Below are 72089 nucleotides of genomic sequence, written 5' to 3'. Positions count from 1 at the left end.
ACAGAGCATGAGAAGAACACATAAGGGGGAAAGAAGGAGGAAGAGAAATACGGAAAAAACGCTAGAAAGGGGAAACGCTGGAACCTACGAAAGAGAGTTGAAGGGGCAGAGAGTGTCTGGTTGTGGGTTAAACTGGCAGGAGGTACAATAAAGAGTGCACAGGCTTGGTATTTGGCACACTTACATTTAATAGCCTGGGCTGCGACCTGCGAGTAGAGCTTTGGGCACTGCCACTCATTATTTTACAAATTAAGCACGGGGTGAGGGGTGCTTTTTGAACCAGAATATAATAGCAATATACAGATGCAATTATTACAAACAGAAGGACTGAGTTGGACGTTTCATGGCTGATTCACAAAGGCATGTAGCAGTGTGTAAAAGAGAAATACAGGAGTGCTGCTTTACATACTCCAAAATTCCTTTGTGTATAAGGGCCAATATCGATATGACTGCAGTTCTTGTTACAGTTACAATACAGTAAGTAATTCTTTTGTAAGTGTCAGCACTAGTGCTTAATTTGAGCTGGAGGCTGGCTGTGGGGGCCACCGGCACTCATTTTTGAGGACCATAACTTACTTTTCTGCATCCGAGATTTACAGAGTACAATAGATGGAAAAAAACACGAAGCAAAAAAAAGAAGGAAGAGAAAGACAGAAAACATCACGATTGGAGAAAGTAAGAACCAGTAGGAGTGAAATAAAGAGGCAGGAAGTGCCTGGTAGGCATGAGCTGTATTCAAGACTGTGCAACTTTAGTATTCAGCTCGTCAATATTTAATTGCATAGTCTAAGCCTTCTGAGCACAGCTTTGGCCTGTCACTCATTCTTTTACATATTAAGCACTGAAAGCAATCAAAATACTTTAAAGTAGGCTGAAAGTATTTGAGCAAACTCTTATGACATGCTTTAAACTCTAAGCAACGGAAGGGGGAATTAAGAGTTATATTATTTTGGTTTTTTTGTGGTTTTTTTTATAGAGTGCTCATATTCCCGGAGGCAGCTTGGCCCTGCCTGTGATCCAAGAAAGGAGGCCTAGTTAGTTTTAAGAAAGCCAGGTTTCTAAGGACTTTCTAAAGTACAGAATGATTGAGGCAGACTTCACAGAATGGCGGAAACAGATCCAATGTTGAGGGGTACATCTGATAAAGCTTTTGCCTCCCCAGGAGACTCGCTTATTAAGCGAAACAACTAGGTACACTTGAGGAGCTCCATCATAATGATCTGGCTGGAGAGTACCATTGAAGTTTTGTCTTTAGATAGTGTGGACCTGGATATTAGGGCATTGAATGCTATACATACCGCTCTAAAGATGATCCGTTTTTGATGGAAAGCCAGTGAAGCTCATTTAAAGTCTGAGTTTCAGAGTGAATTTTGGGGATGTTCAATAACATTCTGACAGCAGTGTTCAGCATGATTTGTAGTTTATTCACCAAACTATTTTGTAAGTTTCAATAGAGTCCATTGCAGTAGTCCACTCTGAAGAGAACTAATGCAGACCATGGCCTTTAGCGAATCAAATCGAATGAGATGAACAATTTTCTTTATGGTCTTCCGGTCATAAAAGGAGGAGAAGATGACAGTGTCGATCTGATTTTTATATGTAAGTTTGTCATCCAAAGTGACGCCAAGATTTCTTGCTTTTTTGTAGAAACCAGAAGTGTCTCTAATTCTTTTGGCCACCAGGAGGGAAACCAGAAGGATATGTTATTCCTGATTTGAATCACTACTGTTTTGGATTAATTTAATTTGAGACAATTGTCGCTCATCAATTTACTGACAGCGATCATGCAGTTTCAAAAGGTCTCACCTGTGCTGTGATCACTGTTGAAAAGAGACATAGCAATCTGAGTGTGATCACCACATGACACCAGAGAACACCCGAAAGGTTTGATCAAGTTAGCTACAGGGGTGACATATACATTAAACAGGGTTGGACTTAGCGATGAGTCCTGTGGGACCCCATGGGCCGAAGGATAACAACATAAATTCGCTAAGAGTCACTGATTGTATCCTGTCTGTTGCAAGTTTCACCTGAAGACTGCAAAGTCTGTGAACACAGAGCGAGAGGTATGGAGTTCCATCTTTTTGATTTATTGGCCCGTATCCCAATTCCCAATTCATGGAATATTAGTGATATCCCACGGACCAGGCCAAAAAATGCACAAATAACATGGGTCATGGTGCAGTCTAAAACCATGTGCAAAATTATGGCATATGCACCATTTCTCAGGGCTCTAATGGATGGCTTGTTTTTTTGATTGGAGGCTAATACCGCATGCAAATTTTTCATAATCACAAATGAAACCTAGCCCTTACCAGGTGGCAAATTCCAGAACAAAACCGTAATCACATTGCACAGTAAATCACCAAAAACCTGTAGTTTGAAAAACGAGCTCAAAAAGGGTAACTCAATGCACAAAAATAGCACAAACAAAAAAACAACACCACAAATAAATGTCAAGTTTGCAGAAGTCGGCCTAACCCAGAGCAGACACGCAGGAGGAGGCGGAGGTCGCTGCAGCTCCCCGAGGGCACCATAAAGGGGGCTGCCTCACACAATCTTTACACATCTTGCTGGAGCATGTGGTCTTCATGCTCTCCACATGCAGTTACTTGGCCGTTGCTACACTTCAGGGCCTTGGGTCACGGGTGGTTAACCCCCTTTCCCTTAGTCAAGTTATTTTGTCCTCATTATGTTGTACCCTCCTCCCACCGTTCATTACTACGCAATATCACGCATAGAATAGCATCACAATATGCAGCGTTTGGGTTGAGCACTCGCTCACACTTCCTCTCAGGTGATCCTAAACTCTAACCTCACTATACCATATCCGACACAGTGCACTCGTGCCATCACTGCTAAGGGCATGTCATATGTTTTCTGCAATATCCTCATCAGGCAGTTGTGGTCATTTGAATATTGCTGTACTGTAATGTTAAAATATAAATGTCAATAAAAACATTTAAACAAATGAATGTCAAGTTCAATATTAATATATATAGAGCTCATCTGAGCTAAAAACCATTGGCGAGCTAGATATTCCTGCTGCTGATTCAAAGACACAGCTCCACAGTGCAGAAGGTCATTACCAATCCAGAGACGGAGAGAAGTGCTCAGTTTCTCTGAACAATTATTAATCCATTAAGTGAATGTCTCACATCCTGCCTATATATTGCCTGGAAATATATAGCATATCCTGTCTGCCAGCTGAGAAGGAATAGAGCCGAACACTGGGACACAGCGTGCCTCGCAGCCTCCCCCGTCATCACATTACTGACAGTTCTGCATTTTTATGTCTGGCCTTAGCCTAGTCTTTATTGTTTTTACTAACATTATTATTTAAAATTATTAGTAAACTTACATAAGAATGGCTTGTCAGATGTACTAAGCACTATATAGGGTTTTCACTGGCTCGATATATACACATATCCTACTTTTTAAATACCATGCATTCTGCCCTGTGGAGATTTAGGGCCTACTTTAGGGGTGACTTATTAGTATTAAAAAGGAAGATTTAAGCTTGGAAAAAGGCTCTTTTTGCCAGGTCAAAATGACAGTTTAAAACTTCACAAACAGACTGCAAGAGCTGCCCAATAGACATGTTTGACAGTGCTACTTAAGTGGGTGGCACAAAGAGTGCTGTAACACATTCGTAGCATTTAAATTACAGGTTATGGTTACCTTTAGTACAAACTAGTCAGGACTTATAAGTAAATTAAATGTGTCAACAAGGGGAATGCCAATTTCAACATGTTTAAAAGGGAGAACACAAGCACGTTATCACTGTTTAGCAGGAGTAAACCGTGCAGAATCCTACAGCCAACATAAACAGGTTCTGCTACAAAAGGCTAAAAAACTGGAGAATAACACACAAAAGATGGTCATTTAAAAAACCCCAATCGAAGTCCACCTCCAAAGGACTGGAAGAGATTGAAGGTCCTCGTAAAAGCTTAAGACAGTGACATTTAATGTTATAATGTTGCCCCTTTAATCTGACATTTTCCCCCAATCCCTTAAGCACAACTCTTGCTGCAACAGACTCTGCTGATCAACCTCCCTTTGAAGTCAGTAGAGATCTTTGTAGGACTGGAAGGACTTTGGCATTTATCTGCAACACAGAATGATAGTAAATGGTATGTGCCTGGCAGTGATGGATTCACAGGTGTAGTTTCAGATGGTGGTGCTGAATGTCAGTACTGATGGTACTAGACATCATGACCAGTGTTTGAGGTGCTCAATAACTGTGGTTACTGTTGTATTTGTGGTTTCAGGCTACAGTGTGCCTTGCATAATTCTTGTATTCCCAGCACACCTGGCACCGCTGCCCCTGCACCTGTCCCCCCTGCTTCCCTCAGTGCTGAATCTGTTGGCCTTCTGCAGCAGCTTTGTGTGGGTCAGACAGCTCTACACAATGCCTTCAGTGACCATGACAAAAAATTAGCCCAAGTGGTTCACATGCGTCACAGTCACGAAACAGCACACGAGGCACTCAGCAGAAACAACCCAAGCGGGCCCGCCCGCAGACACCATCCCCAATGAAGAGCAAAGCCAGCCCTGAATGCAAAGTCAAAAGCCCATCAAGGAAAAGGAAGGCCCAAAAAGCTAAGACGTAGACTTCTGGCTCACATGCCTTCAGAGGCATGCCCAGCTAAGGACTATCCTGTCCTTAAAGCTTCGCGCAAAGCAAGGCATGCAGTTTCTGTGCCCACTGAGGAGGTGGTGCATGGCAAGGGTACACCTAGGAAGGGCTAAGAGGCACAACCTTTACTCCCATTCCAAACCCAGTGAAGCAGGGGAAGGAGGGCACTGTAGGGGGGATACCTGGCAAACAGGGGAAGGAGGGTACTGTAGGGGGCACATCTGGCAAACAGGGGATGGAGGGCCAGAAGCGAAGCCAGACAAAGCGTTCTGCAGGATCCAGCACATCATCAGAGGGAGTGCCAGTGTCTGCACCTGATGCGGCTTTGTTGGTGTGTGTGCCTGTTGTGTCCACACCTGTTCCCATTAACCCCAGTACAGGTAAGCCAATTTGAATCCCCAAGAAGTGGAAAGGCATCCCTCAAACATCTCCCACCCACACTGTGTCTCAGGTCTGCGTGACTCCACCTGCATGACTCCACCTCCACGTGCCACAACACCATCTGGTCCAAGCAGCCCTTCGGCTTGCCAAGCCAATGATAGCCCTACCTCACCAGGCCCACTCTCTCCCCAGTCAGGTGCTCTTGCTGTCCCTGACACACAGCCAGCTCCTAGTCCGCCTGAGTGCTAGTCCCCCTCACACACCTGTCTCTCTCATAGGTGGGCCTGTTCTGCCCATTGTTAACCCTCTGACTGTGTTGTTGCCCATGGAAGGGTACATTCACACACACTCCCTGTGCAGATTCTTATGTACTCACCCTGCACTTTGCCATGTCCACTAGCCTTCCTGTTCTGGCCTTGCCTGTGCAGATTCTCATGTACTCGCTCTGCACTTTGCCATGCCCACTGGCCTACCTGTTTTGCCCTTGCCTGTGCGGATTCTCATGTACTCGCTCTGCACTTTGCCATGCCCACTGGCCTTCCTGTTCTGCACTTGCCTGTGCAGATTCTCATGTACTCGCTCTGCACTTTGACATGCCCAATGGCCTTCCTGTTCTGCCCTTGCCTGTGCAGCCTCTCATGTCCTTGCTGTGCACTTTGCCCTGGACACTTGCCCTGTTGCTCTGCTGTGTTGGACTCTTCCCTGTGCAGCCTCTCATGTACTCGCTGTGCACTTTGCCCTGGACAATGGCACTGATGTTCTGCTGTGATGGACTCTTCCCTGTGCAGCCTCTCATGTACTTGCTGTGCACTTTGCCATGCCCACTGGCCTTCCTGTTTTGACCTTGCCTGTGCAGTTTCTCATGCATATGCTCAGCATTTTGTGCCTTGCTCTTCTCTACTATTGATCTACTGTCACATCTGTGCAATATGTGAATAAAGTCCTGTTGCTCTGCTGTGTTGGACTCTTCCCTTTGCAGTCTCTCATGTACTTGCTGTATACTGTGCCCTGGACACTGGCCCTGTTGCTCTGCCGTGTTGTTCCCTGTGCAGCCTCTCATGTCCTTGCTGTGCACTTTGCCCTGGACACTGGCCCTCTTCCTCTGCTGTGTTGGACTCTTCCCCATGCTGCCTCTCATATATTAGCTGTGCACTATGCCCTGGACAATGGCCCAGTTGCTCTGCTGTGTTGGACTCTTCCCTGTGCAGCCTCCCATGTCCTTGCTTTGCACCTTGCCCTGGACACTGGCCCTGTTGCTCTGCTGTGTTGGTCTCTTCCCTATGCAGCGTCTCATGGTCTTGTTGTGCACTTTGCCCTGGATACTTGCCCTGTTGCTCTGCTGTGTTGGACTCTTCCCTGTGCAGTCTCTCATGTCCTTGCTGTGCACTTTGCCCTGGACACTGGCCCTGATGCTCTGCTGTGATGGACTCTTCCCTGTGCAGCCTCTCATGTCCTTGCTGTGCACTTTGGCCAAAAGAACTAGGAGGATGTCCAGAACCAACAGAAAAGGTGAAAAACCTGGGAATCACGCTAGATATCAATCTTTCCTTTGATGCCCAAGCCAGTAAACTGGCATCATCATTTTGGTACATCCTGAAAATGATTAAGAAAATCCTACCTTACCTACCGTATGACTCATGTAAGACAGTGGTGACAGCATTAGCCTTGTCCCGACTGGACTACGGGAACGGCCTATATGCCGGAGCCAGGAAGAAAATCCTACTCAAACTCCCAACGCCTGCAGAATGCAGCAGCCAGGCTGATACTAGGGATACCAAAATTTGAAAAAATCAGCCACAAACTAAAAAATCTACATTGGCTGCCAATTGAAAAAAGGATACAATTCAAATCACTATGCTTAGCATATAAAGCAATTAATGGAACTGGATCACAATTTCTAAAATCCCATTTAAAACTATATGAGCCAAATAGACCTCTTAGGTCGAGCCAAAAGAAAACAATCAGTGTCCCAAGATTCAAGAGAGCTAACTGGGGCGGAAGAAGTTTCCTGGTGCACACGACAAGAATCTGGAACCAACTACCGCTAGATATAAAAAATAGCCCATCTTTGAAATCTTTCAGAAAGGAAGTTAAAACGTGGCTTTTCTCCGCATAGCCCTAATCAACATCTTCAAGAGCCAGAGATATCTCACAGCGCCAAGACGCCCTTGGGCATTCGCGCGCTCTACAAATGGATAAATCAAATCAAATCAAATCAAATTTGCCCTGGACACTGGCCCTGTTGCTCTGTTGTGTTGGACTCTTCCCTGTGCAGCCTCTCATGCACTCGCTGTGCACTTTGCCCTGGACACTGGCCCTGTTGCTCTGCTGTGTTGGACTCTTCTCTGTGCAGCCTCTCATGTACTTGCTGTGTACTTTGTCCTGGACACTGGCCCGGTTGCTCTGCTGTGTCGGACTCTTCCCTGTGCAGTCTCTCATGTCCTTGTTGTGCACTTTGCCCTGGACACTGGCCCTGTTGCTCCACTGTGTTGGACTCTTCCCTATGCAGCCTATCATGTCCTTGCTGTTCACTTTGCCCTGGACACTGGCCCTGATGCTCTGCCCTGATGGACTCTTCCCTGTGCAGCCTCTCATGTCCTTGCTGTGCACCTTGCCCTGGACACTGGCCCTGTTGCTCTGCTGTGTTGGTCTCTTCCCTATGCAGCGTCTCATGGTCTTGCTGTGTACTTTGCCCTGGACACTTGCTCTGTTGCTCTGCTGTGTTGGACTCTTCCCTGTGCAGCCTCTCATGTACTCGCTGTGCACTTTGCCCTGGACACTGGCCCTGATGCTCTGCTGTGATGGACTCTTCCCTGTGCAGCCTCTCATGTACTTGCTGTGCACTTTGCCATGCCCACTCGCCTTCCTGTTTTGACTTTGCCTGTGCAGTTTCTCATGCATATGCTCAGCATTTTGTGCCTTGCTCTTCTCTACTATTGATCTACTGTTACATCTGTGCAATATGTGAATAAAGACAGTTACTCCTTTTGTCTGTTTTGTCAGTGTCCTTACTGAATAAAGTTATTTTGGTGTGTGCATATGGTTGACTGTGCCCCATGCTCTATGTGGTACTTCTACATTGCCAAGGTCTTTGCCCGCCTAACTATTTTTCACAGGGGTGACAGGGACTTCAGTTCTTTCAGACACTGATACTTGTGGTATCTGAGGTGTCAATTATACCTGTAATGTAGTTCTCATTTTCATGGTTTTATATTGTTGACTACATTGTTCACATGTCAGGTTAGGGGACACTGCCAGCACAGGGTGTGATTCTGTGCACAGCTTTGAATGCAGGCTGGGCAATGTCATCATGAATGTGTGTTATTCCTTTATGTGTGCCCAGCTGTGTATGTGTATGGTCATCTTGTGATGGCCCATAATCCTGGTCCCATGGCCTACATCAGATGTGTGCTGTTGGGTAGTCAAGAGGTGTGCAGTGTGAAGGGTGTGACTTTGTAGGGGGTGTTGATGTGTGTGTGCCACTGGATTATCAAACACACACACGTGTCACCCAGGAGTTGTGTGCCTGTTGTTTTGATTGTTCTGCCCTGTGGATGTGGTTGTATGCACATGTGTGAGTTGTCTGTTGTACACTGTGCAGTGTGTTGGTGTGTCCATGCTGTTCTGTCTGACTCCTACTTGTTGTTTTAGTCACTTGTGAGTGTGCAGATTGTGCACATCAGTGATGTGTTTGTTTGATCATCCATGTGTCTTGAGTCTGTTTGTATAGACTGTGCAGACCTGCTGCTCCATACTGCAATTGGGGGTGTGTTTCTCATGCATTGCAGGCCCATGGTGCCTTTTATCCTCCTGTGTGGCATGGTGTGTGTGGTGTAAGGCCATCCCCTATGTGTGCTTCTTATGTCTACCCATTGTGAGTCTGCACTCCCTCTATTTGTGTATGGTACACTCCTTACATGTCCACTACTGATATGCAAGACACTTCACTTTGATGTCAGCTGTCCCCTTGGTTTACATGTGTGTGTGCCTCCCCATCACTTCATTTGTGACACTGTGCTTTGTGGTGCAGTTCTTTGGCCTGGAGAAATGTGCCACTCAGGACATTTCCCCAATGGGTTATATATGATGTTCTTGTGCTGTTTATCAGTCATGGTTGCTCATGTGCACTTCAGCTGTGTCTGCTGCCCAGTGCTCTGGTCAAGATGGGACTGCCTTTGTATCCCAGATCTGTTGTTGTTGTGTTGGATGTATTTGTGTTGGCTGTGGCATTGCTTCACTTCCTGGGTGTGCTGTTGTGTTTGTGCTGTGCTGTTTAGTGTTGTGTGGGTTGATGTTGTGTCACTCATGTCTGTGTGTGACTGTTATGCTTGATATGCACACACTGCTTGTTGTACGTACGGTGCTGTGTGTATGTGGCCTTGTCATTGCCTGATGTGCATCCCCTGATGTCCTGCAGTGTTTGTTCTGATTTTTAGCCTGTGCAGCTGTAGTTTCTTTGATGTGGCTGTGCTGTTCTGTGATGATGCACTTCTTGTGTGATTTGTGGTATATTGTGTTTGTTTTGTTCCTGAGTGATGAGGTTGTGCACTCCTGTTATGTCTGTGCTCCCATTGCCTTTCCACAGGGTATGTCTGTTTCTGTTAGGGTTCTGTGTGTGTTTCAGTTGTGATTTGTGTTTGTGTGTTGTTTTTATGCAGACATCTGATCTGGCATCCCTGTGTGTGTGAGAAGTTTGTGGCTGCACCCAGGGTGTGTGTTTGTTTGTGTGTGTATGGACTGGCAAGTATTGGCAGCCTTCAGTGTGTTTGGCACTGGTGTTGTGTGCTGCTGGTGTGAGGGGGGTCTGTGTGTACATTCCACCTGGTGTTCATGGAGTATGTCAATGGGCCCTGTTTGTTGTGCTCCTGTTGTACTCCTGTGAGGTGGTTGTATGCACGTGTGGCTGTTCCCTGTTTGACTTCCAGGCCTTCCTTTGTTCCTAGTGCCTTTCCCTGGTTTGCCTTGCAGTCTCCCTGTGTTGTTGCACTGTGGTGCCTGTGGTTTGACTCCACTGACTGTACCAGCCCTGTGTGGTTTGATAGTCTGAGGGGGGTGTTCTGTGTTCCATGTCTTGCATGTGATGTGCACATGCTTGTTGTGTGTCTCCATGGCCTTTCATTTATGTACATCCCACTTTGGCTTTCCTATTTGTTGGGCTCCATTGTTGTTGGCATTTGGTGTATGTGTGTATGCTAGTCTCTGGTATGTATGTGTGACTATGCAGGCTGTGTGTCCATTTCGTCCTTGTATGTGTTCATTTGGTGCTTGTACTCATGTTTGTTTCCATGTGTGTGGTGGTGTTGTGGTTTGTGTGTTTCCCTGGCCCTGTGCTACTGTACTGTGTGTTGTGTGTTCCTGTGCAGCCACTCCCGCTGTGCTGTCTACCTGGTTGCATGGGTGTGTACAGGATGGGCACATGGCAGGTTCCTACATGGGGTGTGCTCATGTGTGGTGGGGCTAGGTGTGGCCCTTGGGTCTTTGTGCCCTGCACATGACTTGGACTGACCCTGCCTCCTTTCTTGTGCACATGTAATCCCTTGTGTTCTCCGCTGCGGTGACGTGACTGGAACATTGCTGCATGATTGCAGAAGATGTGTGTCCAGGATGCAGAGGGGTGACTTGGTGGCAGGTGGGTCAGGTGTGGGTGCCCTTGTGGATGTGTTCCTGTCCCCAGCAGGGTGTCTGATGTGGATTTGGACCCTGTGTCAGCCCGTGTGTTGTGTGTTGTATTTGTGTAGTTGCGTACCTTCAGCGGCGGCCGTGGCAGTCCATAAATTGCTGGTGATGTAGCAGGTACAGCACCGGAAAAACGTATAGGGCAGGGTCCATGACGGTCGTGACTGGGTGGTATGGACTAGGAGTCCGCTGTCGAGCTTCCGCCGTCTCTGGTTGGGCGGTGTCTCCGCTGTGGTGCGTCTGCTTGTTTGGGGCATCCTAATGTGTGGAGTGGGGCGGACGTCATTCTGCACGGCCGAGAGCCTCCATTGGCTCCCACCACCAGGGTGGTGGGTGCACTTAGATGGCGGTATGTGTAGCTCCGTGGCGGACGGGAATTGGCCTATGTTTGGCCATTCTAATATGGCGGAATTGAGTTCCGCTGCTCGCGGGCGGAAAAATTCATTTTTCCGCACCGCCAGCATGGCAGTGGTGCCACTGCCCAACATCCTAACAGACCCCCTAAGTGCATAAATGGAAGTTCCAAATCTTCATCAGTGCAAGGCAGCAGGGTGTAGCCAAGGAGGGATCCACAAGGTTGGAAAGATGTTGAACAAAGTCCAAGTGAAGCCGCTGGGTTCTGGCAGCAAAGCTCAGCATGAGAGAAATTTGAGTGTTGTGCTCAAGGAAGGTCCCTCATCGGCTGGCTACTTTTGGCACCTTCACCCAATCAAGATTCCTTTGATCGCTATTATTCCCTCTCTTGGAGCATTAATTCCTCCAGTAGCACAAGGCTGTGGATAAAAAGGGCTCCACATAGCCAGATATCTTCTCTGCAAGGTCCAGCTGAATCATATTTGCTGTTATGGAAAAGCAAAGAACAAAAGAAACCTCAATCTTTCCGCCAATGTCAACGCACCTTGGTCAGATTGGCTTGGCATTGTTTGTCCTGGTCCTCCGGAGGTCTTAAGGGGGGGCAAAACATTTTCAGAGGTGGTAGGAGCAGCTCAATCAGATACTGTCAAAAGTCCCACGTCCTCAGGAAAAGTATTTGGGGGCCAGGACTCATTCCAGCAGAGGCCACCAACAGGGTCCAGGGCAGGTCCAGTTGGAACTAGGCAGCTGAGCATTTTCAGAAAAGGCCACTGTAGCTTGCTGTGTCCTTGTGGCTTGAACAGGTTATCAACCTTATGACCCTGGTAGTCCACTTCTTTGTCCTAGGCACAGGAAAGAGCAGGTCCAGTCCTTCAAATCTCTTTTCAGGTCTCAGAAAGTAGGTTAAGTCTTCTTCTGATCTTCCTCAGTTCCATTAGTGTTTTGAGGAGAGTACTTGGGATGCTACAATTATGCCTGGTACCAGCTGACTCCTAGCTCCTCCATAATGAATGGGGTACAAGTCTCCACGGATTACCCTACCCACATTTGCAACATTTCCTTTGTGTCCTACTGCGAACAACCCCACAGTGCCCACTCTCTGCCTATATCCAAGATGGTGAAATCTTTCTCCCTTGAGTAGAGCCTGTATGCCCACCCCCAAGGTTTGACCATTGAAATGAGCAACCCCTCCTCTGTAGTCACTTCAGACCTGTTCTGGAGACAGCTCCCTCCCCACTGGGAATGATGCCTGGCTGAACGGGGGAGCAAAGAAGGGGCCTGTGCATGTGTCATTTGACATCTGTCAGTGACAGGGAAAGCCCCTCTGAAGTTAATCAAGTATCCCAATAACATTTTCCTTAATGTCTATTCAATTGTTCAATCTTTCTTTAATCGGTTTTTTATCAGAGGAAAAAAACATAAAAGCAATCATTACAAATACAATTCATTTTGTAATTATACATCTAAAAAAGATAGTATACATGATATAAAAAATATGTACTAGCTCATGTATCCCGAAAGGGATTAAATGCACAATATAGCTTAGTGCAGCAGTTTAGCAATCATAATTTTCAGTTAGTGATTGGCACACATTCAGTGTTAAAAAGAGAATAAACCATACAAGTTAAAAACTTCATTACAAATTAGCGCGATGTTGAAAAATACATTTCAGAAATCTAACAATGTGCCTCGATATCCCCTCCTCTTCCAAAAACTGTAAACAAAGCAAGGCCGGACGGCATCTTCTAATGCCCATAAATTGTAATATCGGCATCAGCCAAATCTTTCTGTGTTCCGTATAGAATTTACAGAAAAATAGGGTATGCCTTGTTGCCTGCACCGAAATATCATCACAAGGGCATGGAGGTAATTCTAAAGCCCATTTTTTGGTCTGCGGGAAGGCAACCAAACGATGGAAGACATTCAGCTTAAAACTTACCAAAAGGAATCTTTCAAACACAGAGAAGTTATAGGTTAGGTATGGCTGAAGAGAAAATGTGGTTTGGATGGCTATGGACTGTTGCACAGATGGTTTAATGATCTCTTTAGCCAATCTTAGTTCATCTAAGTGCGCTAGGCACAGAACCTTCAATGTCTTCCTTGGTATGGAGCGGATAGAGGAGGGCACAAAATAATGTTTTTCTAGGCCTAAATCAGTTAAAAAACGTTTTACATATATCAACCATCCAATTTCATGGCAATGATCGAGAGACATACAATCTAGAATGATCCCCTGCGTGAGAACGTTTTTATCCGTCGACCAAATACGATGCAACAAGAGGAGTGGTTCCATTTTTACTAGATCGGTCAAGTGGGGAATGCCCAACTCAATATGGCAGGCATATGTAGAAGTGGTCTTTGGGGCAACCAAAAGGAACCTCAGGAAAGCATTTTCCACAGATTGTAGGACACTATTTTTTGCGTACCCCCAAAGACCTGCCCCGTATAATGCAACTGATTGACATTTTGCCTTATATATCTGAAGAAGTTCTAGCGGGGGTCTTTTACCCAGTTTTTTCGAGAAATTTACCAGGGCCATTGTTGCTCTCATTAAAAGAAGTTTTCTCGACTCCAAAGCCGGTTTCCAATTGAGTCTATTATCCATTATAATTCCCAAATATGGTTACTGATCTGTAGAGTCTAATTTCTCTTTTCCCAAGTGTGTATTGGTTTGCCTTTTTTCCCAGGACCCACCGTCATAACAAAGATTTTTTTAATGTTTATGCGTAGGTCCAGGTTGCTCATAAATTGTGCATATCTGTTTAGTGCCTTCTGCAGTTCAAGGGGCGTTCTGGCGAGTATCACTGCATCGTCGGCGTAGAGAAGAGCGGGGATCGGTCGATTGTTTACTAAAGGAAGGTCCCGGCTCCCAGTGATCATATCCCTCTCCAGCCCGTTGGTATAAAGCGTAAAGAGGAATGGGGCCAGGACACATCCTTGTCTCACTCCTCTCTCTATTCCAAACAATGCGGTTAACTCGCCCTGTGTCCCGAACCTCACCCTTGCTGATGCGTTCTAATACAATTCACGCCAAAAATTCAGCAAAGGTTCTTCGACACCCATTTCCGCTAGGATGGCCCAAAGTTCTTTATGGGCTACGCAGTCGAAGGCTGCTGATAGGTCTACATAAACCATGTAGACTGAGCCTCCCTTTGCACTAACATATTTACCTAGGATCAATGCCAGATTTAGGGCTTGTTCTATTGTCCCCCGATTACTTGTGTAACGAATACACCGCTTTCAATACACCCTGATAAGGTCTTGGCAGTACCTAAGGGATTAGGAGTGAGTGGAGCCCGTAGTAAATCAGATTGCCCACAAGCAATACCCACCAGGAAAATTTCGCCCCCGAAGAAAGTAAGAGCTGCCTTTCCCAAAGTTGATCTGCCTCCAGAAGCGGCACCGTATGTCGTGGTACTAACAGGGGTCCCGAAACTGGAAGCTGGTAAAATTGAACATTATCAAGCCCTAAAAAATAAAGTTGTATATTGGTTGAGGGATAATAGACCTCTACCACCAAATTTCAACCGCGAAATTCTTCACGTCAGAAGATTGGATTGGGTAGGGCATAGGCCAAAGGATATAAGGGGGGACATAATCATTATTAATTTTAGAGATTCTAGGGCCACCAGTAATATTGGGGATGGGTATATGGAGAGAGGCAGGGAGAACATTTCTACACGTGACCTTACCTATTTCTATCCCCAGTCCCTAATATCGAATATGACAAGAGAATGGGCTTGCCAAGGTCCTGACCTGAATTTTAAAATTCCCACATTCAATCGCTTTACCACATTTTCTGGTTTACATGGAGTAGATTGACTCCTAAATCACCCACTCAGGAACCAGTACTCACCTATAAAATCAGTGCAAAGGCAGGTTATTCATTACGACCCCCAAGGTGATCTGGTTAAGATAACGGTACCTGTGCAAATATCAGAGGGATCGAAATTTATAGATCCTGGGGGAGAAGATCTTGATGTTGGGAATAGTCAGATTGGGCAAACAGAAATAGGTCACCCTTGTACCCAAAAGGAAAAGGTTACAATAACGCCTCCGAGAGGGGTCCCTCGAGCGAGGGTTGATATTAGGTCATTGGATATTAACCAAGCCCCAGATAAATTGGCAATCAGGATACTATCCTGGAATTCAGCAGGACTACAACATAAGGTGGAGAATAGCTTTTGGTTGGATTTCGTCCAGAATTTTGGCATAATTTGCCTCCAGGAGACTTGGTCCACCACTTTAATTCATCTTGTGGGTTTTAAAATATACTTTTCCCCGGCCCTAGCGGCAGCCTCCGGTAGAGCTAAAGGAGGTTTAATTATTTATATTTCTAATACCCTAGGGCCCATGGAAGTATCTCCCGTAAAATTAGAAGTGAACTTCCAGATACTTACTCTCTGCTTTAACAAGGCAGAAACAGTAATTCTGGTAATTTTTTACAACAATCTTCCAGAGAGAGAGCTAGTGACTACATTGTCCCAGTTGCATGCTGAACTGTCCACCCTCATTAGGGGCTCCGCAGGGCTAGCCTCAATCATCAGGGGGGGCGATTTTAATCAATATCTATGTCAATCTATCAGCCCAATTTGTGTGGGTTAACGGATGAAAAGGATGATTTGATTGCCCACTTCTCCCATTCGAGAGTTGGAAGCTCTCTAAATGATATATTATTTGATCTGGGCCTTGTTATTGTTAATCCAAGAGATCCCTCCTCACTTCTCTATGAACCGACCTTTCTTGGCGGTGGCAGGCAAAGTACGGTAGATTTTATTCTCATATCTATGACACTAGAACAGCAGGTAACAGAGTTTGAGATTCATACAACTGCACTGAGTGACCACTCCGACCGCGTCATAACTTTAGGACGCATAGTTTAACTAGCGCTCTGAAGCAAAACACCCTGACTCTGGATAAAACAAATGGGTTCTCATTAAAATGGGAGAAAATAGACCCCTTGGAAATTACTAAGAGAGTTCTTAATATAGCTCCCTCTGCTATCTCTAAATGTTTAGATTGTCCACCCAAGATGAGGACGTATTAATTAACTTTAAGGTGATCCTAAAGGCTATAAATAAGGAGCTTTCTGTAAATTCGAAAATTAATGAACAGAAAAACATGGGTGGTTTAACCACAGATGCACTGTTGTCCACTCCACCCTGAAAAAAGCACTTAATAAACCAATCAGGGTGCCTCAAGATATAGTAAAGCTCAGGAGGGAATATAATGTAGCAATAAAGGATGGAAAAAAAGAATTAAAACAGGCTTTATGGGACCAATTACATGATAGTTGCAGACAAAAAGATAGTTCTGCTTTTTGGGCAGTGGTTAAGTCTCCATATCTAATTGACAATAAATCGGCCCCAAGTATCGATGTTGCCATCGATGAATCTACCTGGGTGGACTATTTCTCAAAGATCTTTGCAAAAGGGCCAGACAATCGGAGACAACAAGTAGGCTTGGGTCGAGTACAATCTGTATCCCCTTACCCTATTCCCCTAGATATTACAATTGAAGAGGTTCTTTTGGCCCTTACATCTAGTAAAAACAGGAAGGCACCGGGACCGGATGGGGTCCCAATAGACTTTTTTCAGTCCAATCTAGATCTATGGGCCCCACTGGTGACAAGAGTATTTAAGGCATCCTGTGAGGTGGGGCTACTGGACTCATGGTCCAAATCAATTATGGTCCCCATCTTCAAAAAGGGGGACCGTCAGGAGGTATCTTGCTATCGCCCGATCTCACTGCTGGACTCCTTGGGAAAGGTGGCGGGTAGAGTCATACTTGAACGCCTCCAGCCGTGGGCGGAAGATGGCACGATCCTCTCGGACCTTCAATTTGGGTTTCGGGAAGGCTTGGGGACAATAGAACAATCCCTAAATCTGGCATTGATCCTAGGTAAATATGTTAGTGCAAAGGGAGGCTCGGTCTACATGGTTTATACATTCAAAATGTGACTCTACCAGTGAATTAGGCTTTTACTAAATATTACAATGAGTCCACGAATGAAATTGTGAAGCATTCCCTAGCCAAATAAACCATACAATATTGCACCCCAGTGTTTCTCTACGGAATAGCCAGCTTTGCTTAAATGAAAATAGGTTTTAGGTGCTAGTCACTGTAAGAACATGTTTAACATTAAATATCTACATGCCCTACTTTTACATACCATGCACTATGTCTTTAGGGCTGCCAGGTCTACTTACTGGTGACTTATTAATATTTACAAGCAAGGTTTAGACCTGTTTCTTAAGTCTAAATTGACAAGTTGAAATGAGGTTTTAAATCTATTTCAGGCAAGCTACATTAGTAGATCTGAGTCCATATTTGCACTTCAGTGGATGGCACACTAGGTGCTGCACTCCACTTGTTGCATTTCACTTACAGGCCCTGCATACACCTTCTACCTTATACTAGGCACTTACAGGTAAGTTAAATAATCCAATTACAGTTATGTCAACTTAGCCATGTTAAAAGGGGAGCACATGCACTTTGCTACTGGTTAGCAGAGTAAAGTTCATAGGGTTCAACAGCCAGCAAAAACAGATAATGCAACAAATCTGTGGGCACCTACGCAAAACATAGTCACTTCCTTAACAATTCAGGTGTGCTCTCATTTGGCCTTTCAATAGAAATGAAGAAGTGAGTAGTGTTATCTCATACTCATAACAGTCTGCAAAACTCACCCCACTCCATAGATAAGGGAACCTGTAACTCTCACCAGTGTCAGCAGCAAAATATTCTGCAATTCATGTGTAAGTATCATAGCTCTTGGCGCACAGTTACTAAAACAAGTGACATTCTATCTCACTCTTAGCTTGGCACTAATCACCATGCCTACAAACTGCAGACACTTTTAACACTTGGCCAAAGGAGTGGTTCACTGTGGTGCATATCAGATTAGAGTAATATAGAGCTTGGTGCACAAATGTAGAAGTGAGCAAGCAGAGCTATGACACAATTCTAACCAGCATTAAAACCCATCGCTCACCAGAAAAACTATAAACTGTAGCTAAGACTGCATTTGGTGCTAGAATGATGCAGTAGCGGGTGGTGTTCTATCATACCCCTGACAACCTACCAAGACCTGCCCAAATGTTGTGCACTTGAGAAGCAGCCTTGATAGCCCCTGATACAGATCACAAAAGCAGGTGCTGGTCCATTACACTCTGAACCTGCCTCCTTCACACACACCCAAATCTAACAATTCCCAAAGCTGTGGTAAAATGTTGATTGATTTCAATATTGTGCATTGGAACAGTGATTAAAGTTTTGCAAAACTAATTAAAATAAATAAATAAAACATTTGTTTAACTGTTGTGCAAACGAAAGTGCAATCATTATAGTGCTAAGTGTACAAATGCAGATGCAGCAGTGCTCTCCAAAACGTCCAACCTGAAAAAGTGCATTCTCTTCCACAACCCACACAGCATGTAACACTCCTTGAAGTCTTTCGTGAAATATGTAGAGCTTGTTAAATAAATGCAAAAGTTGGAACTGTTCTGTCACACTTTTACCCTGCCTGCACTTTCTCTTCTACATAAGTGTAGAAAACATTGCAAAACATGGCAAAATGTTGTGCAAGTCAGTTGCAACCAATACAACATTTGGCGAGCATAATTTAGCATGCATTTTATTCCTCAACCTACAGAAACTGTTAAACTCCTTTAAAACAGTGATCAAGTGTTGTATAATTCAAGATGTTTGAACAAAAAAATCATGAATTTGTACATCAGGAGACAGAAACATCAGGAAAAAAATTATTGTGATGCAAACATTTTGTGATGCAGGAATATTGTCAACAATATAGTTTTTTTAGACAAGTAATATCTTTGTTAAGAATATCATTGTTGATAGTATCATTTAAAAAAGATAGTTGTAAAAAAATATAGTTTTTATTTTATTTTAATGAGTTTTAGTTATATATTAATTTTATACTATTATTGTTTGTATAATTGTTATTAACTTTTTAAAATATAGTCTGTAATTCTAGGTGATTTAGATTGTATAGTGTTGTGTGTGTTGGGTTTGTAGGGGGATAGGGTGGGAAGTTAATTAGGTTTTAATTAATTATTTATTCATGAATAATTTGTAAGTAAGTTTGTGACTGATATTAATAATGTATGTTATGTAACACTGATTTATTTTAGTTTTACTTTAGTTACGGGCTGCTAGATTTGTAGGGGCATAGGGGGAGAAGGTAGGTGAGTAACATTTCATTTATTTATGATTTTTTATTAATATTGTAATTGAATAATAATTGTGTACATTGTGTAATAATTATATATTTTAGTTATATTTTTCACTTGTGCTACTGGGTTTGTATAGAATATAAGGTTCAAAGTGTATTAAGTAATAATGATTTAACAATTAAGTATTCATTGTTAAGTCATTATTTAATTGATTATTAATTATGTTACTTTTGTTATACTTAAATATTTTAGTAATGTTATAGGTGCGGGCTGCTAGATTTGTAGGGGTATAGGGTGGGAAATTAATGTAGTAATAATTAAATAACAATTCTTTTTTCATTAATTATTAAATTGCCTACTCTTGCACATACTGGAGTGGGAATAGTAAATCTTACCCCTACAAAGGTCAACGCTTTTCCTACTGTTGCACAGACTGGATTGGGAATAGTAAATGTAATATCTCCAAAGTCCAACACTTTCCCTACTCTTACACAGACTGGAGTGGGAATAGTAAATCTTACTCCTCTGAAGTCCAACTCTTTTCATACTGTTGCATGGACTGGAGTGGGAACATGGATGTCAGTTAGGGGTCACTATGGGTTTTAGCTGCGAACTCTGGCTTCCCCTCTTCTACAGCTGGCCCTGCCTTTATGACCCCTGGCTTTGGAGTGAGCAGTGGTAGCTTGCCACATGCAAAAAAACAAAAAACAGCAAACACTTTGAGTGGTTGGAGAGCTTTTGGACGGGGTTGTCACCATTTGTTTTTATAGGTGTAGTGTGGCAGACCCAGCTTGTCAAGCAATTTATTCATTACAAAGAGCCAAGGAGGATGAGCTCAGACAGGAATTGAATTCTAATCAGTGTTGGCAAACCAAACACAATGAAAGTTTGACTGTGTCCTCAATTATAAACGTTGAGTTGCACAAAGTATGAATATTCTTTGCTGTTTGCACCAGTGACACTTTTTCCTCTACTATTGTGCCATAATTTAAATGACTGTCCTTTTTTTAAAGTTAGCTGAAACGCACTGCTGCAGCGTGTCCTCGTATATGAAAAAACACAACAGGGAAATAGATTAGAAACTTTAGTTAGCAGTTAGCCAGTATAACTTGCTTTTTACTTTTACGAAGTCTGAACTTGAACAAAAGCAATAAATAAGTTCCCGTATTTCACGTAATAATGTACTTGAAACTGCTATAGAAAAGAAACATGAGGAATAGTGCTTTATTTAGCAGTACCTTCCTTCCAGGTTTCACATTTCCTTTCCTAGCCCCAATACTACTGAAGATAAAGTTGGCTTCATGTAAAACATGCATATCTTTGTGGTGTGAGGTGAATGACAACTGCAGCAACTGGAGCTTTGCATTACAATGTCAATCTATTTGCAGGTTGGCACTAATTATGTGCCATCCATTAACTGAGTGAATTGTGAATATTTTTACTACATTTCTGTAGAAATCAGTACAGGTTTAGACAGAGCACAAATAGGTATCCTCCAGCTGTCCTGATAAAGAGTATGTGGATGTACAATTTTACTGGGAGTTGTGATAAATATGTTTTTTGGTGTGTGTGTATTTCCAAATATATTAATATTAGTACATCCACCTCCTTAATGTTAGCTTTAGTGTCTTCATTAGACCAAATGTCAAATGATGACTCCACTTCCAGTGATGTCATCAGGGTTAAAGGTGAAGTGATGTCACTTCCTGTGATGCCACATAGGGGTCATATAACGTGTGATATTACTTCTCCTACCCCTCTGGAGTCCAATGCTTTCCCTACTGTTGCACAAACTGGAGTGGGAATAGTAAATCTTACCCACCGAAGTCTAATGCATTTCCTAATGTTGCATAGACTGATATGGGAATAGAAAATGTAACCCCTCCGAAGACCAACACATTCCCTACTGTAGCCCAAACTGGAGTGGGAATAGTAAATCGTACTCCTCCGCAGTGCAACGCTTTCCCTACTGTTGTACAGACTGGAGTGGGAATAGTAAATTTAACCCCTCTGAAGTCCAACTCTTTCCCTACTGTTGTACAGACTGGAGTTGGAATAGCAAATTGTTCCCCCTTTAAAGTCCAACACTTTCCCTACTGTTGCACAGACTGGAAAGGGAATAGTAAATCTTACCCCTGTGACGTTGAACGATTTTCCTACTGTTGCATAGACAGGAATGACAATAGTATCTATAACACATCCGAAGTCCAACACTTCCCTAATGTAGCACAGACTGGAGTCGGAATATTAAATCTTACCCCTCCGAAGTTCAATGCTTTCCCTACTGTTGTACAGATTGGAGTGGGAATAGTAAATTGAACCCCTCTGAAGTCCAACGCTTTCTCTACTGTTGCACAGACTGGAGTGGGAATAGTAAATTGTTCCCCCTTCAAAGTCCAATACTTTTCCTACTGTAGCACAGACTGGAAAGGAAATAGTAAATCTTACCCCTCTGAAGTTGAACGATTTTCCTACTGTTGCACAGACTGGAATGAAAATAGTAACTATAACCCCTCCGAAGTCCAACACTTCCCTACTGTAGCACAGACTGGAGTGGGAATATTAAATCTTACCTCGCCAAAGTCCAATGCTTTCCCTACTGTTGTACAGATTGGAGAGGGAAAAGTAAATTTAACCTCTCCGAAGTCCATCACTTACCCTACTGTTTATAGTAATTTTAATAAATGTGTTTTTGGGGGATTTAAATGTGTAATATTTCATTTGTTTTCTAATTTAATTAATGTATTTTTGTTATTGAATTGCTTATATTTGTTATGGTTTTATTGTGTAGATATTATATATACACATGTATACACACACACAAGCCCGTGTCTTGACATGGTCTGTGGGGATCGGGGGGCTGACGAGGGCGATGGGCCGCCAGGTGTTGTTCCTGCTGAAGGGGCGGTTCCGAGGATAAGGACTACTGTCTTCTCTGAGTTGAGTTTGAAGTTGTTGTTGTTTATCTAGGCTGCAACGTCCTGCATTCCTTCTTGGAAGTTGAGTTTGGTGGTAATGGGGTCCTTGGTGAGGGAGAGGATGAGCTGGGTGTGATCCCGGTAGGAGATTATGCTGAGGCCGTGCCGTCGGACGATGGTGGCGAAGGGGGCCATGTAGATGTTTAAGAGGGTTGGGCTGAGTGATGATCCCTTTGGGACTCTGCAGTTGATTTCAGTGGATTGGAAGAGGAAGGGTGGCAGTCTGATCCTTTGGCTTCTGCCAGTGAGGAACGATCTGATCCAGTTGAGAGTGGTGCCTTGTATGCCATCGTCGTGTAGTCTGTCTGTGAGTGTGTGGTGGGAGACTATGTCGAAGGCTGCTGACAGGTCGAGTAGAATCAGAGCCACAGTGTGGCCTTGGTCGAGGAGGGCATGGATGTCGTCAGTAGCAGTGAGTAGGGCCGCCTTGGTGCTGTTGTTGCTTCAGTACCCGGATTGGGAAGGGTCGAGGATGGCATTGTCTTTGATGTACCTTGACAGTTCTGCGTTGACGGTCTTCTCTGCGACTTTAGCTGCAAAAAGGAGGAGCGAGATGGGCTGGTAGTTCTTGAGGTCCTTCGGGTCTGCTGAGGGATTCTTGAGCAGGGGCCTGACTTCTGCGTGTTTCCAGTAGACGGGGAAGGAGCCGGTCTTGAATGTGGTGTTGCTGGAGGGTTGTAATATGGGTGCGATGGTGGTGGCGGCTCTGTGGTATATATAGGGTGGGCAGTGGTCTGTGGGGGCCCCTGAGTGGATGCCTTTCATGGTCGTGGCAGTCTCCTCGGTCGTGATCGGTGTCCAGGCGTAGATGGTGGTCTGGCTGGCATTGTCCCTGGCAGGCTGACTGGGGGGGGGTCGGGCGTGTGGTCATTGAATTCTCGTAGAGTTTTTTATCTTCAGGTGGAAGTAAGAGCTAAATTATAGCAGAGGTCTTGGGAGGGGTGATGTCAGTGGCTTTGCTGCTGGGCTTGGTGAATTCCTGGATGACGCAGAAAAGTTCCTTGGAGTTGCCGGAGGATTCTGTTGTGGATGAAGGTCCTTTTGGTGGTTCTGATGCATTGATGGCATTCCGTCATAGCGTCCTTATAGGTGGTGTGGTTGTCGGGTGTATTACTATTTCTCCAGCTCTTTCTCCAGGCCTCTGCAAGGGCGTTTGGCTTCCTGGAGATTGGTGGTGAACCAGGTGGTTTTTCTTGGGCGTTGCTTGTCGGGGTTGCGCAGCGAGGCGAGCTTTTCTGTGCAGTTGGCGATCTAAGTGTGGAATTCCATTTTCGTGAGGTTAGCTTTGGTTGCAGCAGGGGGGGGGGTGTTGCGGTTGAGAGTGGGGTTGACCAGGGAGCCGGTTCAGGTGGCTTCGATTTCTTGACTATGAAGTGAACGCAATGGTGGTCGGTCCATGGGGGCTGCGTGGTATGGCTGAAGTGAATGCTGCTTTCTCCAGGGAAGATAGGTTTGAGAGTGTGTCCTGCTTTGTGGGTCGGTGTGGTGATGAGTTGTTTCAGTCTGATGTTACCGAGGTTGTCCCGGAGGGCGGCGGAGTTGGGGTAGCTGAGGTTGTCGAGATGGAAGTTGAGGTCTCCGATGAGTATGTCGTCTGTGGTGGCGATGGCGTGGGGTGCGATGAGGTCGGTGATGGTGTCGGGAAGGGAGCTCGGAGGCCGAGGGGTCTGTAGGTGAGGGTGCTGCAGAGTGTGGAGTTAGGGCTGGTCTGGATCTAGAAGTGCAGGTGTCCGGTGTCGGGGAAGTTTTCTCTGGAGGTTGTGAGGCAGAGGAAGCTTTTGTGCGCTATGGCGATGCCTCCTCCTGGGTGGTTGGGGTGGTCCTTCCTCTGGATCTTGTACCGATCCGGGATGGCGATGGCGATGTCAGGGGCCGATGAAGCATTGGTCCAGGTTTCGGTAAAGAAAGCAACGTCGGGAGAGAGTGAGTCCAGGAGGTACCAGATTTCCATGGCGTGTCGGTGCATTGAGCACACGTTGAGGAGGATGCATCTTAGGGCGTTGGAGGTGTTGGCAGCTGGGGCAGTGGTGAAGGTCTGGGGGCAGTGGTGCCAGGATAACTGCCCATGAGTCGTGTTAGGTGTGGCCTGCTGGCAGTTGTTGTTTCTTCCAGGGTTGAGTGTGAGGAGGGTGACTGGGTGATAGCGGTGGATGGTGGGAAAGCCAGGGTCAGGTCACGGACGGGCTTGCCTTTGGCGCACCTGGTGCACGCGCCAGCTGCGTGACCGCACAGCGCCCACCAATACATAGAGAGGGGGGGACAAGAGGCTGGTAGGCGGGAGCGGGGGCTATCCGGGGGTAAGGGGCCGCAGGGGCAGCAGGAACAAGCAAAAGGAAAAATAAGTTAAAAAGAATAAATAAAGCAGGGGGAAACAAGGGCTGCAGGCGAGGGGCAGGACATGGAGCAGGCTGAGGCAGGCAGGATCTAGGCAGGCAGGATCGGGCAGTGGAGCGGGCAGCAGACGCGAACCTCACAAGGAGGAGATTGGAGGACAGCGGAACGGCGACGGCACAGCGGAGCTGCTGGGGAGACAGTTGACCCGAACCAGACCCAGACCCGAGTTCAAGGTCTTATGGTATAATGTATGTCCAAATTCTCCTTTAAATATAGTTTTAATCATAGTGCCCAAGACTAGGGCTGCATTCTAAGACAACAAGTATTATTGGTTGATAAATATAAAGAAATGGACATACACAAACTTTAAACGCTATTTGATAGGGGCCTGTACATGTATGTCAGCTCATAGCTTTTGCTCTGTTAATAATCTCAGTACATTCATTGAACATCTGAATTATTAGTTCCTGAGATACTTAACATTAAAAATTATGTATCCGTGCTTCTGCAACCAATCAGATTTAAGGATGCCGCTAATAAATGTTTGAGACTGTTGGGCTCCAGGGATCGCCATTACCATTTGAAGCATAAAGACCAGGCCTTCTTAAAGTGCCCCGTGTTCTAGGTGGGAACGAACACCTAGTAATACTGATTTTGCAGAATGTGGTGTTATGCGGGGGTGCAATTATGACAGCATACAGAGTTTTGAAATTCAGATTTGATGATAATGCACTAACAGAGTGCGTTACCCCGTACTTAATTGCAAAAACTCAGAATTTGGTCAGATTGTCTCCATGATTTGGGCTAGTTTTCTCCTGCGAAAATCATGTGGGAAAACACCCAATTTGTGTGCAGTAACCGGTCCACTTAGAATCATGACCTGGCCTAAGAATGAGCTCCAAAGTGACACTTTCATTGTGAAAACCAGTGCAGCTCTAGCATGGGCCGAGGGACTACAGTGGGAGTTTTGATGAAAATCAAAGGAAATGGCTTCATTGTGGATGCCAATGCTCCTTTACTATGTCATTCTTTGGGAGGCTTCTGATTTAAGTTGATTGACAACCACAGGAGCAGACTTTGATAATAAGCTAAGTTGCTGTGACCTGCTATTTGCTGAGGTGGGGGAAAAGAAATATGTAAAGATTTCAAATATTTTGCCAGATAAGAGTGAGGAAGCAGCCAGAAATATCAGCTGGTTCCTTGCAACCCGAAACTAGCATCACTGGGGACAGTGGGCCTGGAGCCTGTGGAGGGATAGACTGATAGGCTATACCTTGGCTCGCTATACATCCCCCTTTGGGCTGGGCTACATTCATCATTATGGTCGCTGCATGCTTTTGGAAGCACTGCTCGAAGAACAAGCAACTCCTTTTCCTGTTAAACATTAAAGCTGTCACAGACGTGATAAACAGTCAGGGGCAGATTTACAAGCCCCCTATTCCCCCACTACGTCACTTTTCGTGACGTACTGGTGGCGCATGGGGCTCCTCCATATTTACGAGGAGAGAAAAAGCCACCCTGCGTGACTTTTCCTCTGCTCGTAAATATGGCCCCTTGACACGCAGCAGTGTGCAGGGAAGGGGCGTTCCATGGGTGTTGCGGTGTGTGTTCCCACACAACACCCATGGAACAAGGCACATCTCCAGATTTACGAGAAATCGTAAATCTGGAGATGCGTGTGAATGCTACGCCACCCTAGAGGCGCAACGAGGAGAATTCATTTCTCCTCTCATTCTACAGCACGCATTGAAAGAGGAAAAAGCCTCTTTTGATTGTTTTTGTGCAGGAAGGTGTCCCGTCTTGCACAAAACAATCTCCCCACAACGCAGGCACCCTTGCACCATGGTGCAAGGGTGCCTGCGCCCGCCCGTGCATGGCTGCAGTTTATGCACCAGCGCTGGGGAAGCACAGAGATGCGACATAGTCTTGTAAATATGTCACATCTCTGTGCTTTCCAAACTAACGCAGCACGGCACAGCAAAATGACTTGCTGCACCGTGCTGCGTTACTTTGTTGTAAATCTGCCCCACAATGTGCAATGTTGGGCTTGGCAGCCGTGCTGTTGAAGTAGGTGGCGCTGCATTGTTTAATGTTCATAGTTATTTCAAGTCCATGCATATCTGGGGCCTACACAATAACATTTCTCATGCTCCCTCGATCCCCTCTCTGTTCATTTGGCCTTCTGTTCTTGCCTTTGAAGAAAAAACAAAAAGGTTCAAGCCACAGAGATTGGAGACTCCATTGGCCCTTTGCGTTTTCAAACAGTTGGCTTCTCCCTAAGACCTTGCCATATTGGCCACTTAAGCATTAGTGACAGGTGAAAGGTGAGCTCCTTCGAATGGCCTAATGGTACAAGGGGCGTGATTTGAGATGGTACTGTTAAATATACTGATTTCTGGATCAAATGCTAGATTCTCCTTTGGAGCTCTCGCCGCTGGATAAGGATCCCCTGGAAGTCTTTTCTCTTGCCTTCCATGCTCACGCCAGAGGTAAATCCGCCATAGGCTTCTTTTCCAGTGGAAAATCCCTCATCAGAGCATTTACCACCCTCCCCACGGAGTGTTACTAGAATATTCCAGCCAAACAACACACATTGTGTCCTAATTATCGTTTACAGAAATATCACCCCAATCGGCATAAAAGTCGAAAATCTAAAACCAAAAAGATAGTATTTTTGTAAACAATATTAAGGCTCCAATATTTCTGTCAGGTGATATTTTTGCTAAATGTAATCTGACATACAACCGACTTTGCATTGTCACCCAACTGGAAGTCTGACCCTCAGGCCAACAAAGAAGCGAATCCGTTTTCTTGCATTATTAATGAAGCACGTAATTGTAAATTTCAGTTGAATCCTTCGAAACGTTAAGCATGATCAGCGACAGTGAAATCGACTAGGAACATATAACAAGCATTGGCATAGCCAATAGGTCTCGCTTTTGGGACTATATAAGTATTTAGTTTTGCAACACAATATCCTTGGTGCAACAACATCAACTGTTGCATGGCTAAACACTTATAAGGTCCAAAAGCAAGACCTAGTGGCCAATACCTACTAGAAGAGAGTGCAGAGAGAACCGGACCGCAGAACAGCCGAGTTAAACGGTGTTTAAAAACCATAATAATGTAGGACCAGAAAGTGACAGATGAAACAGCCTTAAATTGACCCCCACTCCATCTTTCGATTGCAACATGGAAAATAAGCGCTCTCCAAGATGGTGCAATGGATAACTCCTCTCGTTAAACAAGCAGCACTTTTGCCAAGAGTGAAAACATGAACTCAATCCTGACCTCAAGGTCCCTCCGGGGGTGCTGGGACGGCTACCTTCCAGGCACCATACACTAACCATATACATCAGCAACTGCACTCAGAGCCCACAGGCATCCTTCCAAGACCATGGTGGTGTCAAAGCTGGCATCCCAGGTGCCCAGTCCAGCACCGCATGCATTGGCACTACCAATGTCTGCGGAGGTGAGACTCAGCCAGGGGGGGCTTGATATAGAATATATACAGCAAAGAGAACAGCAATGAGCAATCACACTGCCCTCGGCTACCAGGCAGGCTCCATGCCCCGCTGCTGTAGGACATGGTCAGTCCCTCTTGTGTGGTGAACAAGAGAAGGTTACAGGGTTAAACAGAGGAAACTGAGAGACAATGCGATTGTTTATTGCAGACTTGGATTGGATTGAAAGCCTCCGAATCCGGCAGAACATTCACACCCACCCCATAAAAGAAATAAAAACGCACCTCACGAAGTGGTGATTCATCTGTTTGCTGCAGACAGACCCCTTTCACTGCCAGGAAAGACCCTACTGCTGTGCAAAGACCTATCGGAATAAAATGTAAATTCATCTCAGTAAATATGGACAGGACGGGTTCCGGTGCTCAGCCCATCACGCAATGCAGGAGACTTGTTTCCGTCACGATATTTAAGAGCTACTGACACGACTTGCATCGAATGGTGCACAAGCTCTGTGGACAGCCGCTCTAGCCGCTTCGTCACACTCCAGATATTGCACAGACTGCCGCAGGCAGCATGGGGTGTAGATGCTTTTATATGTACGTTCAGCACACCATACGTGGTATAAAGTGAATGGTTTCAGAGGTCGCACTCCCCCTGTGTTATGTATACGTAGGGCTGCAGTGCCTGCTCGAACAGCAAACACAGAAAACTCTATGAAGCATTGAGTCTGGCCAGAATGCAGCACAATGCTGCAATAGCAGCTGCAGTGCTGGGCACGATGCTCCCATGGTACCGGGGTCGAAGGCCATAGAGATGCTTGGGCTCAAAGAGCACTGGGTTTATATCTTAACCGCAAGGGGAGGGCTCAGCACCGCTGTCGCTGCCCCTGCAGCACTACAGCTGCAGGCAGGAGTAACAATAGGATTACAGCTGCCCCTCACTGCTCAAAGTGAGCGCTAACGTACTACATCATGAACCACAGTAGCAGCCGTACACAGTTCGATACGCCGAAGCTGGACGAGAATCCATCCCATGTACAGCCCACCGAGTGCAGTCGCCTCTCTTTGTAAATACATCTGTCTATGGCAAGCTCCGCGGTTTCACCTATCGATAACAATACGTTGGGCACGGAAGGCTCTGGAATATGTAAGGAAGGCATGTGACACCGCTTTTGGTGATGGGGTGAATGTATTTGCTATGTCAGTCAGTGGCATAAAAATGTTAGTTACTACGAAAGTCTCCACCCAGTAAAAGAAGTAGTGAGAAGGGAAGAGACATGACTGGCTATACAGTCTCCTCAACAAACGCGCGTGCAAAGAACTGCCAAAGCTGAACATAGTTCTGGTTCCTTTCACCGCCATTAAAGAAAACAAGCGCACGTGCGACTCGCACTAAAGAAGGAGGCAGCTTGGGGAGGGAAGACAGGAGGGGGCATGTGCCTGTTAGCCTTGCGGGAACGAGCAGGGGCACCATATGTTTGCAAGTTAATTACAAACATATGGTGACCAAGCACGCTCCCGCAGGGTAATTGCCAAATGTGCACGCATTGCCATTAAAAGCAATGCAATGCGTGCACGTTTTTGGCTGAAAAGGCGCATCGATGACTAAAGGTCTTTCTCCTATGCAGCACATGCTTGCTGCGTAGGCGAGACCTCAAAAGGATTACCGAAATTATTATTCAACTCTCATTTTAATAAGCAAAAATGATAATAATTTCTTTCATGTACACTTTATCTTTTTTTGTACTTGACTTCTATAGATAACCTTTTTTGTAAACAATAGGATCGAAATTCGGATATTTAATACATTGACGTCACAACAGTGTTTAACCCCTTCGCTGCTAGGCCTTTCCCCATGCTAAGCCTTTTTTTTGGCTATTTGGGATAGTTCGCGCTTAGGCCCCTGTAACTTTTTGACCACATAAGGTATCAACGGCAAATTTGTGTAGTTTTCTTTCAACATCTTGGGAATTCTAAAGGTACCCAGGGTTTGTGAATTCCCCTGGAGGGGACCCAGAAATTAGCCAAAATACATCTACAGTTTGGGTTTTTGGGGAAAATGGAAAAAAAATACTGCAAATGAAAGCGTGCGTTTTTTCCCCTGCTCATGGTATCAACGGAGGGTTTGTGGGGCTGAAATCATCATTTTCCCAGCTTTTAGGGACTGACATCATTTTGTCAGAAACCATTTTTCACACAGTTTTGGCATTTTATTGGGATATAGCCTATTTTTGCTATTTTTTGTGCTTTCAACCTTCTTCCAGTTAATAGCAGACATGGGTATGAAAGTAATAATGGATCCTGGAAAGCTATACATTTTAGAAAAGTAGACAACATTCTAAGTTCAGGAAGGGGTCATTTGTCTAGATCCTTCAAGGTTTCTTTATAGAAACTAACAGTTGAATATAGGAAAAATTGAAAATTAGTTGAAAAAAACAGCTATTTGTGCCAACGTTTTCACCTGTAACTACTTCTAATTGTGACAGCTGTTTGAAAGCAGTATGCTGTTACATCCGCAGGACTTTTTTGGTTGTGGGGATATATAGTACTTGTAGGTTCACCAAGAACACGACAGACCCAGAGCCAACAACTGAGCACCGTCTTGCAATGTTTTTTTTTATTATGTACCGGGTATAAAGCAATTAATTTGGGAAAATATATACATGGAAAAATCAGTATGAAAGACACCTATGTATTTCTGAAATTGGAACAAAATATAAATTTTAGAAACAGTAGATATTTGCATATTTCCAAAATTGTGAGTACCCATACGAGCATGAGAATTATAGTTTTCATTCAATTCAATTCAATTTGACTTTATTCGGTTAAAAAGTTAATAACCATAAAAGTACATAAAAGCAATTCATAATACTACATCCTCGTTATTATTAAAAAAACAATTAAAACCACATGGTTATTGGCAATGTAAATAAAGGTACAGTATGCAGTAAATTTAAATACAACATACATTGAATTCAAGTACAAATTGATTTACGTAATCTAAAAACATTACTAAGATATTCTGAAATTGAAGCTACGCTAAAAATAACATCTAATTTCTGGAGTTCTAAAAAGGCGGCGCGGCATCGTCTAACATTCATTTCCTTTAGGATCGGTACAATCAATCTTTTCCGGGGTAAAGTATAGTATTTACAGAATAAAAGGATGTGGATGTCAGGCTGCTCTGATGTGTCATCACAAGGGCATTCAGTTAAGTTGCGAGACCAACAGGTGATTACGGGGAAACTTAAAACCCTAAAAAGAATACTTAACCTAAAGCGGGTCAAAATGAATCGCGAGTGTTCAGACATAGAAAGGGTTAAATAAGTTTGAATTTTACCCTGCAGTAATATGAATTGATGGGCTACAACAGACTTTTTCTTATTTTCCGCTGTCATTCTAATATCTTCCAGGCGTTTCATACATTTTATTTTTAGTGACTTCCTCATGATATTACACATAGACAAAGGATTGTCATAGTAATTCATACAGCCAATGTCTCCAAGAAAGTCCCTAATGTAAGTAAACCACCTTATCCTGCTCACATAGTCCAAACTTAATCCATCCCTTAAAATAGCTCGATTCAAATCGCACCCATCATTGGTCCAAGCCCTGTGCCACTGCAGTACTGGTTGAACTCTGATTGTATCTTCGATGTGGGGTTGGCCAAGTTCCATATGACAAATGTAACTTGAGACACTCTCAGGTACAGCTAAGATGAATCTCAAGAATTTATTTTCTACAACCTGAATAGATTGTACATTGTCATACCCCCAGATCCCAGCACCATATACAGCAATAGAGACACAAGTGGCATTAAAAATTCGCAGAAGTTCTACAGTAGGTTTTTTTCCCATCTTTTTGGAAAAAATTTTAAGGGCTGTGATGGATTTACAGAACAGGGCTTTCCTTACTTTTAGGGCATCTGCCCAGGTCCCTGCTTCATGAAATAAAATGCCAAGATATGGAAAGGTAGGGGTAGAGTCTAGAGGACTAGCATTAATGAACATCGGCCTCCTTTTCCTAATGGAACCAGGGCCACAGTTCATGGTGAATGTCTTAGAGCAATTGACTTGCAAATCCAGATTTGTCATAAATGTATTAAAAGATGTTACAAGGCGTTGTAAGGCCACTGGCGTGCGAGCCATTAGGACCGCATCATCTGCGTATAATAACGCAGGGATGGGTCTTTTGGCTACCCTAGGTATATCACAAGTTGTTTCCACCAGGGCATCCTCCAATCCATTAATATAAACCAAAAATAAAAATGGCGCCAGGACGCAACCCTGGCGTACCCCACGTCCCACATCAAATGATCTAGTACAGTCACCATTTTTTCCATATCGCACTGTTGCGATAGCGCCCGAGTATAATTCCTTGAGAAAGGAAATTATACTTCCCTCTACACCATGGGTACTCACAAACTTTCTCTCGGGGGCCAAATTTACAGTGTGGTTTTTGTCCGAGGGCCGCACCGGTGGGGGCGGGGTCAGTGGGGAAGGGGCGGGGCTAGAGCAACAAAAAAAACTGACCATGAGGTTGATCATAGGTCCCTGCAGCGGACGCCTTCGTCCACTGAGCCACCAGACCCAGCATAGACACACATCTCTCTCCCTCTCCCTCTCACTCCCTTCCTCTCTGACTCTCTGTCTCCCTCTGACTCTCTGTCTCCCTCTGACTCTCTGTCTCCCTCTGACTCTCTGTCTCCCTCTGACTCCCTCTGTCTCCATCTCTCCCTCTGTCTCCATCTCTCCCTCTGTCTCACTCACTCTTACTCTCTCACTCCCTCTCTTCCTGTCTCACTCTGACTCTCTCCCTCCCTCCCTCCCTCTGTCTACCTCCCTCCCTCTGTCTCCCTCCCTCTGTCTCCCTCCCTCTCTCTGTCTCCCTCCCTCCCCCTCTCTCGCTCTCCCTCCCTTTCCTTCCCTCCCTTTCCCTCTCGCTCTCTTTCCCTCCCTCTCGCTCTCCCTCTCCCTCCCCTTTCCTCCCTCTGTCTCCCTCCCTCTGTCTGCCTTCCTTTCCCTCCCTCTCCTTCCCTCCCTCGCTCTCCTTCCCTCCCTTCCTCGCTCTCCTTCCCTCCCTCGCTCTCCCTCCCCCTTGCTCTCCCTCCCTCCCTCGTAATGGAATTCATTTTTCATATGGTTTTGTCTGTGTTTAATCCTTAAAACACAAGCAATCACTGGCAGTGGCGCAAGGCTAATAGCTTGTTTTTAAACTTGTTGTAAGATGCGGAAGATGCGTTCCTTCTCTCACCCTCACCTCTCCCCCAAAAACACACAAGCTGCTCTCTGGGGACCCGATCTCCCATGTCAGTGCTTTAGTGGATGGAAAAGGTGGTGGTGTCTCCAAAAGGGGTATTTAGGTGTAACTAGGAAATCTTGGAAAAATTATAGGTTGGGCTTAACGGGACCTAAACTCTGCATGCCACCTGACAAGTATTCAAGGCACCTTTATGTGTGATGTCTGGTAGTGCTTATAAAACCATCATACTTCAGGTAACACAAACACCTAAAACATGCCCGATCCATTACCTGTACCAATGCTTGTTAGCACAGATTTTTGTTCTATGTCACATGAAGGAGTAACTCACTTTCTTCCTGTCACATCACTTCCTGCTGCAGGCCCCCTCTCTCTGTCATTCACGTACAACCTGTGCTCCACTCATCTTTTTGAAGTCTCTCCATCCACGTATTTCACGCCATCTGCACCACTGTCTTTCACTCTCTCCTACACATCCTTCCTTATAACTCCTCCCCCTCAACATCGCCTCTCACACGCCCCACATTTTCTTTTCCATTGGCACTGTCCTTATTTTGACAGCTGCATACCACCATACACTTTCCCATAGAATCGCCGTTACAATTGGCACACATGTGGCCATCGTTCTGGGCGCCCAGCAGAGAGGCCAAGGATTGGATGAGCATTTAGTTAGAACACCTTTATGCGAGGCTCTGTCTCAAACCACATGTGGCCATCGTTCTGGGCGCCCAGCAGAGAGGCCAAGGATTGGATGAGCATTTAGTTAGAACACCTTTATGCGAGGCTCTGTCTCAAACCACATGTGGCCATCGTTCTGGGCGGCCAGCAGAGAGGCCAAGGATTGGATGAGCATTTAGTAAGAACACCGTTATGCGAGTCTCTGTCAGAAAGTCGAACTGCCTTCAGCCTCAGCTGCAGTTCTCAATCATGCCCAGTCATGAACAGTCACCCACACCCTGAACTCACACAGACACCTTGAGGTGACCGGGCTTGCAGTGCGGTTATGCAAGATTCGTGCATTGCATGAAAAACAACATTACTGAAACCCATCTGAGATATGAACATATTCTAAGGAAATAGAGGCGCACACATAGTTCATCATTAAATAAAGCGAACAAACTTTAACAGGGACTAAGTCGCTTACTTGGATCTCCTGAAAGGTTCTTGCACACACTGGCAGAAATTGGTGTTTTCCTTGTAAAGTTAATGTCATGAATGATGGGTCGGGGGGGGGGGGGGATGGGGGAATGCCGTTTCATATACTGGGAGTGCGGAGCACTGGCAGGACCCGCCCAAATTAAAGCCATGCCATGCTCTGCTTCTTCCTACTTATTTTCGGTTACCGGGCCCCTGGGTTGGTTCCAGCAACAGCAGGAGACAGGTGTGGGTGTGCCCTACAGCTCTCACTCAGAGAATGCAGCGGTGGGTACACTCTTTGCACCAACTGGGAGCATCTGGAAGGCTGAGGACTGCAACAGCTTCACGAAGCTAGCCACGTGGTCCCTAGGCTCTGAAGTGAGGCGGGTGTAAACTCGGGACCCCCCTCCAGCACCTGCTATCACCCCATACTCTCTCACCCTGGAGTTATCGTATCCTGGCATCTCTTGAGTGACTCTCCCATGCCAGTTTACACGTGCTTGTGTTGTTAGCGGAGGGCTCGCTGTACTGCACCGTGTCTCCTAGCAGAGCCAGCCTGGGCTTGGGGCATAAATAGTCGTGTGCTCTGCGCCAAACCCCAAAAGGGATATCTGTGCCAGTTTACAGTTGTCGCCTGTAGGGGGTATGATAGAAGTTCATTAGTGGGAAGGCGCACCTGCTCGCTGGACTTGCCCACACCGCCATCTCGTGATGACTTCTTTGCCCACTTTAGAATGAAGTACCCCAGGGCAAGAGTGGCACGTATGACCTTTTAAAGTGCCCCATGGAGCACGCAGTGCATACGAAGAGTGGGAGCTGGTTCACTGCCCTGTTGAAATGACCGTTGGCACTGCCAACTTTGTACCATGGCACACAAATGCAAGGGTATCTCCACACAGATTCGAGTGAGAACTGGGTAGGAAAGGTGGCCAGCAGGACTTCATTTCCTGATATACAAGCCCCTTGGCACTGCCAGGATCCCCCGGCACAAGAATCACAGACGTGCCAGCTGATCAGTTATTACTTTGAAGTGTCAGAAAGGCTGTAGGGAGGGGCTCCGTCCGTGATGCCCCTTGCCCATCACTAGACGCCTCTGCCAGCTAGAGACGTGCCCCCCTTCATGGAGCTGGCGCCTGGGCTGCCGTGGTGACCCCGCGCCCAGCCTCATGGTTCCCGAAGACTGTGGTCGCAGGCTTGTTCCAGCCACGGAGCTGGTGGGCACTTGTACACGTCCTCCTCGGCGGGCTTGGCATCCGCTGGGCCCTGGTAGACGTCTCTGCTTATTCTAAGCTGGCACCGCTACATTCTCAAATGCCGCGAAGCAGCTCCCGGCTGCACGTGGCACTATACCGAAGGAATGATATAAACGGGCGCAGTAAGGAGAGGGCTGAAATGGTGATCTGGTGGGGCCAGAGATGCCCCGTGACATTGTGTATATGCGTGTGGCAGTGCCGAGGGCACCCTTTCCAGGAGAGGGCAGAGGCATCTGCGCCAGGGTTATGGGGAGCTCGGAGAAGGGAACCTGAACTCCCCACTGACATCCTCCGTTTTTACGACTTTTCTTACTTTTTGGCCTTGCTGTTTCTTTTTAGGCGCTCCGAGACCCCCGTGTGCCATGTAACGCTATGTACAATTAAATGTAGTTATTAACCTGTTGCTAATGCCTGCCTGTGCCTCATTCAGTCCCTCCACCTTTTCTCTGACTGCCTCCTTCTCGTGACCCTGCCTGTGTGCCCCCCCCACCCTGTGACAGCTTCCAGGCGCGAGCACACAGCCGCACCTAAGCATTTCACAGGTCTTTAAAAGACCATTAGCATGTTAATGAGGCTATTTTCACCTCTCAGCCCCCTGCAGCCCCACTCTGACTACGGCGGAAATCGCCCGGCCCCCACAGGCAGCAGAGTCTATGAGTCGAGCTCTGGTTGCAGACAGCCTTTAATTAAAAAACAAACAAACTCGGGTACGATGTCTGCAAGGTCCGCGGGCCGCCAGGGAAGGCTTGCCGGGCCGCCAGCGGCCCGCGGGCCGTACTATGAGTACCCCTGCTCTACACCAAGAAATTCCATAATGGCCCATAGCTTGCTGTGTGAAACAAAGTCAAACGTTGACGTCAAGTCAACGAAAGTAAAATAAATAGGTTCCTGCCGTGCCTTAATATATTTCTGTTGAAGGATAAATAAATTCAGGCCCTGATCAACTGTTCCTACCCCCTTTTGAAACCCATATTGGAGGTCACTAATAATACAGTTATCTTCCGCCCATTTTTGCAGCCTACCTAATATCACTCTTCCTAGAATTTTTACAGTGCTATCTAATAAGGAGATAGGTCGATAGCACGTGGGATTTTGCCTGTCTTCTTTTTTAAAAATAGGCACTATAACTGACATAAACCATGATGGAGGTAGGCTCGTCTTTAAAGATGCATTAAACAGTTGCACTAAAAATGGGCCCCATAAATCGATGTTATTTAAAAAAAAATCGGGAGGTATGCCATCGGACCTGGGGCTTTACCCCCCGTGTTGCTTTGAGACTCTCAGTTACTTCTTCTAAGGTAACATTAATTTCTAGATCCTTAGATTTAATTTCCCCCAGCTGCTGCGTTAGTGTCTGCAACGGAGGATTCTGCCCATCAGATAAAGTACTATACAAACTAGAATAGTGAGCTATCCAAGAGTCCTCGGTAATGGCAATTTCAGCACGTGTTTTATCTGAACCGAAAAAAGGAGCATTCACTGCTTTCCAGAAAGCACAACATCCTTACTCTGTGAGGCCTCGCAAAGTGTCTCCCAGGCCTCCGTTTTAATTGCCAGCTTCCTCCTTTTTAGTGCGCACTGATAAGATCTCCGCGCCTCCCTAACCAATATAGGATCATGGGGAACAACATGTAGCGCTTTCTTAAGCTCAGAATGAGCCTTTGTACATGTGGTATCAAACCATTTCCCCGGCTTTATTTTACATGATTTAGAGGCCACCCATAGGTTGTCCTTAATTTGACAAGCAATAACCATAAACTGTTTAAGGATCTCCTGGCTGCCAGCACTCTCATCTAGAACAGTCAGAAAGCTGGGCAAGCAATTAGTTAGCAAGGTACACAAAAAGTCATTTGGAACCACCCTATCCCATTTAAGAACATAACCATTTTGCCTTACCATGCTAATATCAGAAATTTTCTGAATGGATGTCTTTTCTGCACCCATTCCCCGGAACGGGTTTATGATCTCCATAATTATTGGATAATGATCACTTAATGCAGTATGGAGGGTTCAGCACCTTTTAACCATATGCCTATGCCTAACAGAAGTTATTATGAAATCTAATGTTGATAACACGTCCCTGCCAATGAACGTAGGTGTAAAGGGGAGCTCTAATTGGCCAATTTCATTTGCGTACCCTAGATCTTCAGAGTAAGCAATATCATTTAGCAGATCTCCACAAGTGGAGTGCTCAAAGTGTGTTAAATCGACGTCTTGGTCCAGCATGATACCACATACACCTTTCCGGCTTTTCTTACATATAGTGCAGTTGACGTCTCCCCCCCAACAACCCATACATCTTTAGCATTTTTGTCTGTTTCTTTGCTCACCTCATTGCCCAGCTTTTTAAGTATTAAATCCAAATCTGCAGGAGGAATATTATTATAAAAGTTTATAATTAAAAGACACAAGTCCTTATTTGCGTCTATTCGTACTAACTGGTAGTAAGGATTACATGAGAACAGTTGGGTCTTCTGGCAGTTTAAATAATTAGAAATGAAGACCAACAACCCCCCTTTAGCCCTACCATGATGGACCCCTACTGCTGAAGTAATCAGAGTTTTGTAGCCGGAGAGATGGAGAGGTTCTAAGGTCCATGTCTCCTGAAAACATAGGATGTCTAACTCTTCAATTGTTTTTAACCACATGGGATTTAATATTTTAGATCTGAGTCCCGCCACATTCCAGAACATTAAACGACTTACTTCCCTATTGGAAGGGTCATTTCCCACTCGTTCCTCCGTTTTTAGTTCTGACTCTACATGTCAATCAGTTAAAATGCCACTATTATCAGAGTTGTGCGATACTTCCCCAATAGGTGAATTAAAACTGTCTGTCTGCTTGACAACATAACTTTCCCCTACTACTAGCTGCCTCGCTGAGGGAGCTTGGTTTTTATTAATATTCCCCCCATAATTAGTCCCTATATCCTGAGAACATATATGTTTTGGCTGAAGAACAAATAAGTTACTATTAGGAGTAGGTTCTATAGTCATGGAAAGTACCTTTTGGGAACTATCCACAACATTGTTTCCTGTGCCCCCAGGAAAGAGTCAATCAACACCCTCCATGCCCGTTAATGCCGCATAGCGGTTATAAACGGGTATAGAGTAGTCGGTTGCATGCTGGAAAAACGGCCTCAAATAACTTTCCTGTGTTCGATATAGGGGCCTAGGACAAACATTCTGACTTCTAAATAAGGGCCCAATGTTATTTTGGAACAAGGACCTTAGATTTATTGGGGGGTCCATTAGCCCTCTAGGGTAGTAGTAGGTCAAGTCACGCACAGCAATTCCGCTACTACCCTGTTGAGGAAACCAGTTCACAATATGACTAACAGCTCTACCATCCCTGAAGTTTACTATAATGATGTCACCCGTTATGTCCTTTAATCTTTGTCCCAGCCAGGGAAGGCGCCTGGCAAATAAGATTTTGCCGTTTACTTCTGGTGGTAACGGGCGGTTCTGTCTGAGCCAGAACATAGCTTTATTTTTCAGCTGGTGCTGATCTTCCCTGCCACCCTCCTCTAAAACTGGCACCCCGGTAAGGACCACCACATACGGAACAGCTTCCGGAGGAAGTTCTACTGTACGTCTCTTAGGTGGAAATGCCCTAGCCATGTTTCCATAGTCATTCGGTTATGGAGCATTTCCTGGGGTATTAGGTTTTCCAGGAATATTTGATTTTCCGCCTGTCCGAGACTCTTTATCTACACTTTTAGCATTAACCACTGTTGTTTTAGAGGGCATTGGTGCCAATGGCTTTGGTGTAACTTGATTAGCAATTTTCGGTGCTTTCTGAATGACAACAGCTAGGGGTAGTGCAAGAGTTGGGGCAACTGGTATAACCTTTGGTAGATCTTTAATTACCCCTTTAATTTCCTCAATTGTCTGTTTTAAGCTTCCCAGTTGTTCTGCAACTCTTTTTAGCCTCTCTATTACTGGCGATATAAGCGATTTAATTAATTGTTCCATACTACCCATTAGGTCAATACTAGTTGGATCTTGTATTTGGAAATCAGATGGAATGACTTTTACAGGTGGTGTGGGTGCATTAGATGAAGAACATACTGCATTCCCAAATTTAGTATGGCTAAACTTTTTTGGCTGAGGAGCATTCCGCCTTTTCCTCCTTTTCTTTGGGTGTGGTCCTTGAGCTCGGGGAGTTTTTAGAGAAATCTTTGCTTTTGGGATTGGGTCTGCTGATGGTGAAAAAGTATCAGGCAGGACCTCTAGCTCTGCAGTTGAGTTAAATGAAGAAGCTAACATATTAATGACCGAATCATTAGTTACAACTACTGGCGAAGTTCTGTCTTGAAAAAGTAACGGGATGCTGTCATTAAGGGAAACCTCACAACCCTCGTTCTCACAAGGTGTGGCGGGAAGCGGTGATAAGGCTGACTGTATTGATCCCAGAGAAGAACTCTTATTCTTAATGAGTTCAATAGAGCGGCGTCTAAGGGCCCGTCGCTCTGCAAGCGCAGTTTCTCTGTCAGTTCCTATGGTAGTCCTAGTGACAAAGTTGTCAAGAGTCCCTTGATTTGCCCCTCCTGGGAATGATGTTTTATCCTTGGGAAAAGACGTCATCTTGGTTACTGAAGTGTAGAATGTAGCTTAAATGGAAGAATCCACAACATGGGTTCGTTTTAGTAATTGAAGGGGGGGGCCCAGCCCAGCCTCCTCTGGCCTCTAAGGGCCACAGAGGGCCCGCCCTTTGCCTGGGCCTAGCCCGGCGCGCCCCGCGCGCGTCCTCGCGGGACGAGGGACCTGTCAGATCTTTATGCGCCGCCTGGCGCGTTCCTGCAGACGTCGTTGCGCCCCTGAGGATCCTGGGGCATGTAGTTCCTAGCTCGACCGGCGGAGCCAAGCCCGGCCTGTCGTCCTCTGAGCGTGAAGGGTGGAGCCAAGCCCGGCCTCGGAGAGATGTCTTAAGGTGCGCCGGTAACGGGAGCCCAAGCAAGAGAAAAACAAAGCAGCCAGCAGGACTCGCACTTGCTGCAGGACACCAGGAGACTCGACCCCTGTCAGATCTTTATGCGCCGCCTGGCGCGTTCCTGCAGACGACGTTGCGCCCCTGAGGATCCTCGGGCATGTAGTTCCTAGCTCGACCGGCGGAGCCAAGCCCGGCCGGTCGTCCTCTGAGCGTGAAGGGCGGAGCCAAGCCCGGCCTCGGAGAGATGTCTTAAGGTGCGCCGGTAACGGGAGCCCAAGCAAGAGAAAAACAAAGCAGCCAGCAGGACTTGCACTCGCTGCAGCACACCAGGGGACTCAGCCCCTGTCAGATCTTTATGCGCCGCCTGGCGCGTTCCTGCAGACGTCGTTGCGCCCCTGAGGATCCTGGGGCGTGTAGTTCCTAGCTCGACCGGCGGAGCCAAGCCCGGCCGGTCGTCCGCTGAGCGTGAAGGGCGGAGCCAAGCCTGGCCTTGGAGAGATGTCTTTAGGTGCGCCGGTAACGGGAGCCCAAGCAAGAGAAAAACAAAGCAGCCAGCAGGCCTTGCACTCGCTGCAGGACACCAGGGGACTCGGCCCCTGTCAGATCTTTATGCGCCACCTGGCGCGTTCCTGCAGACGTCATTGCGCCCCTGAGGATCCTGGGGCATGTAGTTCCTAGCTCGACCGGCGGAGCCAAGCCCGGCCGGTCGTCCTCTGAGCTTGATGGGCGGAGCCAAGCCCAGCCTCGGAGAGATGTCTTAAGGTGCGCCGGTAACGGGAGCCCAAGCAAGAGAAAAACAAAGCAGCCACTTTCCAAAATTGTGAGTACCCATACGAGCATGAGAATTATAGTTAATTTTTCAAAATTACTTCTTTTTTACACATTGTCTTTCATTTGTAAGGCAGAAATGCATCGAAAGTCAATAGGTAAAAACAATTACTCTACAATTCTGTGTTACCCTAAGTCTCCTGATAAAAATGGTTCCTCACTTGTGTGGGTAGGCCTAGTGTCAGTGACAGAAAATGACTCAAAACGCGATGTGGACACACTTTATTTTTACAGTGAAAACTGACCCTTTTTTGCAAAGTGCCTAGCTGTAGATTTTGAACCCTGGCTCTGCCGGCACCTAGGGACACCTAGAAACCCCATATATTTTTAAGAAGAACTAGCCACCCAGGGGAATCCAGGATGGGGTGACTTGACTGGCTCTCACCAGGTTCTGTTTCCAGGAATCCCTTGCAAACCTAACAATTTGTCAGAAAACCCACATTTTCCTCACATTTCTGTGGTGGAAAGTTCAGGAATCTGCGTGGATCCACAAAATTCGACCCACCCCGCATTCCCCAAAGTCTTCCAAGAAAAATGGTACCTCACTTGTGTGGGTAGGCCTATTGCCTGTGACCGGAAATGGCCCAAAATGCAAAGTGGACACACCACATTTTCACAAAGAAAACGGACCCTTTTTTGCAAAGTGCCTAGCTGTAGATTTTGAACCCTAGCTCTGCCGCCACCTAGGGAAACCTGGCAAACCTATTCATTTCTGAAAACTACACATGCAGGGGAATCCAGGATGGGGTGACTTTACTGGCCCTCACCAGGTTCCGTTACCCAGAATCCCTTGCAAACCTAAACATTTGTCTGAAGCACCAAATTTTCCTCCCACTTCTGTGGTGGAAAGTTCTGGAATCTGCGTGGATCCACAAAATTGCCCCCATCCACATTCCCCAAAGTCTTCTGAGAAAAATGGTACTTCACCTGTGTGGATAGGCCTAGTACTAGTGCCAAGAAACGGCCCAAAAATGCAACGTGGACACACCATATTTTCACAGTGAAAACAGACCCTTTTTTTGCAAAGTTACTAGCTGTAGATTTTGAGCCCTAGCTCTACCAGCACCTAGGGAAACCTAGCAAACCTATACATTTATGAAAACTAGACACCCAGGGGAATCCAGGATGGGGTGACTGGACTGACTCACACCAGGTTCTGTTACCCAGAATCCCTTGTAAAACTAAAAATATTTTTTTAAACACATTTTCCTCACATTTTTTGGCGGGAAGTTCTGGAATCTCCCGGAATCCACTAAATTCCACCCACCCCGCGTTCCACGAAGTCTTCTGAGAAAAATGGTACCTCACTCGTGTGGGTGGGTCAAGTACCCGCCACAGGCAAGGGCCCAAAACCTATTGAGGCGACATCAAAATTACCTATCACAAAACAACCTGGTTTTGCAAGGGGGGTCCCTTGAGTTTTTGGGCCCGGGCTCGGCGACCATCTAGGGAAACCTACCTGACCCAAATATTTTGGAAAACTAGACACCAGGGAGAGTCCAGCGAGGAATGGCTTGCGTGGTTCCCCCAACATTTTCCTACCCAGAATACCCTGCAAACCTCACATTTAGCTGAAAAAATCACTTTTTTCTCAAATTTCAGTCTGGGAAAGTTCTGGAATCTGCTTGGATCCACAAATTTCCTACCACCCAGCGCTCCCCAGGTCTCCTGATAAAAATGGTACCTCACTCGCATGGGTGGGTCAAGTACCCGCAACAGGCAAGGGCCTAAAACCTATTGAGGTGACATAAAAATTACCTATCACAAAACAGCCTGGTAGGAAATTTGTGGATCCATGCAGGATACCTCAGTGGACTCCACCGGGTGTCTAGTTTTCCAAAATGTGTGGGTTTGGTAGGATTCCCTAGATGGCCGCAGAGCCCGGGGCCAAAAACTCATGGGACCCCCCTTGCAAAACCAGATTGTTTTGTGATAGGTCATTTTGATGTTGCCTCAATCGGTTTTAGGCCCTTGCGTGTCGCTGGTACTTGACCCACCCACGTGAGTGAGATACCATTTTTATAGGGAGACCTGGGAAAATGCTGGGTGGGAGAAAATTTGTGGATCCACACAGATTCCATACTTTCCCACACAGAAATTTGCGAAAAAAGTGATTTTTTTCAGCTAAATTTGAGGTTTCCAGGGGATTCTGGTTAGGAAAACGTTGGGGGTCCATGCAAGCCATAACTCGCTGGACTCCCCGGGTGTCTAGTTTTCAGAAATGTGTGGATTTGGTAGTTTCCCAAGATGTCCGCAGAGCCCAAGCCGAAAAACCCAGGGGACCCCCCTGGCAAAACCAGGCTTTTTTGTGATAGGTAATTTTGATGTCACCTCAATAGGTTTTAGGCCCTTGCCGGTCGCGAGTACTTGACCCACCCACGTGAGTGAGGTACCATTTTTATCGGGAGACCTGGGGGGAATGCTGGGTGGTAGGAAATTGTTATTTATTCTGATAACAGACTATAATGACACAGTAATGCAAGGAAAATGTGTGACTATAGGTGTTGGGATCCATGAGAGGCACACCACCCAACACTCTCCATTTGTTTTTTTTTAATTTACAGAAATATCTAAAGTTATTAAATTTTCCCTAGAGACAGAGTACACCTTAGCACAGAAAGACAAATGAGACAAATACGCACTCATACTGGTTAGATTTGGCATGAGGGTGCATGAAAGGTTCAAAATTAATATTGTATTAACAAGAGATTTCACAAAAAGGAAATGCACTGTTAATAATTAAAAGGTTAAAAACCTGAACCAATGACTCACCGCTTGTGAGCTGTAAAGCCACGACAAGGCACCAACCTCTTTACAGGCCATTCACACACCTTTCAAACTTGACACACACTTTCACACCACCAGCTGCAGCCCCAGCACATTACAACACTCACATCCACAGACAATGTGGAGACAATGTACACTCTGGCAGAGAGAGACAGAAAAGACAAATATTCCTTCTAAAGAAACAATTCCTTATGTACTCACACATACTGGTTGTATTTGACACGAGGGCGAGTGAAGGTTCAGAGCTTAAAATTCTATTAACAAGTGATTTCACAAAAAGGAAATGCACTGTTAATATTTAAAAGGTAAGAAACCTGAACCAATGACTCACAACTTGTGAGCTGTAAAGCCACGGCAAGGCACCAAAGTCTTTACAGACAATTAACACACCTTTCATACGTGACACACAAGACCATTCATACCGCCAGCCGCGGGCCCAGCACATTACAACATTCACATCAACAGACAGGACCATTAAAGGGCCCATCACTTTCATATGCCCACATGACTGACACAGCAATCACACCGGCTGGTGGTTGACATAGTGTCTGCAGTGGTGTTTGACTAGTAGAGTGTGTAATGACCAGCAGCAAGTCACTACTCACACACTGCCAGCCAAATGCCAGCCCACGCATACCGCCAGCCAAGTACCATCCCACCCACACTGCCAGCCAAGCGCCAGCCCACGCACACTGCCAACCAAGCATCAGCCGACGCATACTGCCAGCCAAGCGCCATTCCACGCACACCGCCAGCCAAGCGCCAGTCCATGCACACTGCCAACCAAGCACCAGTCCACACTCGCCGCCAGCCAAGTGCCAATCCGCGCACACCGCCAGTCCATGCACACTGCCAGCCAAGCGCCAGTCCACGTACACCACCAGTCAAGCGCTAGTCCACGCACACCGTCATTAAATTATTTTTAATGAGAAAGAAAACACAAACCATTTGCGACTAGATACAAAACTATAACTACAAAAACAACAGCAGTAACTAAAGACATCATTCTATTGCCAAACTTGAAACTGAACAACAACTATATAAAACCATACAGACCAGGCAGTATACTATTAGACTCACGGTTGCTCCTAAAAACTCTTTTGAGTGATACAATCTGAAACATGTGGGCACACACAGCCCAGGATTAGAAGGACAATCAGCACAGTGCATATGACTCTCCTTCCGTATACCTCTTCGCAAGCAGACTCTACATCTCTTACAGGGATTGTTTTTTTGGGCATGGGAGGAATTATATCAGAAAAGTGGCGATCTTTCAATCTAGCCACATCCTCCACCACTCCAATTCTAGGAACACTTGCCTGTTCCACAACAACAAGGCTGCCTATCACAGACTCCTGAAAATAAACAAAAGTCATCTTTGATGCAGGTGAACACTCCTTGAACACAACAAAATCATTGAAAGATGCTAAATTGAAGCGATGGATAACCAACTTCTTACACCAAATGTAAGCCTTATGAACAGCAGTGTAAGGTTCCAACCTCAGATCTACTCTATCGACACCACCCATGTGCTTATTGTACTCTACAATGCACACAGGTTTGCTCACTTCATTGACTCAGCGCCAAACAGTCACAGGTGAAGTACTCTCATCATGAATGGTAGTCAGCATGTACACATCCCTCCTGTCCACACATTTCACAGCTAGCATTTCCTAACTACACAAGGCACTGCACTATCCCCTCTAAAGCTTTTTCAAAAAAAGCTCTTTTGGGTGACTTTTATGTTTAGAGTACATTGTACCACAAGCAAAAGTGTCCACTTTGAACAATTCCTTAAACAATTGCACAGCAGTGTAGCAGTTATCAAGGTACAAATGGGGCCTCTGTTAAAGAGTCCTCTAGCAAGATCCCACACAATTTTCTCTGAAACTCCAAAAGTGGACGGACAGCCAGAGGGGGTGGGGGGGTCAATAGTGAAATCCCTACCAGTGTACACCCGGAAATTATAGACATATCCTGTCCTACTCTCAGACAACATGTAAATCTTAATTCCATAACGTGCCCTCTTGCTAGGAATGTATTGCCTAAAAACCAAACAACCCTTGAACGGGATCAAAGACTCATCAGCAGCTTTTTCTTTCCCTGGAGTATAGCTCTCTGGAAATCAATATACAAAGTGATCAAGAACAGGCCGAATCTTAAAAAGATGGTCACAGTCAGGGTGATCTTGTGGCAATGCCAAAGCATTATCAACAAAATGCAGCATCCGAAGCAAAAGTAAATACCGATCATGACACATAATTGCAGGAAATATGTCCGTTGCCATCAAGGGGCTGGTAGAACAATATGAAGCCATGGACGGCTTCCTTATCAAGCCCATCAAAAAATCAAACCCAAAAACTTCTTCATCTCATCCAGATTTGTAAGAGTCTACTGGGTAGCTCTAGGGTGGGCCTAAGTCTGGCACTGTTGTCCCTCAAAAACTGTCCAGCATACAAATTAGTGTGCTCAACAATCTCAGCCAAAAATACATCATCCATTAACAACTGAAAAAACGGTATAGGGAAAAGAAAATCACAATTCACTCTACACCCTGCAACCCCACTGAAGGCAGGCAACACTGGCTGTACCATGTTTGGATCAACCCAGAGTCCAGCACTTCCAGTAGGAAGCCTTGCAGCCTCAAGCTGCAATACCGATGTCTCTTGCTACACCATCGGCACATCAGTGTCCTCCTCTAAAACTGGCACTTCTTCCACACTGAGAGTAGCTTCATCTGCACTGAGAATAGCTTCATCATCAGATGATTTGTGGACAGAAAACTCACTGCCAGAAACTTGCACTCACTCCTCTCCCTCAGAAGTACTGTCAGTCTCATAATCCTGCTCAGAGGAAGATTAAAAAAGCATGCCAACAACCTGCTGAGCAGTAATTCTATGGCTAGCCATAATGCTTACTATTTTTTACGAAGTTTTATAGATCGGGAATTTGACCCGAAGGTATCGGGTATCAGAGTGCTTTACAGAGCACCAGTTGTGTTACATGAGGACACATTCATTTTCGTTAGGCACAGTGGAATTTAGTGATTTGCCCAGAATCACAGGATGTTCAGCGTTGTTGCTGAGACTCGGACCTAGTTCCCCAGACTCAAGGTCGACCGCCCTAACGGTTAGGCCAACTCCTCTCTAATAAGGGTAACTTGTCAAACAAGTCAACAACAATAAATCCTTTGTAAAATAAGTAAGAAATAAAATGTGGCTTTATCTCAAAGACCTTTATACTCCGACACAATACCACTCACTTGCCAGAAGCAGCTAGACTCACCACCACCTACTCTGCACAGACATAGTAAGGACCAACAGTATCCCAACTAAAAAAGAAAATTACACATAAGACAAGGCAAACACATTTCAAAGAATTTCATGCTCAAAACACTAACTAATTATGCTGCTATTTATGACACACTTACAAAAAAGTCATTCATGCATGACATTAATAGTCATTTGGAGTAAACACAACAAAAATGTTTTTCTTACCAAAAAAATGCAACTATGTAAAACTGCAGATCAACCACTGCTGAAACCGCAAACAAGAATCAAAAGCTTTGCACTAGAATAAAAAGGAGAAATAAAACATTACAATCACATATGCAAATAATGCACTAGACCACACACTATCCATCAGCCAAGCAAATGTGGGCCTATAAAGCATAAGGCCGATCTGCCTCACGGGTAGCAGAAACAGCTAAAAAACCTTGAGCAAGGGGTCACTCCCCAACACCAACATTTAAAAAGCCCTGGTGTCTAGTGGCTTCTGCCCCCCTAGGGGACAAATGGTCCTGAAAACATATGGCTGATCTAAATGGCCACAAAAATCGCCCCATAAAGGGGAGTGACCCTTGCTCAAGGGTCGGCTCTCAAAAACACTAAAACAATCTGGTCACCTAGTGGTGATACAATACAAATATTTGTTTGTTTGGGCCGATCTGCCCTCCCAGGGGAGAGAAACGGCCCAAATAAATGCTCCCCAAAGGGGCGCAAACCTTGCCCAAGGGGCCACTCCCCAAAAACATATTGCTCCCTCAAGGAGAGCAACCCTTGCCCAAGGGGCCACTCCCAAAAAAACACTAAAACCCATCATTGGTGTAAAATGACTTCTGCTCCCTTGGGGGCGAACGGGCCTAGAATAACAAGGCCGATCTGCTCCCAACAGGTGCAGTAATGGCCAAAATAAATAATTCAAAAAAGGGTAGTAGTGGCCCTTGCCTAAGAGGCCGCTCCCCAACAATGCAAATAATCTGTGGTGTCTAATGGCTTCTGCCCCCTTTGGGGGGCATATGAACCTAGAATAACAAGACCAATCTGCAGAAATTGCCAAAATAAATGATCCCCAAGGGGGAGGGACCCTTGCCCAAGGGGCTGCTCCCCAAAAACACAGACAATCCCTGGTTTCTAATGGCTTCTGCCCTCCTTGGGGGCAGATGGGCCTAGAATACCAAGGCCGATCTGCCCCCAAGGGCGTCAGAAACAGCCAAAATGACTGATTCACTAAGGGGAGCGTCCCTTGCCTTAGGGGCTGCTCTCCAAAAACATATTTAAAAAAACAAAATGTTCTCTGGTTGCCTAGTGGTTTTTTCAATTAAAAATGATCTGCCCCTCCCCCCCAAGAGGGAAGACCCATCTAAAAAAATGACTACCCTAAGGAGAGCGACCCTTGCCCAAGGGGACGCTCCCTGACACAAAGGTCCTTAAAAAAATATATCCCTGTGGGTTCAGATATTTTTTTAGTGCTATCTGCCCCTCCTAAGGGGGGCAGACCCATCTAAAAAAATTGCACCCCCAAGGGGAGCGACCCTTGCCCAAGGGGCCGCTCCCCAACACAAAGGCCATTTAAAATAAAAAAGATGTGCATTCCTGCTGCACGATCGCACCCCATTTGCGATCGTGCAGCAGGAATGCTTAAAAAGATATCGGAGAAAAGGAAAAAACTTTCCTTTCCTGTGATGCCTTGTTAAACCCCCCCTCCCACCTCCTAGAGGAGAAACTTACTTCCTCTTCTCCGGATGCACTGGAAGCAAATGGCTTCCAGGGCACCCGGTATCATCTAATGACGACAGCGCGCCTCGCGCGCTGATGTCGTTAGATGACATGGAGGGAGGCAGGGGAAGGGCTTCTCCTGCCTTCCCCGATAGGGGCAACTTAAAGGGCGCCCCACAGGGGGGATCATCAGCACTTCCCCTGTGGGTGGGTGCTAGGACGGCCGGGAGCCATCCCACGCACACGCCCACTGTGACGTCGGACGTCTCCCAGCCGTCCCACGCACGGAACAGGTTAACTAAAGTGGTTAACCACCGTTGTAAAATCACACATGGCAACTGCTCATTTTCCTCTGTTCTGCTTCCTCGCCTGGTAACATTTGTCCCTAGCATGGTGGCAGAATGGCAGGTGGTGTTCTCACTCACCTTCTCCCACCCAGGTCTCCACAGATCTGAAGACGAGAAGAGAATGCGTGCAGCACTGAGCATTCCCCCCTGCCCCGCCGTTCAGCTTGGGCCTCTACAGACCCGCACTGAGAGGGTAAAACTAAACCTTGCTGAAAAGCGGCTCTAACTGATGTATTGTTAGCAGAGGCCCGGGCCAGCTCAGCACTTTCAGTGTGAGAGCAGGGGCATGGTTTTGGTTGGGAGGGGTGAGTTTACATCAAAGGGTGACAGGGTGTCTGGTAGTAGACCCGGTTATTTTTTCTGTTTGGGCTAGAGGATGGTGTTGCACGAGTCCAGATTTTTTTTGGCCTAGTTTGTTTGAAGGACAGTAAGGGGTATATGTAGAAGGTGGTAGGGGTGGATGGCACGAGCCCAGTTATTTTTTCTTGTCCAATTTGCTTGAAGAGGGTGTGGAGGGTAAATGCCAATTGTGTGGGTGCGTTTCACAATGAATCATATTTTTTTTATTTGAAGATGGCTGGATAGGGTTTTTTCAGAGGACAGTGGAGATGGGTGACAGGAGACTAAGAGGCATATTTACAAGCCCCTAGCATCACCACAACGTCACTTTAAGTGACGCTGTGGTGCCGATAGGGGCTTCGCCTTATTCACAAGGCAGCGTTAGCCACTTAAGGTGTCACCTTTAGTGTCACCCTTTCACACTATACTTAGCGTGAAAGGGGAGGACAATGGGTGTTGCAACACTCATTGATTTTGGCGCTGCCCCCTATTTACAAGGGTGGAGTAAATAGGAGGCTACACCAAAATTAAGACCAGGGCAAACCTGGTCTTAAACAGGCAAAAGGAGGAGAAATTCTTGTATTACTCCTTGTTTTTGTTGACCCTTCCTGCACATAAATAATTAAAAAGAAAAATTATGTGTTGCAGGGTCTATGTGTGCTGCCTTAAGTAGCACACATAAAAGTTACAAAGCATCATTTAAAGATTTTTTATGTGCAGTAAGGTTCCGCTTCCTGCACATAAACAATCTGCCCCTCAACGCAGACACCCTTGCACGATGATGCAAGAGTGTCTGTGTTGGCCCTAGGCTGCTAAGTTTAGTGGCAGAGCAAGGGGAAATGCAGAGCTGCACCATATTGTTGTAAATATGGTGCAGCCATGCGTTTCTGAAGTGGCGGAGTGTGGCGTTAAGCCAGGACGGCTAACACCGCACTCCGCCACTTAGTTGTAAATATGCCCCCAGGTATTTAATTCTTAATTTGATGGAGGGGAGACGATATGTCGATGGTGGTGGAGGTTGGTGACAGGATGCCTGTTTTTTCTTACATTTTGTACATGTTATATATGGTTACCCCATTATTCCTGTGCCCTTTGCGTACATGTTAGAAGCAAAAGAAAATGATTTTGGGGGGCCATATACAACATAATTTAAAGATGGCTAAACCTCAAGTAACAGGACTGTTTTTCACATTGCGCTTCCGAGTGACATCATAGACAGCTTAAGTTTCTCTTTGTCTGTTTGATGTCACTCAGAACCTATTTGTGTAACATGTCCCTGTTATTCACAGTTACCTTTTTATAATTCTATATTTAATTCAGTAGGTACTGCCTACCTCTGAGGAAAGAGTGCATGACATGAGCTTTCCAGTACAGCACATGCACAAAAATATAAGGAATACAAAAATTACAGAGCATAGCAAGATAATTGATAAAAGAAAAGGCATGCAAAAATGATCTTGAACTGAATGAAAATGAACGGGAGGCCAAGACCCCCCCGTCCCCCGCATTACATTTGGTCCATTCATTCCAACTTAAGAGAAATAGGGGAAGTGTAACTAATTCAGGAACTAATTCAGGAATATAAGTTGCACAGAAATTTCCCAAATACCCTTTATTTTTCTCCTCACAATCTCTGCCAGGTAAACCATGTATTACTAGAAAAGGGAAGGTAATACCACAATGAGGATAAATACCTGCCCTAGGAGGTATTATTGTACTGTAGTTCCCTCTGTATGAGAATAAGGGTTTACATGCATACATAACTATAATGGAGAAGAGTTACACAAAATGGCCTGAAAACTGAAAGCCATAAACTGCTAAGAATAGATGGTAAACCATTGGGATCCTAATGATCTACATCCCCAAAGTCTGTGGAGCGGACATATTCCTTAGCTAGCAGACAATCTAAGCAAGGATTTGTAAGCTAATACAGTCATCTCAAGTTTGATTTATATTTTCAGCGGAAAGGGAGGTATGTTGAATGTCATCCCTGTAACAGTGCCACATTTAGCAATGGCTATGCATGCCACACAAACTGAAACAAATGTAGCATGATATCTTATTAAGCAGTCAGCATGTCCACATATCCCCAGGGAGAAAGCTCTCAGTGACACACATGGCAGCCCTTTCACTGTGACCTAAGTCTTAAGATGTAGTCAAAACTAAGGTACCAGCCTATTTGGAATGTATGCATCAGGTCAAAGGGCCTTGCTGTAAAGGTATCTGTATTGGTATTGGTTCCGCTTCATTGACGACTTGTTCGTCATTTGGAGAGGGAGCCAGGAAGAGGCCCTCAAATTCATTGAGGATATCAATGATAACCCCCTGAACCTCAGATTCACTGCAACACTCAGTCAGGAAGCAATCACTTTTTTAGATGCTGAGCTCTACGTCAATGGGTGCCGTTTGGAATCTAGGGTTTATAGGAAGAAGACAGCGGGCAACAGCATTTTACATGCTGCTAGCGCGCACCCGGTTCACCTCATTTCCAGTATCCCATACGGGGAAATGCTGCGGTTAAGACGCATATGCAGCAACCCCGTGGAACTAGAACAGGCACAAAAGGAAAGCAGGGAGAGATTCCTTGAAAGAGGATACTCCGCAAAAGTGATAGACAGAGCTGTGCAGAAATCCTTATCAATGAGTAGAGAGGAGCTCCTAATCAGAAAAGCGGATAGAGAGCTGTCCAGTCAGGCCAAAACCAAATTAGATACAGTTGAGCCTGAATGCTTCAGATTAATAACAGGATTCACTAGACAACACCAGCAAATAAAGAAAATAGTGAATAAACATTGGCCCATTGTGCTGAGGGATAATGTTATAGGCGAGAGCCTACCTAAGACAATCTCTTTGACCTACAGCAAAGCCCCCTCTTTAAGGGACCATATAGTCCAAACCAACCCGGATCCCTTTACAAGAACCGAGTGGTGGCAAAGGAAGAAGGGGTTCTATAACTGTAAAATCTGTAAAGCGTGTACTCATGGTGAAAAGACCAAAACCTATAGGGATGGATTCACAGGGAAGGAACATGTAATAACCCAAGTACTAACATGCAAGACAGAATACGCTATATATGTTTTGCGCTGTCCTTGTGGCCTGCAGTATGTGGGCAGCACCAGGAATGCTGTCCATAAACGCATTTTGCAACATTTGCGAGCGATTACGAATATGGACAGCACGTATCCTGTTGCGCGCCATTTCAAGGACCACCACCAAAGCAATAACAGTGGTCTAAAATACTGGGTTATTGATTCTGTCATCAACATAAAAAGAGGCGGAGACAGGGAGACCAGGCTCAGAAAGCTTGAGACAAAATACATCCTCCTGCTTAATACTAAGGTGCCTCATGGGTTGAATGTGACTGAAGATCTCCACACATGCTTGCTCTAGTAGACTCAAGATATTAGGACTGTGTGGTCTCCCCTACGTGGATAATGTCCACGGCACTCACCCGGCTGGGAGATGGCCGGGACGGATCCCGTGGGGGCTGCGAGCAGTCACAGTCCTTATGAACCATCACTGAAAGAATCAATGCTGCTATGTGAACACAATGCTTGTCCATTTATTATTATTTTTCACTGTGCACGTTTTTTGCAACCAGGTTAAGAACCATTGAATTATAATGAAATGTATAGGTTCTCTTCCATTAGGTTGTTTGTCTATTTGTACTTTTGGATTAGTTTGGGTTTTTGGTTTCAGGCCCTTTGTGGGCCTGACTTATTTATTTTAACTCGTTCCAGCACTTGGAAAAAATTTATTTTTTAAAACATAGTAACAAGTTGCATTCACACAGGAAGTTTTTAACATGGAATTGTTTGACTTTTGTAAATGAAAACTTACCCGCAAAGTATTAGAAGCCCTAATAAGACAGTATGCAAGGAATATTGTAAGAAAAAATGTAATTACTTCTCCCCTCTTGAGCAATTGTTTTATTTGTAAACATATACTGTATATAAGTGAACTGGATTAGGAACTTGGTATTCTGTATTATGCGTATTTGCACTATGCTAATTTTGCACATATTGATGCACTTTTTGAAGCACTATTTGCACTTTAAAAAGAAAGCACGTAGCACTTTATAGGGATTGAACTATTGTACCGAGGCTCCTGAAGTAGGAGGCAAAATCGAAAACTATGTTTACAAATATGTATATACAATGATTAGGGGTTCAATATATATTTATTTATTTGTAAATAGGGCTTTTAAAACGGGTTTGATCAATTGATATGTGTATTTTACAATAATACCCCCCCTTTTTTCTAGTCATTCAATTTATTTAATGTATTGTTAACCTTGTAAATATGATATGGTTATAAATGTATTTTACATTTATTAAGAAACATATAAATGCAATACAATGTTGAATGCGATGCAAAGTATGTTTTCTATGTTTATTACGGAGTTTGCACAGGTGATTTCAGTTAACCACTCGCTTTCACTTTAAAAGGTGTACCTAACTAAGTAAACGCTGTCATGTGATCAAGGCTCCGCTGAGCCGAAACGTCGGTGACTCTTTCTGCTAAATAAAACCTTTTTATACACCTCGAGGTCCGTGTCCGGAGTCTGCTTGCTGTGTTGCACGAACGCGCGAGTTTGGAGACAAACGGTGTGCAGGGTATCTGTATAGTCATGCACAAGTAGGTTACCCTTTAGAAGGTCATAATGGTGTGTCGTGTTTCATTGTAGCTCACATCACAGTATATGTAGGATGGCCCTAGGGCTACATTATGTTAGTGGGCTGCTTTAGTCAGTGTAGGTCATAATGAGGGTTGACGATAGTCACCAGATGACTACAAAAGTGTGTATACATGTCTTTGTAGTGCTTAGCATCTGAGAATTACACATGTAGTGTTTCAACTCTTGATTAATGCTTGTGCTAGGGTTAGTCTAAATGTGTGTTAACCAAACAGATATCCTAAACTTGCAGTTATAATCTGTTTCTTCATCTATTGTATCCAGGCAGGGCAACGGCCTTCAGACGCATGCCCTTTGAAAAGCCATTGCTCCGAAAGTGGGGACCCTGGGGGTCTATCACCAGCGCAGTGTCAGTTGCAGGAAAAAGTGGGTGTTGGACCTGGAAGATCACGGAGCTCCAGCTGGGGATGTTCTCCCAATGTGGAAGGGGCATTCACCTGACCCTGACCTCCCTAATGGCCTGCAAACTGGTGGTGGCCTACCCAGAGCTTGATGGGCAGTTGAGGGCCCAACAGAATCTAAGGAGGTCAGACCTGGGCAAAGTCATGTATGTTACATTGCCAACTTAATATGTTACAGGCAGGGATTTCCCCCTTAATACTGGCCGTGGCCCTGACACACAAGAAGAGTTATTGGTTGTGTATGTCTGGTAGTAGATGCATGCTGATGCACTACTGTTTCGTACATGATCTAGGTGTGTTCAGAGGTTGATGTCTGATTCTATCACAAATGTGTATTTAGGCCAATCTGTATTTTAAAATAGTTATTTGTGATGAGTATACAGTTCATGTGTTTCCGCAGACAGGAGTGTGTAGATATTGGTAGGTGGGTCAAACATACCTTAATCCATTACTCAATGCTATGGGTCATGTCCAATTGATGAAGCAATGAAGGGCATCACAGGTAGGCTTACAGTAATTTCTCACCAATGTGAATTTCCATGCCATTGATGTGTGAATATTCCATTAAAGTGAATTGCACATGTTGATTTGTCAAGGTTCATTCACTGATTGGTGACATGCATCAGGGAGTGACAGCAGAAATGTAGGGATCATATGTGAGTGTCTACACAGTAGAACAATGGTATTTGTGTTTGCGAGTCAAAAAGGTACTGTGATGGGCCTTCCCATTAGGACACCGGTTAAGGCACCTCTTCATGTAATAGAGATTAACTGAGCCTCAACAACCTTCAACTGTCTATTGACTTTTAGGTATGCAATGTAAGAATGGTGCTCTGACCAGTACCAATCTGGACTGAGGATGAACCTAGGCCTAGCTGATTCATTATGCTGTCGAAATTTGTAGACAAATCACCCACATATTTGGATCATATTGCCTCCAGTCAATATTTCTGTGCTACATGTGATACATAGCAAAGCTACTTAAGTAAAGCTTTCATGAGACTATTCTGATAGTGGACATATGAGGGCATTTCTATTGGGAAGTGTAAACAGTGTGAAATGAGTATTTCCATTTCACCTTCTTCCTGCTGCTGTGCATATTGCTGAATCACAGCTGAATGTTTTGACCATCATTTCACCATGATGTGGTATTAGGTATATGACTATTTGCTGATAACAGGGCCTTGTGTGGAATCTGTAAGAATGAATTTGTCATTGCCATCCTAGTTGATGGCACTCAATCTCCCCCCTCACCACCACCCCTCCAACATACACTATACCTGTACCCACCAACCAATCCCCTACCCCCAGCATTCCCCCAGACACTGCACCTGTACACACAGTCCCATCAAATACCCCCTGCATTACCCCGGAAACCAAACCTGCACCCACAGACCTATCCACCACCCCAGCATTCTCCAGATACCACAGCCATACCACCAGACCCATCCACCACCCCCAGCATTCCCACATACACCAGACCCATCCACCACTCCCAGCATTACCCCAGGTACCACACCTTTACCCACAGACTCATCAACCACCCCAAGCATTGCCCCAGACACCACACCCACACCACCTGGTACATCCACAACACCCAGCATACCATCCACATCACACACCACAAAAGAACACAAACATCCACACTCACCCACAAAACAGACACCCACAAAAACAAGACAAGATACATCAGACACATAGACACATACACCAACAACACACCTGCCCACATCTGACACTTCCACACCCTCTACCTCCCAACCCCTATTCCCTCCTGAACATCCTCCCCAGTTGTACCCCTAAGAAGACCAAAACCATAAGCACCCCTCCCAAGACCAACCCCAACCCTCCCAAGTGACGTCATTGAGGTACCTGGACAGCCCACTAGATGCCCCTTCCAGGGGTGGTTCTCCTGGTAGTGTAATAAAAAGCAAGATTAGTAGCACAGCAGTGTGCTCGACCACACATTATTTTAATGGGCTCGTCATTGGCCTCTGCTTTACTCATTGTGTTCATTTTATAGAAATAAAAAACATTGCTTGTTTTAGTACACATTAGTCCTACCATTACCCTTCTAACTGTTTGATGTTATTGGATACTTTGGGATGTGTGACTACAGTTGTGTTTGTTTCACCCTTATTGAGGATCCACTCAAAGTGGTTAATATGGGTGGATATGTGGAATGTATTCCAATTGGGCTGACATTTCATTGGGTGGTATTTTGTGTGGTAAGTATTTAAGTTTGGCTTTTCCATCGTCAACATCATTTAGCTTGAGCTTTTCCCTATGATGTAGGTTGGATATGTGCTTGATCGGTGCAAGTTAGATATTTGTTTATTCTCACTTGGAGGGTGTTAAATTGTCACACATTTGTAGGCATTTTATGGGCATATGTCCATTTTTGTGTGTGTACCTTACACCGACTTTATCTAAACAAGTGACAAATGGTGTTACTGCTTGCTTGCTTTCATGAGATGCACTTACCCATTTCCCACATATGCATGGCACTTGGTAATACTAATGGTTGTCCCTGATATACTTCAATCCCCAGGTCCTGTGCACATAAAGGCCCCAGCCTTTCAGGGAACTAACTGGAAGAGGGATACCTATTATGTAGGGGCTCTTCACATTTTGACCTATGAATGTTTCTCACACTGATTATTTAGAATCCTATTTACCTAACATTACCTTTTAATGTCAGTGATGTGTGAGAGTCCATTACCGAGATTTAGCAGAGGTGTGTTTCAATTTCTTGACACAACAATACAGATGTATCTTTGATATCACAACAGGACCTAGAATGCGAGGGTACCACAGAGATCAATAGATGCGATATTGATTGATGAAGAGGTGCTGTTGATATTTATGAAGAGGTGCTGTTGTGTGACACAATTTATAGCATACATCACTATCCCTGATTATGAGATGGGAACACATGCCGACTTTTGTAGAGTGTGCCTGTGCAGTGTCAGTGGCCTACCCAAAGAGGGCATCATAGAGCTGTAATTGGATCATACACTAAGAACAATTCCTAACAGAGGCCCACAAAATATGCTTGACCTTGGGACCCCAAATCCCTTGCCAGGTCCATGGTGCGGCATTTATTTGCTGAGGAGTCGATGGAAACGGGTAAGAGTATAGCTTACCACCGGTTGCATCCTCAACGTTATCGGTTTTGGACATTATCAATCAGTAACAGCAGTGCCGGACGTGTATGATCAACTCCTTGGTGGCACAGGACATGTGAAGCTGAGTACAGGTAAGTTTCAGACTTATATCCCTCTCTTTCCACCAGCTCAAAACTGGTAGTTGGACCGCCAACGTCAAGTCGGCGGGATGGCACATCATGATTGGGTGGATGGTAACACTGCTGGTCCACCCTCTAACAGGACACATTGGCCTATCCCTCCAAAGTCGAGATATTCTGGTGGCAGGACCACAGTGGTCTTTTGTCTATGTAACCGCATGCATTGTATCAGGGCCGTTGGACGCCAACGGTGCAGCAGTGATTCAGATGCCGTTTTGAAAGCGGTACCATGACTGTCAAACTCGTAATCAGGCCCTAATTCCCATCAGACCTTTGATCAAGAAGCAAATACAGAAGACGGGTCCCAAACAGTTCATTGCAAAGACTTTGACACAAAGGCCTAAATGTACGAAGGATTTTTGAGGTAGCAAACGGCCCAATTTGCAGAATGCAAAAATGTCTTTCCAACTGAACAAACCCTAAATTGCGATTTGGTAACTTGTTACCAAATCGCAATTTAGGTTTGCGGATCTGTATTTGGAAGGTTTGTGTTTAAAGCATCCTTTGCTAATACTGATTTGCAATGGTATGTATGAATGTTTGTAACCAAAATACAGTCAACTCAAGTTTGGTGATAAATCATTCGTAAATGGGAAGGGGCCATCTAGGGACCACTTCCCCTCCGAGAATGGTTGAAAAAATAGAACCACTGCCTACTCTCAAAAAATGAAACTAAAACATTTATTTTTTCTTTTTAAACGCATTTAGTTTTCCTTTTGGCAGCCAATTATAGTGGGTCACAAATTGCAACCTACCTCATTATTACTTAAGAGGTAGGCCTATGTGAGACCAACCATGAATTGCTAAATGAAACTCAATGAATTTCATACATTAGGAACAACGATTTTCTAATCGCAATTCTAAAATATTTGATATTCCTAATCTTTGTACATCTAGCCCTAAGCCACTAATATTGTGTAGAAGGGTTCATGATCTGTTGTCCATAGAGCAATCCATCTGCACTCCGAAACGGCAAAAGCTGCCATAACCAGCACAGTTTGGGTGAAAGGGCTATAAAATCCAAATTCCTTATGATTATGCAAAGAAAAGTCATCATAAGATGATATTATTACATCCATTCATTAATGTGATCTAATATTCCCTCTTTCTCCACTGAGTATCGAGAAATATCCAGAGCAATTTACATTGAACTATTCTCCGATTAACTTTTTTAACCAATCTAGAGCACATTAGATCAGAATTTAAACTAATTGAATACTCTCTGGCAGAAAAGCAAATATCCTTAGATATTTGTTCAAACTAAAACAAGTAAACAGAATATTTTTTAAAGACATTCCTTTGCAGCAATTTCACTTCATGAACCTTGCAAACAAAATAGCCTGGCACAAAATATTTAAAGGTATGATTTAAGCCTTTACCATGAAGCCACCACGGCAATTGGGTCAAAACCCTCTGCCGTTTTTGGAGGTTTTTAACACGATCCTTTCTTCGTTCAAAAGTACGAACCGGAAATGATGCAAGAGACATGTGTTAATAGTTCGAGTGGTGCTCTAATAAGTGGCTTTGTCAAATTTATGAACGTTCTACTAGCTTAGAAAAGGACATGAATAAATTCATGTTAGCTCTAGCTAAATTGCACATTAACTAGTTTAAATTGTACTTTTTTTTTATTTATTTTTTTATTATGAAGGATATAAGCAGACTATACTTAACTGCAAACGGAGAGAGTGAAAATTGATTTTAAACTGTAGCTATTAACTCCATTTGTAAATTATTTTGGTTTTAATTAACTATCATTAAATATATATATATATATATATATATATATATTCACTGAAAAAACCATAGGTTTCAGGCACGTTATAGTTAGAAATGAGCATTTAAAAAACCTTAGAAATTCACTGAAACAACCATAGGTTTCAGGGACATTATTGTTAGTTGGACATTTCTCTTGTACAAAACTATAGAAATTCCCCGGTTATAGTTAGTTCACCTAACTATAACTTGTGCCCCCACAATGCACTGCTGATGACGTCACATATAAGATATCCTAGTGAGTTCACCTTGACTGTTTCAAACACAATTGGTCCTTGCACTTACGCACTTGACGTAATTCATGGGTCACCATCACTACGTTCTCACCTTGTAGTTTCCTTACTGGAAGCCAGGTAAGTAACACCAGCTTGTCTTTCTAATCAGCTTACCCTCCCATAATTGGGCAGCCCAGCAATCCATGTCAGCATTGCACTATCTATCACATGGCGAAAGGTACCTTCTATTGCATGACCTGTTACAAGTGTGTCGAGAACTCACAGTCACTTGTTTTGAAATACTGGCTCAGATCAAGACTATAGTCTAAAGTACTAACATTGCTGGTATGTTGCCTCTATTCCAACAAGGTTTTTATTATGTTTTCTTTTTTCCCCCCGCTGTATTTCTACAGGCCAATTAATCAATCAGGCAATTGTAACTACCAGTCCTGATGATGATCCCAATGTAATAGGAGCTAGGGATCGAAACGTCCGTCAACTTTGTAACCAGTACCACAATCTAGCCATTGTGTAAATTGTTGTGATGTTACTGTTTGGTTGCGCTTATTGAAATTTATATTGTATTGTAAGCCACCACTTGCTCCACCGTCTTGCCTGAAACTTTATTTTTCTATTTTTCTCTCTACTTTTTGCCTTTACGCTCGGTACAGGATTGTGCCCTTTCTTTATCTAATTGGTGCTCTCATTCTTGCTTATTCATTTTATATTCACTTTGAATAAATACTCCTTTGTCCGGCTGGACATTGGATCATTTTCCACAGGTCTCATTGTAGTCTATGTGAAAATTTGTATACTATCACTTTTTAAACCAAGGACCTCTGTTCTTGAAAATAAGTAATTACCCATGGTCCATGGTTATTTGTTTGGGTTCCCTTGTTTAATATATTGTCACATATTACATCATTCATGGCATGGTCAGTGACATCACTGATGTCATCATCCAGGGACTGTGTTTTTTTTTAAAGTTTAAATATGTATTATATATATGCCAAGGTGTATTGAAGAATTAGTGGGTGTATAAGTGTCTGAATTAAGGATTTAATAGGTGCGTGACCGACTGTTTAAATGAGTGATTAAACGTGTCTTACTGAATGCATAGGTTAGGGACTAAACTATGTGAATGTCTGTATCAGTCGGTCTGTTGTTGTATAAGCTGCTGCATGGGTTGGTCGGTAGCTACATAGGTGTCTAAATGGGTTATCAATTGATTGTCTGAGTATTTGTATGGGTGCCTGGTTGTGTGTGATCGTGTGACTCTGTGCATAGATGTTTGAGTGGTTGATTCACTGTGTGTATGGGTTAAAGAGTGCTTATGAAAACAGCAGTATGAGTGGGTGTGTGTGTGTATGGGTGTGATGGTGAGTGAATGGATGTCTCAATGGTACATGTCCTAGTAACTAAATATGTAAAAGGCAGTGTATGTGAGAGTTGAAGTATATAAATGACTATACTTGAGAGTCAGTGGGCCCGATTCACAGAACTAACTTAAGACAAAATTCTAAACCTACTACCATTTTGTTATTCACAGAAGGCACTTACTCAGTTCGGTATTCACAGAAGTTAGGAGTCCTAACTTTAGGACTCCTAAATGCCTTCTGTGAATACCAGAAAGTCTTAAAGTTAGGATTTTTCTCAGTTTAGGAGTCCTAAAGTTAGGAGTCCTAACTTTACTTATGATTCCTCATAAAGCCCAGGACGGAACCACACCCACAGCTCCGGAGTCATTGTTCACAGCCTCACGCAGGACTGGCATACGCCAGGCCAGCCCACTCCACTTACGCTTTCAGGGAGGAACGACAACGCTACATGTCTCAGGTCTTCCCTGTAGTGATCTGCTGATCACAGGTCTAGTTGTCAGCATGCCACAGCCACTCCCTCACGGGTGGTTTACACCCACACCACACCCATGCAGGAGAGGCATCACAGAACATGTGACCTGCCAATAAAAAGGGCCGGGCGCACATGCTAGAGGCCATTTCCATTCTCTCCCATGACTTGAAGTACAGAGTTGGTGGCAGCCGAGGAACTTTACTGACATGGGCCTCCCGCCACATGGCTATGTCTTGATTTCCACTGAGTTAGTGTCACCAGAGCTGAGCGGGTGTGCAGCCTGCAATGATGCGTGGCCTCGATACACCACCATGGCAATCAATACCGGATTTGAAATGTGAGCTCGGTTCGAACGTGTGTACGCCACAGCTGATAAAGGTTGCTTCGGCACGTTGTGGGCCTACTTCGACACACGCCGGTGGCAGAAGGTGAGCAAAGAGGCTTGTTTGCGCAGGGGCGGACAGTCACCTCTGGGCGGTGGAAGCGGATGTGTGCAGCAGCCTGGGTGCGCAGGGGCAGGCAGACACCGCTGGGCGGCGGGAGTGGATGGGGTGCAGCAGCCTGGGTGGGCAGGGCTGGTAGATTCCTCTGGACGGAGGGAGTGGATGGAGTGCAGCAGCCTGGATGCTCAGGGATGGGCAGACACCTATAGGTGGTGGGAGTGGATGGGGTGCAGCAGCCTGGGTGCGCAGGGTGGGTAGACACATTTGGGCAGTGGGAGTGGATGGGGTGCAGCAGCCTGGGTGCGCAGGGGCAGGCAGACACCTCTAGGAGGCGGGCGTGGATAGGATGCAGCAGACTGGGTGCGCAGGGGCAGGCAGACACCTCTGGGCGGTGGGAGTGGATGGAGTGCAGCTGCCTGGATGCACAGGGGCGGGCAGACACCTCTAGGCAGCGTGAGTGGATGGGGTGCAGCAGCCTGGGTGTGCAGTGCTGGTAGACACATTTGGGCGGTGGGAGCAGATGGGGTGCAGCAGTCTGGGTGCGCAGGGGCAGGCAGACACCTCTGGGAGGCGGGCGTGAATGGGGGGTAGCAGCCTGGGTGCGCAGGGGCGGGCAGACACCTCTGGGTGATGGGAGTGGATGGGGTGCAGCAGCCTGGGTGCGCAGGGGCAGGCAGGCACCTCAGGACAGTGGGAGTGGATGGGTTGCAGCAGCTTGGGTGCGCAGCAGCACGACAGTGATGTAGGCGTGTGCAGTTCTATGTACTTTGCCATTACTAATTCTATACTATGTTTCAGTTGAGTGAGCTTATTGGCTGCACTGTGTCCCGGCACATGGTTGGAGAAACACCAGTGGCGGAAAGGTGAGCTGTGAGGGTTTTGTCCACAGTATCGGCACTCACTCTCCCTTTCCATCTCTTCCTTTCTCTCACACTCTTTCTCTCTCTCTTCCTATCTCTCACACTATTTCTCTCTTTCTCTCTTCCTCTCTCTCACACTGTTTCCCTCTCTCTCTCTGTCTTCCTCTCTCTCTCTCACACTCTTCCTCTCTGTCTTCCTCACTCTCGCTCACTCTTTCTTTCTCTCTCTCTTCCTCTCTCTCTCATTCTCTCTATCTTTCTCTCTCTCTCTCTCTCTCTCTCTCCTTTGATAGGCGCATGACCCACAATCTTATTTTGCTTTTTGTCTTGCAGCCTGCGATTCACAAATTGTGCAGGGATCACATGCCATGGCTGTACCTACTTTTATTTGTTTTTGTTTTCTTTCAATAAAATTGCTTTATATGTAAATCCAGCGGTACAAAAGGGCCGTGATTCTCATTTGTCCAACCTCACATGCATCTTTTTTATTATAATTGTGCAACAGCAGCCGATTTGTTACGTATCAGATTTCGGAAGGTTGCTGCCACATTTGTTTGTCAGTGGTCAGGGAGGGATAGAGGACATGGTGCTGGTGGCGGGGGGGTGTTGGGGCACTGTTGGGTGTCCGAGCTGCATGATCGTTGGCTCCATGACATCTGTTGTCATTCAGGTGTGGCTGTAGGGTGGGCTCTCTTTCATATTACAGGTTGTAGGCCAACTTTACATCAGGTCAGAGCAGGTGTAAACTTCCTGCTGCTAACGCACCTTATTGCCTGTTTTATATTCGCTTCACCGATCTTGCTGGTAGTTGAAAAAGTTGCAAAGTGGTGTGTTCCCTGCTTTTTGCACGGGAACGCCTACTCTGCATCTCATTAGCGATATTTGCCAGGGTCATCAGTGACGATGTTTTTGGAGACTGCTATTACTGGTAAACTGGTGATATAGGCTGTTTGCACCAGCTTGTTAATGGTGCGTTAAATTTATCACCATTGGGGGGCGTGGCTTGGTGCCGACTGCAATGGCCGCCTGATCCTGGAGCTCCGCCGGCCCGAGCCCTTAACCTCCTTCCAGCCGCACACCATCCGCTGCTTCCCGCACTTTCCCGGTGTCACCGTGGCCCCCTGACCCCGCCGCACACAGCGGTCTGCCCCTGGAGCCTCTGCGCCTCACCGGAGCGGAGATACGGCCTTCCAGGGAGCGGCCCGGAGAGGCCCCAGCGTGTGCGTGCGTCGCGGACGGCGTGCCGCGCAACGTGAGGCCCCGGCTTGCGGCCTGGTCCGGGTGGTGACGGACTTGGTCCTGGAGCGAGCGCCTGACCTCCACTGTGCGGCGCCTGCGGGGGAGGGGCTGCCTTGAGGCGAGGACCCCCGGACAGGAGCCAGAGAGACCCTGTGATACATAATCTTGCCCTGCGAGAAGGCGACAAGTGGTGAGTCGCAGCCGGCGCGCCGCGCTCCTCTTCAGCCCGGACTGGCGGCCTGGTCTACTTGGGGACGATCTCGGAGGTGGGACTTTCTTGGTCCGTGGGCCCTTGTTGCTGCACCGGCAGACCGGTGGCTGCGACGCACGGGCCTGAGGAGGTAGCGACGACCTGGTGCTGTGCCGAGAAACAACGAGACAGTGGCGCGCTGGCCTGAGGGTGCGGCTGGGACCCTGTTGTGCCTTGACCCGACGGTTGCGTGGCTCCATTACCTTTGAAGCAGCCCCGGCCCTGCCAGTGATTCAGAGAGGTGCCGCGTTGTCGGGCTGTGCAGCCCCTGGTGCCCGCGTCGCTCGCATCACAATACTTAACTTTGACACTCTGATTTATCCTGCCCGCCCCGGTAGTCCTCTCCTGGATGCAGGGAGTTCCGTCGCTGGCCCGGTTGCTGCCCTAGGTGCTGGGGGGGCGCTCAAGGAGAGGCCACACTCCGTCAGCCATCGCACTGCTTGCAGGCGAACTTCATCGCGAAGCACCATCGCTCCTGCCCACGGGTCAACTCTTTGATGTCGACTTTACCATGAGGCCTAAGCAGGGTACGTCCACCCAGTCGAACAATATAGATAAATACACAGTGTAGAGGGGAACGCCGCGGACGGAGGCGCCTGCGAGCGGCCAGCAGAGTCCCAAAGAACCATCGCTGGCCAGCATTATGACGGCCATTCAGTCACTGGGCACTACCCTTGAAACTAAAATAGACAAGATGGCCATAGAAGTGAACCTTCTCCGTACTGATCTTAATAAAACGTTGGAAAGGACGAAGGCTAATGAGACCGATATTTCTGACCTGCAGACATCTACGAAGCAACTGGAGAAGAGAGTCAATGAGCTGGTCCACCAATACCGCCAGATGACAGTAAGGCTGGACGACCAGGAAGGGAGGGCCAGAAGAAGTCACATACGCCTCGTTGGAGTTCCGGAGGACCTCGAGGGCCCAGCGTGGAGCTATTCGTTGAGGACTTAATCCTCAATCACCTCAAGCCGAAACGCCTGTCTACCATCTTTACCGTTGAGCGTGCACACCGGGCGCCCATCCCCAAACCTAAACCGAGAGCGCCCCCGAGGACAATAATTGCTAAAATCCTCAACTATAGGGACAGGGACGCTGTCCTGCAGGCGGCCAGACTGTCCGGAGATCTACTCTACGAGAACGCTGCAATTCAATTCTTTCCTGACTTCACCCTCCAGGTCCAGCCCGAGAGGAGGTCTTTTGCGGGTGTAAAAGGGGTGCTCCGAGAAAAGGGCATCAAATATATGATGTTCTTCCCGGCCAAACTCAAGGTTCTTATGGGAGGAAAATCCTTCTTCTTCACGTTGCCTTCGGAGGTGCAAGACTGGATCGACAAGGAGGTGCCCGTGACAGGCGAGGGTGCGGAGGCTCAGAATTGGAGAGACACTCAGACCGCATCCCCGGGATCAGCAACCGGGAGGTCTGAACAAGAGGGCGTAGTCAACGATCCTGGAGGTCCCGCTCCGCAAGTCCGAGATAGAGACACAACAGAGAGAGGCCCGAAGGCGAACTTCGAGAGACTCACCGAGCCGATAAGTGTCACTTTATATATTGCTCTGTTTCCCATGCTTCTTAGACTCTGAACTGTGAGGGGTTAGCTATACATCTGGCATCCCAGCCAATCGTAGACACTGGGAATTCCGTTTTGCAGGACCTATGAACCTTTTTCACATGGAGGTTGGGGGGGAGGGTCGTGGGCGGTGGGTGGGGCTGGGCCAATGCACGCTCCAAGTCAAAGGTCCTTCAGAGGGGAGGGTGGGTTGTTCACTGTTGTAGTTTCTTTTCAGGGGTGTGCATTTGGGGCGAAAGGCACTTTGGGGATGTGGGTAGTTTTACACCCGCGGAGCAGGGCGGCAGGGAGGGGGGATGGAGTACGGGGTGTTGGGGTAGTGGGTGGGAAGGGTTGGGAGGTGGTTGGGAACAGTTTGGTAACTTCGGCAATGTCACATCACTCCTTTCATTGTTATTTTACAAGAAGCGCACCTCTGAGCAAGGTATCTGGCCAGACATACTCCTCTGTGCATAGGCAGGTGGTTTGGCGGGACAATCTGACAGCTCACACACATCACGATGAAGTGGGATGAAAGTCTAAAGGTGTTGAGTTGGAACGTCAACGGACTGGGAGATAAGCACAAACGCACTATCGTTTTACAGGCCATTAAACGACACCTCCCAGACGTAGTCCTCCTTCAGGAAACACACCTATTGGGCAACTCATGCCAAGCACTGAACCGATGGGGCTACTACATGGCACACCACTCAGGCTTCACCTCAGGTTCTCGAAGAGTGGGCATACTACTTCGACGGAGCTTCCCCTTGATCATCGAACACTCCGACTCAGACCCCTTGGGGCGCTTTGCTGCTATATCAGGTTCATGGGAGGGCTACAAGATCAACCTAGTCACAGTATATATACCACCTGGGCTTCAGACACAATCATACCAAGAGCTAGGTAAACTAATCCTTTCACTCCCCGAGGGACGCCTTCTGATAGGGGGCGATTTTAACTCTGTAGTGTCGGGTACACTAGATAGATTTCCACCTAGAGACATCCCACAGGGTCACCGATGGCTTACTGACTTCTTAGAGGCTTTTGGCCTTTTAAATCTGTGGCGAACCCATCATCCACGAGACTCACAGTGCACCTTCTTCTCGGGTCCGCACAGATCGTTCTCACGCCTTGATTACTTACTAGCACCACAATACCACGACACAACACTTCGGGAGGTCACTCATCTGGCAAGAGGGGTATCAGACCACTCGCCGCTGTTAGCCCATCTCACTATGGGCGACAAACGAGAGAAGTGCACGGCGCCGATTAATGCGTGGTACCTGAGATGCGAACCCATCAGACGCAGTCTCCTCCTCTCCATAGACCGATACTTTGCCAAAAACTATGGCACCGTGGCCTCGTCCATGATGCTCTGGGAGGCCTTCAAAACCGTACTTAGAGGAGATGCCCTATCGGCGATCTCAGGGCGCCGAAAGGAGCGTGCGGAGCAAATAGCAAGCATGGAGAGAGACTTACTGCAGCTAGAAACGGAGGCCGCCGCGGGGGGTGATCCCACGGCAGTCCACCTTATGGAACTCAAGGCTGCGGAATACAGGGCACTAGCTACCGACGCTGCTAAGACCATTGCGAGAGGCAGAGAGGGTAGATTGTATGACCAGGGAGATAAGGCGGGCAAGCTCATAGCTTGGCTTGACAAAAAACAACAGGCACATAGAGTAGTCGCTGAGCACCGACTGGGGTCCGGTGAAGTACTCACCGAGCCCCGAGTCATCGTTCAAGAGTTTGCGTCTCATTATCAAATTGTATACAGCAGAGGCTCGGATCGGCCGGAGGAGCACTCGGTCTCCTTACTGACCGATATCCGTATGCCCTCTCTCTCAGACTTGGAGAGGGAGGACTTAGAGGCGCCGATCACGGTCGAGGAATTGACCCGAGCAATCTTAGACCTCCGGTCTGGGAAGGCCTTAGGACCCAACGGATTACCGGTAGAACTGTAAAAGCTTAACCCCTCTGGCCTCGGCCCATACCTAAAAAAGATGTTCGAGGAATGCAAGGAACTGGGTATCTTGCCTCGGGACCAGCGTATAGCCACGATAGTGGCCATTCACAAAGAAGGGAAACCGAGGGACTCCTGCACCTCTTACAGGCCCATATCCCTTCTAAACGCAGAGCCCAAAATATTGGCCAAAGTCCTTGCTAATAGACTGAAGCCTGTCCTCCGTGCCTTGGTCCACCCGGACCAATCTGGCTTTATGCCACTCCGCAACACTGCGCTCAATCTCCGAAGGTTACATGGAGTCCTGGGCCGCTGCCACGCTCTCCAAGAAGACGCGGTGTTGCTCTCCCTTGACGCTACGATGGCGTTTGACACGCTGGAGTTGTCCTACATGATGGCGGTCCTCCGCAAACTGGGCTTTGGCCCCAGCTTTATGGGGTGGGTGCGCCTCCTATATACTAAGCCCTTAGCTCAAGTCTCAGTTAACAACAAAATCTCCAAACTCTTTGAACTGGAACGGGGGACGAGACAAGGCTGCCCTCTCTCGACCCTCCTCTTTGCCCTCTCACTAGAGCCCCTGGCCGCGTGGATCAGGCAAGATCTCTCCCTGAAGGGGATGCGATGGGCCGATGGCTGGGAGGACAGAATTTCGCTTTATGCGGATGACGTCCTACTATACCTCACCAAACCCCGAAAGTCCCTAATAGTCGTTATGGACATTATAATCAACTTCGGGAAAAACTCAGGCTATAGAATCAATTGGGGCAAATCCGTTCTCTACGTGCTGAAGGGAGAGGTCCCCATGCTTCCGCGGGACTGCCCTATCACGGTGGCCTCCGTGGGATTCCGTTACCTGGGAGTGTTCATTTCCAAAGACCCGGAGGTGAGATATGAGAGAAACCTCCTTCCGCCTCTCCAGCGATTCAAGAAAGACACTGCCTCCTGGCGGCGACTTCCGCTGTCCCTCCTCAGGAGGGCGGCACTCTTCAAAATTATGACACTAACTAGGTTTTTGTACGCCCTCCAAAATCACCCGGACCTTGTCCCGAAGGCGTACTTCGCCTCTATGGAGGTCACTCAGAGAGAACTGCTGTGGGCTGGAATGCCCCGCATGTCCATACAGAAACTGACCTTGGGATGGTTCGACGGGGGCATAGCGCTCCCCGACATCCGCAAATACTACTGGGCCGCGCATTTCTCGGCCAAAACCATTGCACATACAGCGATGGGAATGACCCGGCGTTTGGTATGGACTGATGGCTACTGGAGGGTGGAAACTTTGAGGCGGCACTCTACTCCAAACTTGGACGATTCCCTCTTACGGGGCCTATGCAACACTCGGTACAGATTTGGCACTTCGCGCAGCGCACACAAGGCTGGGCGGATACCCTCACGATGGCGACCCCCCTGTGGGTCTCGGAGAGACTCGGCAGGCTAGGCCGAACCAAAGGGTTCCGCAACTGGGACCTCATAGGCATCTCTCACGTGAGAGATCTGTGGGGCCCGAAGGGGATGACACCATTTGCATCACTCCAGCAGACATACGAACTTGCCCCAACAGAACACTTTAGGTACACCCAGGTCCGACACTCTCTACAAACCAACATTCCCGCGGGCACGCAGCCTCCTGCCTCCTCGCTGCTGGAGGACAGACTTCTTGACGGTCACCTTCCCGACCATGCAATATCACTCACATACAAGAAACTCATCAATCAGTCCTCTGACCTACTCTCCCCCCTCAAGTGTAAATGGGAAGCTGATGGATTAGAGATAGACGAGGAGGAATGGCGCAGTGCACTAGCCTCCCCTAAGGAGGTGGCCATCCCGGCCAGATTTCGGCTCATCCAACTAAAAATCCTGCACCGTGTCTACCTCTCAGGGACTAGACTGCAGAGAATGGGCCGAAGCGCGGATGGTCTTTGTAGACGGGGGTGTGGGGAGGCGGGAACCTTCTTCCATATACTCTGGGACTGCCCACGGTTGCGACAATTCTGTACACGAGTGACCCGATGTATGCAGGAGGTCTGGGAGGTGAAGGTTAGACTTGAAGCCAAGAAATGCCTGCTGAATATCTGGGAACCTACAGACCTATCGCTTAGTGGAAAAGTCTGGGCCACCCTAGGTCTTGTGGTTGCAAAAAGGAACATAGCAAGGCTGTGGGGGGCGACTCAACCTCCTAAGATTGGACAATGGAAATCTGATATGGACTGGTGCATGCTCCAGGAGAAGACTGTATACGAGGCAAGGGGCTGCCCGGGAAAATGGACACGGATTTGGTCAGCCTGGAATGACTATAGAGGAAATATATGTGAGCCCCCCCCGAACCGCCCTGATTGACGAACCGCTTGTACTGTGAACTCTATTTAATACACTGTTTTTAATTTTTAGCCCTATGCACTGTGATTACTGTAAATGTCTAGAGATTCCTTGCGCTACCAAGGAAACGATTTAAAGCTATACTGTGATGATTGCCACCTGTTTTGTCACTTGTTAATAAAAAAAAGTTAAAAAAATATTATCACCATTTTCGCTGTGACAAAGTACCGTTAACTCGGCGATGTGTCCTTGAGAATATGCCCCTCTGTGTTTTAAAGACCTGAGAAGTACTCGAGTGCTAGGGGGCCGCGCTGAGAGCCGTGCACCCTTCGTATTCACACCAGGGGGGCGCACTGAGAGCCGTGCACCCTTTGTGTTCACATTAGGGGGGCCAATCTAGGGTAGCGAATTCAAATTTTTTGAAAAATAAAAAGCGTTCACTTTCACTAACTTACATTCGCCTCGCGGGAACCCATCCCCGAGGCATACCCATATCTAAAAAAAAAAAATCCAAAGGGAAGGAGGGCTGCATGGCCTGCCTCCCAGGCCACTTCTGGCCCCAGGGACCTCATCCTCAGGACCTGGCCTCTCTGTTGGGGACCTTAGAGGAGCCCCTAAAACCCCCACGGTCCCACCTGCTCCCCGCTTCCTGCGGGAGCCGGTATTCATTTTGGGCAACGGTAGCTGCTAACATGCATCTTCCCTTGCTCAAAAGCAATTCTCCTTTTCTTTATTGAAGTGAGAGGAGGTTTTCTCTTGCGTCAACAAAGCAAACCAGGGTTTGCAATCACAAGGTCAAAGCAATGCTCTGGCCCTGTCATAGCAAACGGCAATGTCCCGGAGGCGGACACCACGGCACATTGCAGGAACCGGCCCTCGGCAGTGATGGTCCCAAGGGCTCCAGGAGGGAGCCGCGCAGCCCCCTCCCTCTATTTTTGTGTGCCCTCCCGCACCTAATTTACATAGCCCCGTGGAGGTGGTGATATGGTTACAAAATTGCCCCCGGGACCTGGCCCACATGGGGGCTTATTTAAATGAATTGGGGGAGCCCCTGCTTATTTATTTTTTTACATTTTTTCATCCGGATTCGCACACACAATAATAATTGGGAGGGTCCTTGTGGGACCCTCTGAGCAGTCCTAGAGGGTCAGGGTGTTTCTACCCTGCCCCCTTTTCTTCATTTTTCACTTTCTTTTACTGTTTTCTTGTGACTTGGTTCTACGAGTCACAAGATGGCTGCCAACACTTCCTGTTTTGGAGTGTTGGCAGTCAATTAGAATGAAGCGCGGGGTCGGGAGGGGTCACAAACCCACTGCTCCCATAGAT

The sequence above is a fragment of the Lissotriton helveticus genome, chromosome 2_1, assembly GCF_964261635.1.
Source record: "Lissotriton helveticus chromosome 2_1, aLisHel1.1, whole genome shotgun sequence".
Classification (NCBI taxonomy): Eukaryota; Metazoa; Chordata; class Amphibia; order Caudata; family Salamandridae; genus Lissotriton; species Lissotriton helveticus.
The sequence above is the reverse complement of the archived record's forward strand: the minus strand, read 5'-3'. Positions refer to the sequence as shown.